General features: G+C 37.7%; 3 protein-coding genes and 1 pseudogene across 3 annotated transcripts in view; 3 read left to right on the top strand and 1 right to left on the bottom strand.

Moving 5' to 3' along the window:
* The window catches only part of SPAG17 (sperm associated antigen 17), a 260,151-nt gene extending 241,210 nt beyond the window's left edge, over nucleotides 1-18,941 (top strand). The window contains exons 43-47 of the mRNA XM_044675536.1: nucleotides 3,986-4,128; nucleotides 6,740-6,924; nucleotides 13,131-13,191; nucleotides 17,840-17,984; nucleotides 18,775-18,941. Coding sequence (XP_044531471.1) covers nucleotides 3,986-4,128; nucleotides 6,740-6,924; nucleotides 13,131-13,191; nucleotides 17,840-17,984; nucleotides 18,775-18,941 — 701 coding nt within the window. The remainder of the gene's footprint in view (nucleotides 1-3,985; nucleotides 4,129-6,739; nucleotides 6,925-13,130; nucleotides 13,192-17,839; nucleotides 17,985-18,774) is intronic.
* A 772-nt stretch (nucleotides 18,942-19,713) lies between these two features.
* On the top strand, nucleotides 19,714-19,890 carry LOC123248281 (annotated as a pseudogene).
* Nucleotides 19,891-21,432: 1,542 nt separating this feature from the next.
* Nucleotides 21,433-47,699, bottom strand: WDR3 (WD repeat domain 3). The gene is made up of 27 exons (XM_044676043.1): nucleotides 47,639-47,699; nucleotides 45,514-45,720; nucleotides 44,301-44,510; nucleotides 43,821-43,939; nucleotides 41,230-41,308; nucleotides 39,349-39,444; nucleotides 38,720-38,833; nucleotides 38,412-38,513; nucleotides 37,755-37,852; nucleotides 37,013-37,120; nucleotides 35,465-35,695; nucleotides 34,213-34,306; nucleotides 31,721-31,822; nucleotides 29,866-29,951; nucleotides 29,600-29,735; nucleotides 28,494-28,550; nucleotides 28,106-28,206; nucleotides 27,730-27,841; nucleotides 27,471-27,605; nucleotides 27,113-27,163; nucleotides 26,377-26,442; nucleotides 25,714-25,806; nucleotides 24,967-25,014; nucleotides 24,562-24,605; nucleotides 23,586-23,714; nucleotides 22,571-22,664; nucleotides 21,433-22,320 (listed from the first exon to the last, which is right to left on the bottom strand). Exons 2-27 carry the CDS (start codon nucleotides 45,682-45,684, stop codon nucleotides 22,165-22,167), a joined length of 2,832 nt encoding a protein of 943 aa, XP_044531978.1. The 5' UTR covers nucleotides 45,685-45,720; nucleotides 47,639-47,699; the 3' UTR covers nucleotides 21,433-22,164.
* Nucleotides 47,700-55,931: 8,232 nt separating this feature from the next.
* Nucleotides 55,932-72,089, top strand: part of GDAP2 (ganglioside induced differentiation associated protein 2) — a 70,662-nt gene continuing 54,504 nt past the window's right edge. Inside the window, exons 1-4 of the mRNA XM_044672492.1 lie at nucleotides 55,932-56,101; nucleotides 57,101-57,240; nucleotides 58,761-58,914; nucleotides 69,387-69,475. Coding sequence (XP_044528427.1) covers nucleotides 55,932-56,101; nucleotides 57,101-57,240; nucleotides 58,761-58,914; nucleotides 69,387-69,475 — 553 coding nt within the window. The remainder of the gene's footprint in view (nucleotides 56,102-57,100; nucleotides 57,241-58,760; nucleotides 58,915-69,386; nucleotides 69,476-72,089) is intronic.

Below are 72,089 nucleotides of genomic sequence, written 5' to 3'. Positions count from 1 at the left end.
TCATTGCATTGCTACTAGTAGAGAAGTTCATAACATTCATTTGTACCACAGTATATCTGTCTCGGTGTACAATGTTCTCCTGGTTCTGCTCCTTTCACTCTGCATCAATTCCTAGAGTTTATTTCAGTTCACATGAAATTTCTCCAGTTCATTATTCCTTTGAGCACAATAGTATTCCATCACCAACAGATACCACGGTTTGTTCAGCCATTCCCCAATCCAAGGGCATCCCCTCATTTTCCAATTTTTAAGGCAACTCTTTAAGCTTGTACATTGTAGAGAATGTGCTAACCCAAACTGGTAAAGAGTTTCCTGATCTAGAAGTTCCATATACTAATGAAACCACAAGTTTTAGCACTTAGCACTGAATATATGAGATGTATTCAGAGACTGTTATGGGTCTTGATTTTACTTTACAAAATATAAAGCTTTATTGAATTATGCAAAAGGTCTCATAATAAGTGATTTTTATGAAATTCCTGAATTTAACCAATCTTGTATACAGTCTTTGAATACCCTAAAAAAATTATCATATTCCTGATGATTTTCAATCAGGAAATACTCCTGTATGGAGGATAGTGTTAGACACAACCATGGCTCACTGGAATTGTAACCTGAGTCTGTGACTGTGTTCTAAAATACTTTCTTGACATCATAATTCCTTTGGAACCTTCAATTTTAGGTAGTAATTGAAGTAATCAAAATTGTTGTTCATTTGTTTTCATTTGTGTACAACTCTATGATCCCATTTGGGGTTTTCTTGGCAAAGATACTGGAATGTTTTGCCATTTCCTTCTCTAGCTCATTTTACACATGAGAAAACTGAGATAAGCAGGGATAAGTGACTTGTTCAGGATAAAATAGCTAATAAGTATCTGAGGCCAGATATAAAATCAAGATGAATCTTCCTGATTCCAGGCCTGGCTCTCTATCCACTTTGCTACCTAGCTGCCCAATCAAGATCTATATATCACTCATAATAGGACAGTAATGGTGATAGATACAATTATTAAGTCTAGATAGGAAGAATGTCCTAATATTATTAAAGATGAGAATGTATTCATGAACCCACAAAGCCATGATGATTTGTACCATTTGTTGATTTATAGCAAAGTAGAATTTTGTATTTAACTTCCTAAGATAACAGTATGCAATCATAATCTCTTTGCCTTAAATATCCTCACTTCTTAGAAAATAAGACAAAATTTATACAATTGCATCCAACTGATTCAAGTCAAAGGTCAGTTTTTACTCCATTATACCTGTGTGTTTGAAGGAAAAACATGTTTTGTTTGCATGAATTAGCTAATCTGGTTATCTATTTTTTTAATTTACTTTTTTGCCATTTTAAGTTATCAGAGTTAGTGGTAGCTGGCCATTATATATTTTCTTAATATTTAAAATAATCTTGAAATATTACTTTCATCCCTTGATTAAACACATATTCAGAGAGAAAAGAATGTAGGACTTCCTCGCTTAACGTGTTTCTTTAAATGTAAAATCTTTTGAAACTAGCTAAATAGTAGGTTTTCCTCCCTTGTTTTAATAAAAACTAGTAAAGGATAGAACCCGTTCTCTTCTGTAGCATCATTTATTTGCCAAATCCTGTTAATTCTGCTGACAGAATTCACTACCTGGACCTCTCAAGGAAATAAATACAGGGAGACAAATATCAAAGGAAATTGTCTCCAGATTCAATTTCAGTTCCTATTGTGATTCCAACATAGGCTGAACCTCGGTATGAAGTTCAGGTAAAGTAGGCAAGTACACACAACCCAAACTTAAATATACCTCTGTCTAAGGGACACCGAGGTCCCTCATCTACTCCCAGTCAGGAGGAACCTTGGGAAACTAAATCAGTTCCAAGGTCTTTTTCCAGAGGAGTGGTTTCAATTCCAAAGCATGAACTAGACTTCTGAATCAGTCCTTGAACAGCTCTAGAACCAAATCGGGCTCTTGGATCTAACAGACAGGCTACAACCCAGAACCAAAACTGAATAAATGTCTGAGATCGTTGTTGTCTACAACTACACTACTGAGAACTGAGTCACCACCAAAGTGTGGATAGAGCGGTTTAGATGACAGTCAGACCACAAGTTAAACATAAAGTCACTTTACAAGAAGAAGATCACACTCTTAAAACTGTTCTTTTTGACCAACACATTGTAATACTTCTAATGTCAGATGTGAGACCTGGAAAATGTTGTACCAATGACAGATATCTATGAGTCTACGAGGGATTTTGGACCAGAGTCCATTTTTAAAAGATGTGTTTTCTATAAGAAAGAACACTATCCACATCCAGAGAAAGAACTGTGGGAGTAAACATGCAGAAGAAAAACATATGATTGATCACATGGTTTGATGGGGATATGATTGGGGATGTTGTAATATGGAAATTGGTCTTGATCAATGACATGTAAAACTCAGTGGAACTGCTCATTGGCTCTGGGAGGGGGTAGGGAGGAGAGAAGGGAAAGAACATGAATCATGTAATCATGGAAAAATATTCTAAATTAATTAATTAAATATATTTTTTTAAAAGACAGTTTTGGGAAACTGTCTCAAGTTATATAAGAAAAGGAAATAAAACCAAAGATATGGACATGGTAACCAAAAAAAAGTTAATAAAACATAATTATAAAGAGAGCATACCCATATATCTGCTTTCTTTTATTTATAAAGATATTTATGAAATAATCTGCACATGCATTTATGGTATTCTTGAAGATAGTGTTAGATGGGAAGAATGCTTTTTCAAGAGATACATACTTCATTTTGAACCCTTTATTATGGTGCAATTGATTGAAAAAAAATGTAGAGAATGAAGCTATTGTTTTGTTGACCATAATGAAACATTTTTAAAGCAAAGCCCCAATTAAAGGTTCTTTCACTGTCTTCTATGCATTCATTTCCTAGTTAGGGAATAATCTCTAGAAATTTGAAGACATTGGGTTAATAATTCTAACTCTTGTTCCTGGTTTTGTAAATTGACTGGCAGTCACTAAATGGCTTACAAGTTTTGTGCCTTCAATATCTTGGTGTGGAAATTGGAAGTGATGATAATCCCATTTGAAGTATTTGGAATAAAAGATATTAAATCAAAAATAAATAAATAAAGAAGTGTTTTCATTGGTCAGGTTTTATAAGAGACGTTTCCCAGATGGGTCAGGTAAAATCTTTTATGAATTTGGTAGATAAATCTCATGGTTTAATACTTCTTTTACTCTGTAAGATTAACTAAATATGCTAAGAAAGGAAAATTAGCTAAATTTTAGCTATTTTAGATTATCTGTTTTATTGTTATTATTATATATTATTTATTAAATATAAAATTTCATCCCTTGATTAATATATATACAGAAAATATATGCAGAAAAAAGGTAGGTAAAGAAAAATAATAATATGTAAAAATATTGTATATTATTATATAGATGCTATATATCTATATAATAGCTGTATTAAATCAATAACTAAATTTAGAAAATTAGCCATAAACTCTCCATTATTGAAGATGTTATATTTCTAGGTTCCCTCATCCATATGGCATGTCCTCTTGAATTTCTCAGCCTTTGGGACTCAGAACTCCCTAAGAACATCCCTTTCTAGAAATTATAGAACACCTCTTCCCTATTCCCTTAAATACATCCTGTTGTCTGGGGAACCTCTCTGCCACTATAACACATGGTTTCCTTATTTATTCAATTTTTTTTAACTTTTCACATTTTTCAAACTCAACTGACTGCCTTACATTTCTTCACATGCTCTGCAGCACCCAGCAAAACAAAACCCCCAAAAAGCTTCACCCTAAGAAAGGAATTAAATAAATATTTGTTGATTCGTGGATAATGCTGATTAAACTCCCTTATATGTGTATCTGTATTTCTTTTGACTGGATTTTTCTTTGTTCTACCAAGAGGCAATAAATAAAGACTTTGGCTGGGAACATCAATCCTGTGTAATTAAAACGCCTCCTTTCCAATAGACTCTGAATCATCGTGGATGCCTGTGAAGATTCCAACCCAGTCATTGCTGCAAAATGCTGCCGGACAGCCCAGGAAGGAGAAAGTAAAACTACCTAACTACTTAAAAGGTTCTAAGCCAAAGAAGTCTCTACCCCTTAAAAAGGTAAAACAAACTTTTCTTGGATCTAGGAAACAGCAACAACAGTAGCTCCATAGATGACAAGTTAGATGGAGTTTTTTTAATCATTGCCATTACTAGGTTCTAGCAGCAGCTGTAGGCTATATGGAATAAAAAGTATTTTCCATCCATTGCCATAGCCCAAGTTGCTTACTCATGGTAAGTCTTTTGGGGTCTCCCAGGGATAAGGAGAATCGATAACTAACTATACTACAATTCTGTGAGCAGAAAGTTTCAATCCAGTCTAGCCCCAAAATGCCCTCGTTAAGAGATAACTACAAGGTGCCATGCTTGGAACTGGAGCTAGAAAGATGAACTGAAATATGCCTATTGGTTGGAATATTGGAGAATGGCAAGATCTCAGTGCCACTGGTCAAAAAGTAGAATAATGCTATAGACTTGTAAGGAATAAGCCTGGGTTCGTGCTCCTGATTTTTGAGTCTCCATATAGACTTCAATCTTTGTTTTAGGCACACAACCACTCTACTGAGGAGGTGAGGCTTAAAAGTTACTAGGAATTCCCAAGGACATATTGATTGTAATCGTTAAGAATGGCAAGATCTCAATTCCATTGTCTAATTAACAGAATAATTTATAATTACTGACAGCTGACAGCTTATGAAAAATTATAGCCTGGAATCATGCTTATAGCTTTTGACTCTAGGAGCTGTGATGTCAACAGACAGACTTCATTCTTGTTCCTACACACACTACTACCTCACTCAAGAGGTCCAATCCAATCCAATCCATTATTCAAATTGAGCACCTATTATGTGTCAGACACTGTGCTAAATGCTGGGGGTGCACCTCCAAATTTCCATTGTACTTGGCATCAGCTGCTGTGCTTGGTCTTAGTTCCAAGGAACAAAATACTCTTGCACCAAGTATACTCCCATTATTCCATCCTCCCCCACCTCCAACTTTCTTGCCTCCTTTTGTGTGTTGTTTCTCTCCATTAGATTATAAACTCCTTAAAGACAGGAATATTTTTTCTTTAAAAAAATACTGAAATGAATAATATGGAAATGGGTGGAAGTGCTCATTGAATCTGGGAGAGGGGAGGGAAAGAAAATGAAATATGTAAACATGGAAAAATATTTTTTAAAGTAAAAATTAAAAAATATATACTGCTCCACCCAGGAGATGAGACTTTGCCCAACTATCTCTCTAAAAATTAATCAACAAACATTTGTTAAATCATATGTTACAGGCAATGTGCTCCAGTGTTGGAGATGCAAAGATCCTTCTTTGCTCGTTCCTTCCTCTTGCCTTGGGTTTGGAAGATAAGCCATTCAGTCCAGTTCAACAGCATTTCGATATAGCATTAGCAAAGTTCAGGAGGAAAGAATGGCAAGGAAAATTCCACTTAAAATCATGACAAAGTGCATAAAGTATCTGGTGTCATTCTACCAAGACTCATTCAAGACTTAAATAAATATAATTATCAAAAAAAACAAAAAAACCAAAAACTGAGAAATAGTCAAATAAATGACTCAGGTTACAACTCATCCATTTACAACTTTTTGATATCTACCAATAAATTCACTCAGTGGGCTGGAGACTTTCCCTTATTTCTCTTGATAGTGACAGTGGAATACCTCGACCATCCACCTGCCATCTTTCATCCTTACCGTGTGGCCAGCATATGTTTTCTGGCATACACATTCAATCCCTGTAACTGGGAAGGCTGAAGTTGGTGAATTACTTGAATTCAGAAGTTCTGACCTAAGCCTGTTGGGTATCTGCATTAGGTCCATCCTCAATAGGGTGAGCTTCCAAGAATAGAGAGTGGAGGACTAAAGAGAAAGCTGGCCCAAAACACAGATAGAGCAGGGAAAAGCTCTCTTGCCATTAGATGTGGGATTTGGCTTATGAGTAGCTGCTGTACTTCCAGCTTGGGAAAGACAGGGAGATCTAGTCTCAAAAGGAGTTTGACTTCCATAGAAACCTTGGGTGAATAATTAAAAGATCTTTGCAGTTTCCTGTTGCAAATTAGCCTGCTAGTCCATCTGTACTGTCTGTTTCAAATATAAATACTTATGGATAAATCCACCCAAATTTCCCCCAAAAAATATATATCATTATGGACATTCTTCATTAATTTGGTCTTTCTTCTGTGGATAGTACAGACCATCTTTTTGAATGGTGACAACTCTCTTCCAAGGATCTTTGCAATATTCCAAAGCTTGATGCAACCAGCACAATGTCACCTATAGATATGAATATCTGAGAGTCTGTCTAGATTTGGAGTCAGGAAAACCTGAGTTCAAAACTTGCCTCAGATGCTTACCAACTGTATGACCCAGGACAAATCCTTAACATTTCCCAACCTCAATTTGTTCACCTTGAAAATGAGAGAGTTAGCTCTAGAGCTATAATCCAAAATTTCTCAAAGATTGGAACTTTGGGTCCAGGACCTGACTTGATTTATGATTAATGACTAATGCTCATTGAATTTATTAAGTTGAAACATATTATTACAACCATCAACTCTCGTTTTCCCCCCTCTTTGGAGATGGGAATTTCATTTCTTTCGTTTTTAATTTTTAAACCTATATTTACAAACCATTCTGCAATTTTCATCCCTTATATACAGGTAGAAGACTCTGTCGGGGGGCGAGTAAACACATCCTCAGTGGCGGCTGCTGCCTTGAACAGTGTGAAACCTCCCCCTTATGGCTTCCATCTTCTTCCACCAGAGGTGAACTTTGGAGTCCTGAAGGAGGGCCAAACCTATGCAACCACAGTGAAGCTAAGAAACATTGGTGTGGATTTCTGCAGGCAAGGCTACTATTCACTCAGTAGTAAAAATACTCATCAGTATCATAGATCATTTGTATTATTACAATGTTAATTGTTGTTATACTAATTATGGTCACACCAAGGTCTCCTGGTCATTCTACCATGTTTAGCAGTAACGAAGGACAAAGCATTTAAGCTTTGTATGTGAATCACCTAGATATTTACTCAATACATCTCTTCACGTTGGGTCACATAGACTTAGCTTTGCTTCTTTTTTTTGCCAAGTAGCCTAATTTGAAAGTTGTAAGTGTTAAAATTAATGGTTTGGCTAAATATATGAAAATTAGAGAAATACAAAAGGGTAGGGAAGACATTAACCTATCTAACTAAATATTGTTCTAGTGCTTGGCTTAGCCCAGGACTTGTTAAGCTTCCATCAGAATTAAACTCTCTCCAGAAGACAGGAAGGGAAAGCCATCTATCCACTCACCCAAGTTCCCTCCAAGAGGCAGATCAAGACAATTACTGGAGCTGAAGGTGACCCCTGAGGCCAACTTTCTTCTTTGAGCCAACCTTCTTGAAGCCGACTTCCTTCTTGGAGTAACTCTCTTCTGGGAGTTCACTCTCTCCTTGGAGTGACTCTCTTCTTGGAGTTCACTCTCCACTAGACTCAACTCTCTAGCCTACCTGCTCAGGGATTTCGTGGCTTTTATGGTGGGTTTCTGTTCCTGCCCCTCTTCACAGGGACCAATCACAGTTTCCAAATTGTCCAGCCCTGCCCAGGGGCAGTGTCTGTGGGATTGACTCGTCACCTTAAAGGGGTTAATTTTCCTCCTAGGATTCACAAGTTTCTGAGTTGTCATCCAGTTTGGATTCACCTGTTACTGAGTTAGCACATGGGTTGTAGTCTCCCTTCTGGAGGTATAAACTCCTGTAGTAAGGGTTTCTCTTATTTTAGAGTTAAGTATGGGTATATTAGCTTTTGTTGATTAATTCAAAAGTAGACAAAGGAGAGGTAATCCTGTCCTCACAATCTAGTGAGGGTACTAAGTAGGGGCATTTAAGTTATTGTTTCAGAATAGACAAAGAGAACCAAGAATTTCCTTTCACAAAGTGAATTCTAGGAGTACAATAATGAAAAAGATGTTCAGAGTTCAGTGTTGTTGTATAGTCATTTAGGGTTTTATTGGCAAAGATCCAAAATGACTTACCATTTCCTTCTCTAGCTCATTTTATACCTGAAGAAACTGAGGCAAACAGGACTGAGTAACTTGTCCAGGGTCACACAGCCAGTCAAAGTTCATAGACCAAGACAATTCACCTTTTTCCTGGGGCAGCCTGGTATGGGGTAGACAAAACACTAAGCTTAGAATCAGGAAAACTGAAGCATGAGTCCTGCTTCCTACAGTTACTCATTGTGTGATCCTGGGCAACTAACTCAATTTCTCACCACTTCATTGAGGAGGAACAAATATGCTGCAGGCAAGAGAAACGTCTTATGTAACTGTGTAGTGAAAGGAGATAGAATGTCAAGTTTAGCTTGGCTTTAAACACTGAACACGAAAGAGAGTTGTGTAAAAAGAGGCTGGAAAGGTATTCAGGTGACTTAGAGCATCAATAAAAGTCTGATACATTGAAGAACCCTCTGGCATTCTGGGAGACAAGAGTGCCTGCTGAGGCTCTTGCCAATTAAGATGCTTTGTTTTCCTAGTGCCAATCACAAGAAAAGAGAGCTGCTATTGGAAGGATTCTCAGAACATGCTCATCTTCCTGGGGCTATGTTCCCATTTCCTTTCTATATCCTTCTACTTTCCCACAAAGTGGATCTTGGAAGCTTTCAAGAGCCATACACATGGGGGGAATAAATCTGGAGGTGGAAAAAAACATCATGTGTCTCATTTCTGCTTTAAAATAAATCTTAAAATTTTGAGTCAACTGGAAAATCAGCTCACTGCATAAGTATGGATTTTGGGACCCCAGGAAGGGGTATGAAGAATCATATAGTTTGATGCCTTCATTTTATAGATAATAAAACAAGGGGCCCACAAGTTAAATGACTTGTCCAGGGTCACCCAGCTGACTGGTGGCAGAGTTGAGGATAGAACTCAGGTTTCCCAGTTCCTAATCTGGCACGTTTGTGTGTTTTTTTCCCACTATACTATGCTGCCTCTTTTTGATAGTAGCTAAATTTCTCTGGTGACCCCAAACTTTATGGCCTTCCTCCTTCCATCTCTCTCCCCTTTCCTTCCTCCCTCTCCGGTATTTTCTTTCCTTTCCTTCCTTCCAACTTTCCTTTATTCCATCTATCCCTCATTTCACCCAGGCTAGAAATACTCACAAACTCACAAACCCAATCTCAATTCTGATCAATATGGAAGCTTTAACCTCCTTTCTTTTTCTGACATGGGCCAGTTAACCCATATCAGTAGTAGGCTGGTGGTTCACTATATGGGTGAGCTTACATTAAGAACTATCTGAAGGAAAGTTGGGTAATCTGCCCCAAATACTTCTCCCAACTAGTTGTTACTCTGATGCCCTGAAACTACTGCAAATTCAGTTCAGAGACATCCAGTCAACTTACTCATGCAATCCACCAGGCTCATCCTCACCAGTAGTGAGGATTATAGGCTGGGACCACCATGACCAGTACTATCATGGCTTATTGAAGTAAAATCTTAGCATTCTTTGTCTGCTCCTAACCATACCGATTATAAATACCATCAATGCTATCTTTTGCATTCATTGGGCAAAGTGAGTAAAGGTAGGAAGGATAGTCTCAAATAAATAAAATCTGTACCTTCAGATTCTGTCTTTTTTAACCCAAAGCTTCAGTTTCATAGACTTCAATAGGCAATTCAATAAATGTGGCCATTTCAGAGCCAGTCCTGAATTTAATTGGTTAGAGAGGTCAGGGTGGAGGTACGCTTTCTTTGGCATTTCAACAGACTCAAGGTCTTTAACCATCATGCAGAACCCACAAACCACAGGAGGGGAAAGAGGCTGGCTCACAGTCTTTATTAGCATGGAGGTTTCCAAAGTTTCCCCAAATTCTGTATGCTTCCCATCTCTTCAAATGTGTAGACTCCCCAGCCAGCCAGTGCATTCTGGGATCCCACGCACCACTGATTTTCAAGAGAGCTTTCATTCTTTAACCTAATGATCTGGCAGTCAGCAGACCAACATCCATGCCCATGCACCATGCTGAAATGTGCACTCCAGTCCAAAAAGGAACTTTGCCCTGGCTCTGAAAAACAGCTAATAAGTGGGACTGAGACTTATGTTACAGTCATTTCTAATACTGGTTGACTTTATGAGCTTACATTAAGAACTGTCTGAAGGAAGGTTGGGCAGTCTGCCCCCAGATATTTTTCCTAACTATTTGTTATTCTGATGACCTGGAACACCTACTGCAAATTCAGTGCAGAGGATCATAAAATCAAAGATTTAGCACTGAAAGGGACCTCCGAGAAGTCTAACCCCTCTCCTTTTATAAGTGAGGAAACTGATGCCTAAGACAGTAAAGGGACTTCCCATGGTCACGTAGATGGTAGAGGTAGGATTTGTACCTGGATTCTCTGTCTCTAAAACCATGCTCTCTCAGCTAGTTCAGTTGAAGAGTTAATTTTGTACAGTACAATACGCTCATTGCAGGAGAGGCGCCGTGGCATAGTGAATAAAGGACAGACCTTGGAGTCAGGGAGACTTGGCCTCTGACATCTGTTGGCTGTGTGATCCTGAGCAAGTTACTTAACCTGTAGGTGCCCCCAGGCTTCTGATCTGTGTAAGTAGAGGAAATGTCCTCTTTGAAAGCTCTTTACGATGTCGAAATCCCTGGCCCCCAAAATGTAGAAAACACTGTGCTAGATATGGGGGAGAGTCAAAGATAGAATTTTCTCTCTTGGTCATTTCAGTAGTCCTGTGAACTCATCTATTATCCTTATGTAAATCACTTCATAATCCATATATCCAGACCTCATCCCTCTCCTGAGTTCCACCTCTCCAATGGCCTGCGATACCACAACATCTGAATATCCCATAACAGGCATCTCAAACTCATCACGTCCAAAATCAAACCCATTTTCTTTCCCTCTAAATAGAACCCTCCAAAAAAAGAAAAGAAAAGAAATGAAATGAAAATGAAAAGAAGAGAAAAGGAAAGGAAAGGAAAGGAAAGGAAAGGAAAGGAAAGGAAAGGAAAGGAAAGGAAAGGAAAGGAAAGGAAAGGAAAGGAAAGGAAAGGAAAGAGGAAAAGGAAAAGGAAAAGGAAAGGAAAGGAAAGGAAAGGAAAGGAAAGGAAAGGAAAGGAAAGGAAAGGAAAGGAGTAGAATCCTCCATCTAACTTCCCTGTTTTTGTGGAAGGCACCACCATCCTTGCATTTCCCCAAGTCCACAAACTCTTCATTCTCTTACTCTACTCCTGTAGTCTATCGCCCAGTTCTTGTTGATGTTTACCTCTATAACATCTCAGGTCCATGCCTTCTTTCCATATGCCATCACTCTACCATCACCTTAGGTAGACATGATAACTGAGCTGAGCCTTAAGCAGACTTGGAGATTCCAAGATTCCCTGTTGAGGAGGGAAAGCTTGGGAGGTGTGAAAAGCAACCAGTGCAAAGGCAATGAGATAAGAATTCAACCCTGAGGAGTAGTAAGTGCAAGTAAGCTGGTTTGCAGAGAAGATGGTCCGGGGAAATCAGGAGAAATAGGCATAGAAAGATAAGCTGCCCTCAAATTGTGAAGGAATTTTAACATATTAAGGGCCTGCTGTATAGAGTCTGCTGTGCTTGTTGCCGAGATATATATGAAGTTAGGCTAAGACATGGTCCTGCTCTTGTGGAATTTCAAGTCTAGGAGAAAAAGATGCACATCAACTATGATTTAAAATTATGTAGATGATGTAGGTTATGTAGTTTACGTAAGTTAATGTAATGTAGATAATGTAGGTTAAATGTAGATAAAGGTTAAATGACTTGCCCAGAATCACACAGCTAGTGAATATCTAAAGTCATATTTGAACTCAGATCTTCCTGATTTCAGGCTTAGCACTCTTATCTACTGTACCACCTGACTACAAATAATAATAATAGCTTTTAAAGGCTTACATTCTAATGAGAGAGATGATAATTAGATGATAAATCAAATGGAAGAAAGGTCATCTCAGAAGTAGCCAGTCACCAAGCATTTATTAAGTACCTTCTGGACATAGCACTGGGGATTCAAAGAAAAACAAGTAACAGTCCCTGCCCTCAAGGATCTCTCAGTCAGAAAAGGTAGGAGAATAGGAAAAGGTCTCTGAAGAAGGTGGAATGTGAGCCAAGTCTTGAAGAAAGCCAGAGAAACTAGTGGGTGAGGAGGGAGAGAGCATGCTAGCAGGGAGGAGGGAAAGTATTCCAGGGGGTGAGGAAGAAGAGCATTTTAGAGGGTGAGGAGGGAGAGAATATGCTAGTGAGGAGGAGGGAAAGCATTCTAGGGATTGAGGAGGGAGAGAATGCTAGGAGTGAGGAAGGAGAGAATTCTAGGGGTGAGGAGGGAAAGAATATACTAGTGAGGAAGAGGGAAAGCATTCTAGGGGATGAGGAGAGAGAGCATGGTAGGGGGAGGAGGGAAAACATTCTAGAGGGTGAGGAGGGAAATAATTCTAGGGAGTAAGGAGGGAGAAAAATATACTAGTGAGGAAGAGGGAATTCTAGGGGATGAGAAGGGAGAGAATTCTAAGCGGGGTAAGGAAGGAGAAAGCACACTAGGCATGAGAGATGGCATAAAGACACAGAAAAAGATAATGAATTAGCACTGGAGACGAGTAGCAACTTGGCCAATGTATTAACAGAACACTCCTGAAAATTTGGGGGCAGAGGGCTAATGTAAACAGACGCCTACCTGAGAAAGATTTATCCTTATGAATTACTATCCATCCTGTCCTATATATGTTCAATCTGTTATTGTGCTGTGGCTGCCACTGAGGATTCTACCTCTTATAGATGCTAGCAGGATGGAGTGTGTACTTGGAATCCAAAGACCTGACATTTGCTGACCTTGTTACTTTCTAGTGAGTCAGCCTTAGCCTGAGATACGTCTCTGAGCCTCAGTTTCTTCACCTGTGAGATGGAGATAATGATACTGATCTGCCTCTCAAGATGATTATTCAGTGGAACAAATAAGGCAGTTTAGGAGAGAGTGTTTGGGTAGATATTGATCTAGATGAATTGTTATTATTGTTCATTTATAACTGGATATTTCTGTATCAGATTTCAGGTGAAGCAGCCCCCACCCAGCACTGGACTGAAAGTGATTTACACCCCAGGACCAGTAAGTTGTTGCAGATGCTTCTGTGGGTAATAGCCCACAGCCACAAGTTTCGACCAGTCAATCAGATCAGCATTTATTAAACCCATGCTATTTGCCAATATATTTGCCAGTATTCTGGCCCTACAATGAAACAGCCATCACTAAGTGCTGTGGGCACAAGGAAAGCAAAAACATAACATCTGCCTTCAACGTTTAGCTTACAGTCCAATGGGGAGAGGGGGAGAAATGTGCAAATAATTATGTACCAGCAAGATCTAGGCAGGATAACTGGGGAATGGTATTGGAGAGAAGGCACTAAGGTTAAGGAGGAAAGTCTTCTTGCAGAAGGTAGGCTTTAGCTGAGGCTTGAAGGAAGCCAAAAGGCAGATAAAAAAAGGCACCAATTGTTATTTTTCCAAGAGAGGTCATCTCAAATAGTGGCTAGTGTTGGACCTTGAGTCAGGAAGACATAGGTCCAAATCCTACCCTTAGCACTCAATTTTGATGTGATCATGAGAATTTCCACTCAATTCCCCTTTACTTCAGAAACTTGTCTAAAATTCCAAGTTAGAGACAGGAGTCAGCGGACATTATCAAAGGATGCTGTTTCTTTTAAAGAGACCCTTTTAAAAGACAACTGTTTGACCACATGGGTCGATGGAGATATGACTGGGGACGTAGACTCTAAATGATCACTCTAGTGCAAATATCAATAATATGGAAATAGGTCTTGATCAATGACACGCATAAAACCCATTGGCTATGGGAAGGGGGTAGGGGGAAAGGAGAGAAAGAACACAAATCATGTAACCATGGAAAAATATTCTAAATCAATTAATTAAATAAAATTTTACAAAATTAAATTAAATTAAAAATTAAAAAAATATACTCTTTTAAAGAGCTTACTAATTGAAATTATCAAATCCCTTAACAATTTAAAGTCTACATTAACTCAAGGTGTATTCAGTGACTGCTCAATAAACAGGACACGGTAGTAATTATTCCCCGTGGAGTCTTTGAATTTCATTCCAGTCTTGTAACTAGCAGAATGAACTTTTAGTTTGACTATAGCAAGAACATGCCCTCTAGACTTCCAGACAGTGTAAATAGAGCTACTGTTCTGATTAAATGCAAGGACTCAATGCATTTGCTCAAAGCCTAAGTAAACTTGCAAGGTGGCCATGGCCCAGGTCCCATTCTGAAGAATTTCACCCATTTCTTCATTTTTGGGGACCTTCCTGTTTACTTAACTAAGAGGTAAGTATTGCTCTCCTAGAACCAGAGTAGCTGAATATATGTATTCACAGACATTGTTAAAAAGGTCTCATTGGTTTTCTTCTTTCTCTTTTCTTTTTTTGGTTCTGGAACTTATAAACCCTTATGAACATTTCTTAAAATGTTGTAAATGATAGTCTATTTATTTCCGTGGTCAATTATCATTACATTATTTTGTCCGTAAATGATAGTCTATTTATTTCCGTGGTCAATTATCATTACATTATTTTGTCCTCGGTATGTTTTTTCATTGTTTTTGCATCAGTGCCAGAATGTCAAGCATTGGAGGACTGAGACTATCTCTATTTTTATTTTTTCCTATAGGAATATAGGGATACCCTGCCCTGCCAACCAAAATAATGGGTTGTTTTTATACAAACCCATCAGATGAAACAGGGTTATGAAAGAAGTTGGTTCTAGAAGGAGCAGTACTATAGTTGACATTAAATAGGTTGGAGCTCAAATACTAGTTCATATTGGCATTGATGACCTGATGGGCATCTGAGAAATTGAGGCAAAGGATTTTGACATGGGATTTTGCTATATTAGGTTGAGATTTGAGTATTTTATATAAATGACATGACTGTGGCTGATTAGGGCGATATTACACAAAGTATACCTAATACAATGTCCAGTGTAATACTACCCTAAAACAATACTTAATATTTTTGAAGTTATTTTATTTGGGCTTTCTTTGTTTTATTTTAATCAGCCAAGATTTACCTTCTCACCCTCTTTCCGAACCCATCTGAACTTTCACAAAGAAAAATGACACCTAATGCAAATATATAGTTTATAGTCATTGGAAACAAATTTCCACATTGGCCGTGTCCAAAAAATTTGTCTCAGTCTACATTCTCAATCTTTCACCTCTCTATCAGAAGGTAAATAGAATATTTCATTGTCAGTCCTCTGGAATTCTGGTTGGTCATTTCACTGATCACATTTATATACAATAACTGGTTTATTCATTCACTGACATATGGGCACCCCTATAGATTCCATTCTTTACCATCTCAAAAACAGCTACAAACATTTGTGTATATCCTTAGTTTATTTTGCTTAGGACTAATCCCTCCCTTAATCTGCCCTCCCCACTTCTCCCCTTTCTCTCCTAGTATGCTTTAGAGTTAAATTTATTTATGTACCCACCTCTGTGTTTCTCTGTGTATTCTTCCAACTTTTGACCAGTTCAGATGAGAGGATCAAGTGGTCCTGCCTTGTTTGTAGAGATGTCTATTTGTACACTCTCATTATGAGATGTTTCTTTAATCTTCCTTTCTTTCCCTTCTTTAACCACTCCATATTGCATTTCTTGTCCCTCTTTCCATCCAAGCCATGACAGAACCATTTCCAGGCTTTGTCTAATTGGACTTCCTCTATGAACTCCATGATGATACAATTCAGAAGAAACATATATCATCTCCTCATGTTTGAATGTGAGCAGTTTATTCCTTTTTAGTCTTTCATCATTTTTCATTCATGTTTCCCTTTTTATTCTTCTTCTCACTCCTGAGTTTGAACTCTGAAGTTTCTTTGCAGGTCTAGTCTTTTCATCAGGAATGTTTGGAAGAACTCTGTTTCATTCAAGATCCATTTCCCCCCTGTAATATTATATTCGTTTTTGCTTAGTAAATTATTCTTTCCTGTAACCCAAGTTCTCCATTGCTTTACAGTTGGTGTCTTCCAACTTGTCTGTGATCCTGACTGTAGCTCTTTAATACTTGAATTCTTTCTTTCAGGTTGTTTGCAATATTTTCTCTTTGACCAAAAAGCTCTGAATTTTAACTATGATATTCCTGGGAGTTTTCACTTTGGGATTTCTTTCAGGAGGTGAACAGTAGATTATATTTCTACTTTGCCCTCTGGTTCTGAGACTATTCTAAGCCTTCTCACTGACCTGGATTTATGACTCAGGATTTTGGAGTGGCACATGTCCCTTTTTCAATGTCCTGGTCTAGATTTGGGGATGCCTCAGTAGGAGTCTGAGACCTGCTTTGTGTTATTGTGCAACCTCTCTGGACATTGTAGTGCTCTTGCTTAGACCCAGTTCCCAGTGTCTTCAGACCTCTCAATATCCCTTTGACAAACTTTGTCAACCTTTGACTCAGTGCCCTTTTCTTGGATTTTTCCATCAGGATTCCAACTGATATATTTTCTAGGTCTCTTAATTAGAATTATTTGTGGGAGCTCAGCTGTATTACTCCCTTCTACTTCGCCATCTTGACTATACCCTTAAAGAAATTCTTTTTGAAATTAATGTGGTATGACAAAAGGATGTCTAGTAATCCAGTCCACTCCAAGATTGCATTCTTGACCCATTTACTGATTATTTTCTCTAATTACTTTGATGGATCTGTATGCATGTCAGCCATGTGAGTACTCTAAAATTCATTCCAGGAGCCAGAGCAGCATAGGGGGAAGAAAACATGGAGTCAGAAACCCTGGATTTGAATCCTGGACTTATTTTATTTATTAGTGGGTTACTTTGAAGATATCTTTTGACCTTTCGGGGTCTCTGTTTCTCACCTTTAAAATGAGACTCTATTCTATTTCTAAGATATACTGATTCATTATATTCTAATCTGTGTGACTAACGTTCATGTCTTACAAATCTTTCCCAGAGGGTTGAGGGCCTTGCTAAGTACCTTGCCCCTTTCTTGATGTTATGTGAATACTAATTTGGTAGGGGCAGGGGAGGTATTTTTTTTCTTGGATCAGTGATTTCAAATGATATAGAGAATTGACAAGGACATTCCTTTCCCCATTGCAAATTTCCAACTATTCTGCAGCTTATAGTATTGGAGAGTTTCCTAGGGATTTAATGATTTAAATGAGATAAAATGAATTGTCCAGGATCACAAAACTAATTTGTGTCAAATTCAGGTCTTAAACGTAGGTCTTCTTGATTTTGAGGCTGGTTCTCTATTTATTGTGCAACATAAGATTCTCTAATGTATAGACATTCAAAAAAATCCAACGCCGATACTTGGCAGTCTTTGCTTTTTCTGTAAGGAGGAGTAAAAATGGCCACTCTTTTCTGTGGGGTTAAAGCATTTAGGAATTTTCACCTTCTGGTAGCCTGTGAGAATTTGTTAATTAAAATCATCTGTTTCCTGTTATTTTGGAATGCATCCTATTGTCATTGCTAAAATTATTCCTGTTAGTAGGAACACACAAGATATTTAACTTAAGTTTAAACGAAACCCCTTTATTTTTATTACCATGCATTGAGCAAACAGTATCCCACTGGTGGAGATGGCATCTCCGCTATTAGAAATGTCCTGAGCTTCCTCAGCCGTAGCACCCTGCATTACAATTGCATGTAGGGCAAACTTCATCATATCCTCTCCGTCCTTTTGACACTTGATGTTAACTCTTCGGTGTCTTGTAGGTGGCATCAGGGCTGCAGGTGGACCTGCAGGTGGAGATCTTCGCCATGGCTGTTGGAGAGAACGCCGGGAAGGGAATCGGAACCATTTCGTACAATATTGAGATTGTAACCGAACATGAAATTCTGCTTCTGCCCGTGGAAGCAAATATCCTTTAAAGTTTCGTCTCCGATGAGAAGCCGGGATTAGCTTACCTCTGGAGTCCCCTAAAATTCCATCAAGAAAAAAAGGGTTGAAAGCAGTAGAAATATCAGTCACATTTCCCATCGAGCCCGAGTTAATAAGCAGCTCCCACTCGCTTCATGCAGAGCCCAGGAAGGAAGGCTTAAGACCAAGGTCAGCTTTAGGGATAACCGGGACCATCTCGTACAAGCTCCTTGTTTTACCGATGAGGAAATGTTGGCCTCAAAGGGCGTTCTGTGCTCAAGGTCACAAAGGCGGTGTCGGAATTTGAGTCTATTTGAACTTCAATCCTGACTTCAAATTCTGTGCTCCGGTCATGATGCAGCATAAAGAAAAAAACATGACAAAGTCAACTGTTGAGATCTAATGGGTTCAGGGCCTTCTACCATGACAAAAATGGCTGAGCACAAAAGCAAATTTTGAGTTCTCTTGACAAAAGGACTCGGTTTTTTTGTCCTATATTCTGAGAGTTTGGCCAATAGCTGACCTCATCACTTGAAGTTTCATATTCTCTTTGTTTAATTCTATTCTTTGTATAGATTATAGACTGACTACATTAGCTGGACCAGGCTTTTAATAGAATTTGAGAACCTTCTCTAGAACCCTTTTCATCTCCAACCACAGACATTTCCCAAGTAGTTTTGTAGAATATAAAGATTTTTGTGTTTAGTCAGGTCTTGGGTTCAAATGATATTTGGATAGCTTATTTGGAGATGATGCTACAAACATAATAAATCCTTAACAAATATCTTACCAGTTTTAACACCTCATGCCTATGACTCCAGACCAGAAAGTTTTCCTCCGGGGAAAGAAAACCCATCAATTCGTCGTGTTTCCACAATCCTCAAGCCTCATAAAATATCACATGTAAGTAGGAATAATAGAAATGTGCCCATAGGCTCGGTAATTCAATATATATAACAACTGTTCCAAGTTCCAGTCTTGAACTTATCGGCCAATTAGTATTAAGTGCCTGCTTATGTGTGTGTAAATATTAGTGAACTTTGACAATGATAGACTCACTTGCTGCTGTTCTTGTAACCTCCATGATTTTGTTCCATACTTTTGAGGGGAAATGAGCTGCTTTTGCTCACTAATATGTAATTTATTGTTAGTCTTTGGTCACTCAGGTTTGGAATGACACTATTACCACCCTAAAATATTCAGAGACCTGAGATCCATGATGGCAAGTATGAATGCAATATATAAAATCCATGTATCTGACATAAACAGATGTAGTGTATAAAATTATTATAATGCTTAAATTAATATCAACACATCAAGATCCTAACTCACTTAATTAACTTAGATCTGTTCAGCACCATTTCCTGAGTTAATGAGCAGTTTTCTAGTACTAACCAATAACATCATAGACCACATTTCAGAGATGCATTTAGTGGAGTTGAAATGAATCATATTCTACTTGTCATAATGCTCTGTGGTACAAATTATGCTTAATAAAATATCTGACTATGGACATGGCAATTTTCTGTTCTGGGGTTAAATATTACCATTTATAAAGGGAAAAGAATATGCCTCTATTTATCTCATAGGGAAATGAGATTATGTCAAATGCTTTCTACAAATTTTGGTGACTCTTCATTAGTTGAAAAATAAATGTAAATTATCCCAGAGTTTAGGAAGAAAATTTCAAATTTCATTCGAAACAAACTGGAGTTACAGGCACTTGTTAATCGCTTCTCAGCCTTTTGGCTAAGATCAAGTGTAGTAAGTAAGGCACTCTAACAACAAAGTCTGCTAAACTGAAGTGATACTGGATGTTAAAGTGAGTAGCAGTTTCATTCATTTGATTACAAAAAAATTTTTCAAGTGTACATTTCTAGAAATCCCTAAATTGTATGCACTGTAGTTAGTTAGGGAATCAAAGAATAAAGGGGTAGAAACTGTGCTCAACACTTGCCCAGATTAGGTTTAAAGTACTTCAATTCACTTGCTAATTTGCTATCAGAAAGCTTGGCAGCAGTCTTTTTTTTTCAGGTTCCAGTTCTTGGAAACATTTTAATTAATATAGCCTTTAAAATCAAATATCATTGCCTTCATAATCAAGTAAAAATATTCTCTTGGTACTTTCTCTCCCATTCTCAGAGCCAAACATGGTAGAGAGACCGCCTAACAAAAACTCTGACAATTTTATACCCTGGACTTTAACCATTTATGTCAGATGCATGATTTTATAGAATTGTCAGCAGGATTGTCTATACCTGAAATTGTTTGGCAGATCTCTTTTGGGATTAAAAAAAAAATACCAGGGCTACTGACAGAAGCAGGACAAAGAGAAAATAATGTGTATTTCAATGAATTTGATTGTAGATGTGATCATCAGGCTCCCTTTTATGGAGCAAGAAGAAAACTAACCTCGATCCACTGGGTATCTCAGAAGTAGAAGTTCATTACTGCTGCAGTAGGCCCTCTTACCCTTCTCTTTTTTAAGCTTCATGGTCAAGTGTCTTATAAACCATATATGTAGTTTTTCCATATAGCATTTTAGGCTACCCAAATGTGGCCCTGGTGAAAGCTGTATTACTGTCTCCTAGAAAAAAAATGTAATAAAATACCTTTGTACTAAGTATTGTGTATTTCTTCTAGTTTAATGGAAGGTAGCAAGATTAAGATATTGAAGTATTTTGACTTAAAAGCCCCAACACATCTTGTTTTGGGGCCAAACCACTGCTGTCAAATGCTATCCACACATATAGCCTCGTCTTATTCTATGAATTTCCTGGTGGTTGCCAATTAGAAATAAAGTGGTTCAAAGGGCAAACCAAAGCAGCAAGAAGTAAAGTAATCTCACAGGTCAGGGGAACTTGTTTCTGGAGTTTTTCTTAGTATCCTACTTAAACCACTAGAAACGTTCAGGGAACATTTCATTCCATAACTGTCAGGTAAGATACTGAAGCAGGGCCAGATTTTTAAGGATGAGAGGATTTGACAACCTTATGAAAGTTGAAGTGTTTTTAAAGTACCAAAGGTTTTGACGTTTTGAACATCTAATTCATGTGCCAGAGTATCTCCCCTAATTATACTAAGAGCAGGATTTTTTACCTATCACACTGCTTGCCCCTCAAAGAGTAAAAACATCCTTTGGGTCTCACAAAGTAAACCAAGGAAAGTCCCAGTGCTGTTGGATAATTTCTACCTGTTTGTAGTTCATTAAGTATGGCCAAAACCTTTTCTTTGTTTATTGGTCCCACCATGCACATGTTGTCTCACTTAAGTAACTTTCTCCTTTTTGGAGGAGCTATTGACAGATTCATTGTCAGGGATTTGAAAGGCTGTTAGACTTAAAGCTTAGGGAGTGAGAACATTTTCAGTAAAAAAAAGTGAATTACTTGCTCTCTAGAAACAATAAATTCCTAAATCTCTATACGACAAGTCCAGAAGTCCAGATTAGTCATTTTACCATGACTTTACTTAAAAATATTTGTTTTTGAAAGAAATACAAACATAACAAACTCTTTTTACATACAAATACAACAAAAAAATAAATGTCTATAGGGTAAAAGGCACCAGGAATTCTCTTTGCAGAGGCTACATAATTTCCTAAATGCACTAGGAAAAAGAGATTATACACATTATTATACCTCCCAGTGGGAAAAAGACAAAACAAATAAATAGTAACTCAGAATATTTGCACACGTCCAACAATAGAAGAAATGGAATAAAACTTCTGAGTAGGTAACTCTAACTCTTGCCTTTAAGGGTTCAAGAATCTTCCTATATTTAGATTTTTGACAAAAGGGAAAGTCTAAGTGCCTTGCTACTGATGCACAAGGTTCCTTAGTTAACTTCCCTCTTGTGATCCTCTAATGTACTTTAGCAGTTTAATGATTTCCTTGTCCTCTGGTACTTTAAAGTTCATGACTCTCAGTGTTTTAAAGCTGGAAAGGAACATAAAGGGTCATCTAGTCCAACCCTCCTCATTTTACAAATGAAAAAAAAAAAAAAAAAAAGAAGCAGAGTAGCCCCAAGTCACACAGCTAGTCAATAGCATAGTTAGTGATAGAGATCTTAGTCCCATGTTTTTCCCATGATGATGGTATCCATACTCAAGTCCAGAAGCGATTCCTTCTATTCTGAGAGGCACAGTTAAAGGGACCATGAAAATAGGCCAAGTGTTTCAGCTCTAAGCCAATGTCATAATGAGCTTCTCCCTCTTTTTTCTCTTCCGTTTCTTCTCTTCAAAATTGCTTGTGGCATCAGAGAAAAATTCAACTTCATTCTTTGCCTCACATTCCCTCTTTAGAAACTCAAGGCCTGCCATATTGAATCCAATAACATCCTAGAAAAAAACATGAACATTTAAGAAGCTTCCCCTAATTCACCTCAGTGGTAATGAATTTGCTGCAGGGAAAAACTAATCTTCCAACCAGTCCCCCCCACCTTCTCTTCCCAAGTATTCTCTTTAGGTTTGTGTAAGTCTTCAAAATTCCACAGGGGCACCCTGTATCCAAAAGCGAGCAATGCTAGTCCCTAGTCACAGATGCCTTGAGACCTGTACCTACTCATTATAACAAGGTAAAGAAACTTACCCGAACTTCACTGACTTTTGAAATGGTAGTTTTCTTCAATTTCTCTATCACTGGTACAAGCATTTGGTTACTACTGATTTGCCCAAAGTGAATCCTACAAATAGCAAGCAAAAAGAGATGCTCCAGAAAAGCCACCGGGTTTGTCTCTTCCAAAACAGGAAGTCACCTTAAAAATCTACTGGATCATGTATGAGAAAACCTGCTTTTGAGAAAGAAGGTAGTACAGGTCCTTACTCAAACACATGGAGTTGTGCTGACACATAGAAGGGACTTAATATAGGTTTGCTCAATCTAATGCAATCTCTACAGGAAGCATGAATTCCCTTGATCATATTCCTGACGAGTGGCCATCAAGTCACTTCCTGAACTTCCAATATCAGTTCCACACCTTCCCAACCAAAATTCATTAAAAAACAAACAAACAAACAAACACACAAATACCTATATGCACAAATTTACAGTGCATTTTTGGAGTGTGGGAAGGGAATTCCCCTCCCTTTGTTTTACATCATCAATCAGCAACCTCAGAGAAAGGAAGTTGAAACCAAGGAGCTGGGGAAACCACACCACAGGCACTACTCCCCCTAGGCGGTGCTAGGCAAATTAAGGAACTATGATTGGTTCCTGAAATGACATGGGAGAGCTAGTGAGCGGAGAAAATGCTTAAAAGCTGAGACTGCTCTCTCACTCTCACATTCTTTTGACTGAAGATTGGACCTGAAGGAGCCCATCAGTGGTGAGCTTCATCAGATAGGCACATAGGGTGGTAGGCTAGGCAACTCTTTACCTCTTTCCTACATTTCCCTCTCTTTACTATCACTACTTTGATGAAATAAAGCTACTAGCAGCCTCATAATTTAATTTAAAATATTACAGGAGTGACTGGAAATATGAACAAAGGACTTATGAACCTTGGGTCCTCCTTTAGCTGTGTGACGCTACCTTTGAATAGCCTACAATGTGGAGACTTAGTGCCTTTTTTTTTGGGGGGGGAGGGGAGAAGGGGGGACATTACCTGAGGAGGAAGAAGAGGCACCGGCAGAGAAGTTCAATATCAGAACCCAGCTGGAAAAATTCATCAAAAAGCTTCAGAATGTCTGGAACATATGAGAAAGGCAGCACCAGGAGGGCCTCCTCCAACTCACTTTGACAAGAGGAAAAGAGAAGAACATAAGCAAGGCTATAGGGGTCAGAACAATAGTCCCAAAGGGTAATAATCTGTCTACAAGAACTATTCAGTAGAAAAATAGCTCTTTCTTTAAATCAACTGTGATGCTAGAAATAGAAACAAATACTAACTTATTCATAAGCTCTCAATTAGTCTTATTTAGGTAATTAATGCCATTACTACCTACTAGAAAACCACTCACGTCTTCCAGGAACCACTGAGCAGGATGGCATCACTTATGGGAAGGACCAGATTGCCTCTGGAACAGTTCTAAGAGTCTGTGATTATAAGCCTTTCAATAACATTCCTTTAAAAAGCACTTAATGTTTTCTTCAATTACTCAGACATATATCCTAACACACTTTCATATATAGCCATAAAAATCGATGTCCATAAACACTAGCCCTGGGCTCTAGTCTGAGATCTGTCACCATTTTGGGCAGTTACTGACAAATCATTTAACCTAACAATTGATTCCATCTATAAAATTTGCCCTCCTGCTGACCTCTCATAAGACTGCTGTGGGGCATCAAATGAGATACTCAGAAAGATGCTTTGAAAATGGTTGGCATTATATCACCATTAACTAACTAATGTTTAAATTGAAAGTTAATAAGTGCCTATGCTAGCAGGCTTCTTATGCAGTCATCAATTAAATGACCATTAATGTCCACAAAAAGTTCTGATGGAGACAGAATCCATTCAAGAAGTTTTCTTTCCCTAATGCTTATGTTTGGTGATCTGTATACAACAGGCACTCAATAAATACTACTGATTTACTAGATAATAAATCTTGTTATGAACAAAACTAACTAGGACTCACCTTGATTTGATACCTTTAAACACTTCCAGTACATATGCAGAAGGCTATAAGTGAATATAAAGAAATTTATTAGTAGTCTCTTTTGGCTACCTAGCTTTTACAAAAGTCTAATTTTCTCCTTATCTAAGTTTCCCATGTCATCTAGTGGAAAAGAAATTGGCATAACTCCAAACTATCAGAGTGCAACTAGATGAAATAATAAATAGGAGATTCTAGACAATGACTGAGCATCCAGAATTCTACTCATAATATCCAATTAATGTTTAGGTGGCAGACACAAATCTAGCTAATCTTTCTAAAGTCAATATGTCTTTCTCCCATAAACAAAACTTGTCCCTAAAAGGATATACTGTACACCTCAGGATATCCAAAGGGGAATGGTGGAAGTTCTTAAGCCATACTCACTGAGATGTTTCCATAAGCCATTAAGATGGGGTTAACCGGAAGAGGAACCTGTGGAGAAGCCAAAGTTAATATAATGATGCACATCCTTTGTTAGATTAAAGTCCATGCAGTTAGATTAATGTCCAATGCAACCAAAGATAATTCTTGCTGGGCTGTAGTTCAGTGTAAAATTTTTAAAAATGAGATCTAGAAGCTCCCAGAACAAAACCTAACATCTATTAACATGTGACCTACTGTAGCTGGGTTTATCTAAGAAGACTTTACTCATATTACTTAACCTCCGTATGCCTACAAGGCAGCTAAGGTGCCTCAGTGGATAGAATGCTGAGCCTAGAATCAGGAAGACCTGCATTCAAATCTGGCCTCACTTTCTAGCTGTAACCTTGGACAAGTCACTTATCTTCTGATTGTCCAACAAAAAGGATCCCCTGGATAAGGAAATGACAAACCACTGCAAATCACTGCCAAGAAAACCGATGGATAGACATGGTCCTTGGGATCATGAAGAATTGGACACAACTGAACATCTCATACAAAAATTCCCCATCCCTTATTTTCTCCATAAAACCACTTTCCTTCATTCATTCCTCCTTCCCGCAATCTCTTCGGGCCTTATTTCTAGTGTTTACATTATAAACATTCCCTCATCATTTATTTCCTTCTCTTGATCATATATCATCAGTCTCACAGCTTGAACCACTGTCTCTACTCTGGACTCATTTCCTAAAGGGAAATTAATAACTTCACCTCTTTCCCTGCGGCTTTACAAATGGCTTCATGTTCTTTCATCTTTGCGGTCTCTTCTCGGTAAAGCTCGATGGCCTCCATGATTCTCTCAGCCTACCCATGCCATAGAAGGAAGAAGTTAAAACAACAAATTCCACTGAAATCAGAAGGCCTTAGACACTTCCCAGCTGTGTGACCCTGGGCAAGTCACTTGACCTCCATTGCCCACCCTTACCACTCTTCCACCAAGGAACCAATACACAGAAGTTAAGGGTTTAAAAAAAGAAATCAGAAGGCCCGATCAAGATCTCCAACATTTCCATCTAGATTCAGTTTAATCAGCCTGCACCTTAAGTAATCAAATTTTCATATATATAAGAGTTTCTTAACATTTGGGAACCCTTTTATTTTGATCAATTTGCAGGGGATCAGGGACATCCCTAACTCAGGCTGCATTATCAAACATTTTAAATAGGGCAGTTGGCAGGAATGCTCATCCAGAAAAGCCAGACTTTTATCTTTTCTTCCCAAGCTATTCTTTGTTGTTAGCTATAATGAGAGCACCATCATCATCATATTTTCATTCTTACCACAAAAGGGCCTTTTCACTGATATGCTGTAATGTTTTTTTAAGAAATCTGGAACAGTACCAAGAAAGTACTCTCTACTTCTAAACTAACTTACCGCTTTGACAGTTTCGACAGTTTTCTTCCCAGGAAAGTAAGTATCACCTTGAGCCTCTCCAGGAACCTGTTGGAAGAAAAAGGGTACCTTAAATTCTTGTTACCAAAACTGCTAAAAATTTTATTACTTGAATTCAACATTCCCCTCCTCATTAATACCTAAAAGAACCAATTTCTTCCAGATTTTCCCTACATAAGTAAAAACAATTCCCAACAACCTCCTAAAATTTAAGAGGCAGTATGTCAATTATTTAAACTCAAGGTTTATTATGCTTTTTGTACTAATTATAATAATTCATAGTGTTTGTAATTTACAAAGCTTGATCTCCACAAGAACCCTGTGACAGGCAATACTAATATTATTAGTTCCATCTTATAGAGAAATAAGGGACAGGGAGATTAAGTTAAGTTCCCAGGAACACAGATAAAGTTAAGTGCTAGCAGTGGGATTTGAAATGATATTTCTTGAATTCCAAGGCAAGCATTCATATTGAACTGTCAATTACATGCAGGAATACCATTTTTACCACTGCTATTAGATTCTTTATGGAAGACAATGATGCAGAGATAAATAAATAAATAATGAGTCACATCACCTAGAAAAGAAACAGTAACCCCCCCCCCCCCTCTACCAACAGATTTATGATGGAAAAAATACCAAAGCAAGTCTGGAAACCTGTTGCTTTAAAAAAAGACAAGCTATAAACTAATTCTAGTACAAAGAGAGCTTTACTTACTACTGGCTGATCTTCTTTGGCCACACTCTCCTCATACTCTGCTTCCCTTTGCTGCCAAGACATAAAGTATGAACAGGTTAATTTATTTAAGTGGCACAGATTACCAAGTAGGCACTAAGATGCCTCCAGAAAAAACATACATTCTTTACAAAAGTGAAAAAAGTGAGATGATTTCCCAACTATAGGTGGGCTCCCTCACCAATGGATAGATAGCCTCTGAACTGGTTCACTCAGCATGAGCTCTGTTAACCTGTGTGAGTTCCCCTGTTGGAGGTGACCCATAATCCTTTAGCTGAATTATCTTCTAGATATGCCCCATTAACATTATGGTGTCTAAAACTGAAGCTAAAAATCTTACCATCTCTTGTTCTTCCTCTAGAATGAGGGGTTCCTTTGTTCTCTCCCACAGTCTTAAGGATTTGTCATGGGATGAAGATACAATGTAATCACCATTAGGACTAACAGCCAAGCACCATACCTCTTGGTGGTGTCCCTGGAGAAAATAAGGAGGCAAGCAAGGAAGTATAACATTTGTCTGTCACTAAAAATATAGTAAAGGATCAAGGTTCAGCCTTAGAATGACTCTTTTCAGTTGAACAGAGTGGTCAAAAGATTACCTCCAAAGTCTGGATGTGTTCAAACCTATCTGCATCCCATTGTTTTATCTTGTGGTCTTTCCCAGCAGTGAAGAAGAGATGAGATTTGGGTACAAACTGTAGATACATGACACTGAAAATGAGATAAATACCCTTATGAAACTCCTGAGGCAGTGAAAGGACCCTTGTAATTAAAAGCCTCCTAGGTGTGAATAGCTAAAGCTGTGAATGGCTGTCCCTGGGGAGCAGATAGTTTTTATTGGTCACACTGAACTGTTCTTTGCAAAGTAAATTGCTTGCATGAGATTAAATGGACTTCTAGAGGACCTGGATAACATGAGGAGGGACTCGAAAAGTGCTTTATAGCTACTTTTGTGTGAAAGAACCACTCACTTACCTGTCTTCATGGGCAAAAAGAGATTTATGGCAGTCCCCAAAGTCTAAGCCCCAGATTTTCACATTCCTATCTGCAGAACCAGTTGCTATTAGTGCTCCATCCTGTGATGAAAGTCCAAGAAAGGAATCATTACTATTAATTTCCACAGTACTTTAAAATTTACAAAGCCCATTCCCCACTATGCTGGGCTCATGTGAACCAAGTAGGAACAGATCTTTATTTTAAGAGAATGCCCTGTGATGTTCACAGACTGGGGTGAGATGGCATGAAATCATAACTTAAATTAAAAAATCAAGGCATCAACTCAACCAACCAGGAACACAGAACGGTCATCCTCTAATTAAAGACAATATGTAGCTTTTGGAACTTTAAAAAAATCTTTACTTACAGAAGAAATATCCATGCAAAGAACAGGTAGTTTGTGTCCATATAAAGAGAGGAAAAACTAAGCACACACAAAAAAGAAAAATACAATAATTTAGCTTATATTTTCAAAATACAGGTACTACTACTTGCCATCCTAAGGTCTAAATGTAACATTTAGTGCAATGCTTATCTTTTTTTCCAAAGTCCAAATGACCATATATCAACCTTTCAATGATTGTAATTTCAAATCCACTGTACACCTAGCAGAATGCTTCACATTATAGTAAGAGCTTTCTCAACATTTGATTGAATTTGAAACGCAGAGCAAAATTTGAAGTCACTTAAGATTTCCTCTAGGCAAGTGATCATCTATTGGACCTTATCGATAGGTGATCCTGAAAATTAACTGCCAGAGCTTCAAATCTTAGGCTCCTAAAATACAAAGACTGCAAAAAGGAGACTAATAAGTGCTTATCACATAATTATAAAATACATTTTCACTGACTGTCCTCCCCTATTTAGAATTCTCTTTTCCCTTCTCTCTACCTGCCAGCTTCCTTCCAATTTCAGCTAAAATCCTACATTCTACAAAAAACTTTTCCTAGTCCCATTAATATTAGTACCTTCTTTCTGTTAATTAACTCCAATTTATCCTGTCTGTCTTGTTTGTACATGATTATTAGCATGACATCTCCCCATCAGAATTTAAGTTCCTTGGGAAGAGGACTGTTTTTTTACCTTTCTTGGTATCCCCAGTGTTTGGCACAAGGTAATCATCTGTTTACTTGACTTAAAAGAGAAATTAACTCTCTAGCATAACTGGTTATGTTTTCCTAACTTCAGGACTCCTTTGAATCTTAAGAACATGAGATTTTTCTGCCCCAAGGATACAAGTACATTTTGCTTTTAGCAAGCCTGGTATAATAAACTATTCAATTTATGATTACTTAAGACAGAAATTTACATCTCTACCCCATCCCCACATAAAATTATTCATTTATAAATATCTGATTTACAAATCAGCTTTTTAGGAGCACATCTATCAGAGGAACATCTGTACAAGAAGGAGGAAATAGTTATTTCATCATCAGTTCATACTATTAGAGCAAAGCTTCCCCAATGCTATACCTTCAAAGTGTCAACATAGAAGATTTTCACTGTACAGTCCAGTAAAGAAACAGCCAGTAGCTTTTGATTGGGGGAATAACGCACAGAGAGAACTTCTTCATCAAGCTGCAAGATACGGGTCTGCTTCACAGAAAGCCTAGTACCATGTAACAAGAAAACAAGGTCTAAATGGCTTCTGTGATATACACCTCGAAAGTCTAGGATTATTTTTTTTTAAGTATCTACTCTTTGGAACACAGACCATCACTCAAAACCATCACACTCACCTCTTCTGGGCACAGTTTTCATCTTTCACTAACTCAAAATCCCAGAACTTGACAGATTGGTCAGCACCACCAGTTACAAAGCCACGCTGAAAGACAAAAACAAAGCAAATTCTGGGTCTGGAAGAAGACTCAAAGCCTGATTCTAATATGGGATTCTAAAGGCTATTTTCCCTTCTTATCGCCCTGGTCTGGAAGCTATGGAAATGGCAGCAATCATGAGAAAAAAACTCCATGATTATGCTATGAATACAACAAACTATAGCTATCACTTGAGAAATTCCTAATGCAACCTTAGTGATGAATAATTACTGGTGAAAGGTCCAAGCCCACTGTACTTTGAAGAAGAGATTCTTCAGAGAGACTTTATACTTATAAGTACAACTATTCCTCTCAGCTTAAACAGATGCTAGTGTTCCCCTCACCCTCCTCACCCTTTCCATGTTTCTCTTAAACCCACTAACAACCACAGGCCAAAGGAAGTTATAAATACTAAGCTTTATATACTGACACAAGTAACCTGACCATAATCAAGAGAAATTATTTTCAGTCTTAGTCTAAATGAAAAGATCTTATCTACAAAGATTAACTATAAAGCAATAAGAATGATCTTTAAACCAACACAATAGAATTTAAATTACTTTGCACTTAAGTCACTACTACCTACCAGAGAATTCATTGAGGCTGCACAACAATGTTGTCATTTCTCAAAACAATTTTAAAAATACTTAAACTTAAAAATACAAAGAAAAATCAGTCATTTTTCATTGCACCTCATTTTTGCTCCCCAAACTGGATTACCAACCCATCTTATTCACCAGATACAGTTCTGAACAATTTTTTGACTACCAGAAAGTCAAGGTGATCCTTGAAGGCCGAATATTGGCCACTAATGACTGACAATATTCAAAAGCATGTGCTTTCAAAGCACTGACAGTAATTCCAAGGGAGCCCCCAAAATTTTCTGAAGAATCAAAGAATTATTGGATGAAGTGTACATATAGTCTAGTTATCTTGAAAAGAATGACATGAATTGTTCTTTGTAGGTCAGTGATGGTGACCCTATGGCATAGGTGCCAAAGATGGCACGCAGAGCACTCTCTGTGGGCACATGGCTGCCCTCCTCCCCTTAGTTCATTACTAGAAAGGCAGAGGGATTTGGGTGGAGTGGCTCCCTTACCCCTCTCCACCAAGCCTGAGGACATTTTTTCACATCCCCACCCCTCTTGCCAGCAGCCCAATGGGAGTGCTTTCTCCCTCCCCTGTGTGGGTAAGTTGCACCCCAGCACTCAATGTGGGGGAAGGGCACGGCACTTGGTCTCTTCGGGAGGGCATAGCACTTGATCTGGGGGGTGCAGGCGGGGCCCAGCACTTTGTCTCCAAAAGGTTTGCCATCACTCTTCTAGGTTCTAGTACATTTGCTTAAAAAATTAGTCATATTACTATAAAGTCACACTTTATTGTGCAACAGATGTACAGGTGGAAAAGGAAATATTGGTTGTACTTCATCTCAACCTCTAAAGACCATATTCCCAAGGAGTTTTTGCTCTAAAGTCTCAGACACTTCTAGACTATCTCTAGGCAATAAGAGGTCCTGGGATAGGTGAATGATCTGTTATCCTTAAGACCTATGTAAAGGAGAAGATGAATGAGAATTTATTTCCTAAAAGACATTTTTATCTGGAAATGGTGTCACATAAGGAGTCTCAAGATCTGGGTAAGACCTTGTCTCCCAAAAGGGACCTCTTGGTAAAGAAATCCTTAGAGAAACATTCATGGCTACTGTAAAACACAACCCTGAGAATAAAGCCATGAAATTCTGAGGGAGAACCAAATGTTAAGAATCTCATTCAGTTACCTGATCTGGAGAGAGAGAAATTGACCATAAAGCTCCATCATGTGCTTCAACTGTCTCCAGCAGATTTCCTGAGGCCAAGTCATAAAGCTGTAGCTTCCCTGTCTTAAAAGATACACAATGAATATTCCAAGATATGGTAGCATTATTGACTATACAGCTCAAGGTATGTACAGAATGGGTCAAGATCCCAAGTTGTAGTCTTTAGACTCTTTACTTAAGGCATGCTGAATGATGATGCTACTCGTTTGCTATATCTAGTTTTCCAAACTTTAAACCGGAAACACCAAGAACAAAAGAGGTCTTAGATCAATGGTTCCCCAACTTTTTTGGCCTACCCCCCCTCCAGAAAAAATATTACTTAGCCCCCTGGAAATTAATTTTTTTTAAATTTTAATAGCAATTAATAGATAAGATAAATGCCCCTGTGGCCATCACTGCCTCCCTGGATCGCTGCAGCATCCACCAGGGGGCGGTGGCGCCCACTTTGGGAATCATTGTCCTAGATGATCAAAATGAACCTAAGGCTGATCAGGAAATGTACAAACTAATAAATGATGGACAAAGCAGCCCTGAAATCAGGCTGAGTTGTCTAATACACTTCTCTAAAGTGATGTAATTTTGCCTGTAATTTGCTGACATGAGATTGGGTAAAATACTTTTGTCACCATTTCCTTCCCTGGAATCCTAGCAAGCTATCACTACTATCTGTTATCTCTTTTCTTTCACAAGCAAATTCCCAGAAAATGCTGTTTATTCTCTTATTCTCTTCACTCATTTCTCAACCCTTTGTCTTCCAACCTTGCTACTAAACAAAATGCTCTCCAAAATGGCTTGTTTTCCATCCTTATCTTTGATTTTTCACATCCCTGCAGCATGTTATACCACTGACCACCATCCTCTGTCTGGATCCTCTTTAAGTTTTTGTGTATCTCTTTTCACTTGGTTTTCCTCTCAACAGTATTGCCATAGCTCCGCCTCAGAGGGACCCTTGCCTGTAACAATTGGCACCTAACAGGGCTCTATTCCAGACTCTTTCCTTCTCTTTATACCTATTCTTAGTGATTTCATCTGCTCATATCAGTTTAATTATTATTCCTTTGCAGACAATTTCCAAATCCATATTTCCAGTCCTTAATTCAGTCACATCACCAAATGTCTACTGTGTATTTTAGATTGAATATCTCATAGGTTTGTCCAAAACCATCTCATCTTTTGCCGAAAACTATCAATTTTCCTAACTTCCTTATTTCTAGCAAAATCTGGGAGTTACCATAAACTCCTCATATTCTGACACCCTATATCCAACTAGCTGCCATATTTTATAAATTTTACCTCCATGACATCTCTCCTATCTGTCTCTGACTATTCATAAAGCTGTCACTACCTTAGTTCAAGCTCTCATCACTTTTCACTTGGACTAACTAATCTAGTAGCTTCTTATGTGGTTTCTGCTCCATCATTCCCCTCTCTAATCTATTCTCCAAATGGCTGCCAAAGTAAGTTACTAAAGCACATCTCTGATCATGCCATTCTCTTGCTTAAAAATCTACAGAAGCAGCTGTTTCTGTCTTCTAGGTTCAAATACTTACTCTTTGTTAGGCATTTAGCACTTCTCCATTCTCTGGTCATCACTTACAAAGTTCTAATTCCCATCTCAAAGCCTTTGCCCAAACTGTTCTTGTGCAGGCAATGTTCTCCCTCCTCATAGCTCCTAGCATCCACAAAGCTCAAATCAAGCACTACCTATGAGTCCTTACAGATCATTCTACCTGTGTTTCCCTCTTTGCCCAAGAAACTTTATTGTGTTAGTTTATTTTCTGCATTCACTCATAGGTTACATGTTAGTCTTGTAACAGCACAGTTTCTTTTATTTTGTCTTTCTAATCCAACACCTAGTACATACATGACTGAATAATTGGCTGACTGACTAGATACAGAGGCAAAAGGAAAGAAAGAAACCTCAAAATGGCTTGGTGAAAAGAGCATTCAATTTTGAGTTATGAGATGAATTATAAATATGACTCTATCACTTACTAACACCTTGAGCAAGTCACTTAATAAACTGAAAGTCTCAGTTTCTTCAACTACAAAACAGGGATAAACACTATTCCTTGTCCACCTTGTGATGACTGAGAGGATCAAATAAGACAACATATGTATAATTAATACTACACATATTTACACTTTGCTTTTAAGATTTAAAACACTTTACATAATTTAATTTCTTGCTCCAGGTCTGCAAGATTCATAGAACTGAACATTTGTCACCACTCAATTCTTCCCACTAAGACACAAATTAGTTTTATTTTTATTACTTTTAAATTAGGATGAGCTCTTCAAGCTGCATGATCTAATAATCACAAGATGATGAACCTATACTCTTCCTGGTATTTGCTACTGGTTAAAGACCTAGATGCCCCATTACTTAAAGAATAACATTTCACAAAATAAAGTGAAAAGGCTCTGAAATCCCAAACAAAGCTTCAGTTTACCTTTGTTCCTATGATCACCTGCCTATCTCCAGGCACAAATAAGGAACAGAGAGCATATTCACAAGCCATTGTCCGAATACACTGCAATGTAGATCTATCAGAAAAAGGGAAGGATCATTGTATCAGAGATTAGAGTTGGAAGTGACTTTCGAGGTCATTTCTCTAACTCCCTAAGAATAAAGACAGAACTTTTTCGAGGGTAGAACCATCCATTCCTAATTATCTTGATCCTGAGGCTCTAAAGCTTCAAAGAATCTGAAATCAAAGCTCATGATTATATATCACTTCCACAAATGAGTTGGTCTTATAGGTCTCAGCCTTAAAGATAAGGAAAGTCTATTAGTAATCCAGGGCTCAAATATCTTTAATACTTTTGTAATAGGGCATACTAGTCCACATAAAATTTTATGCCCTTGAGACAGATCTTTCTTAAGCAACAAAAGGAAGTTTCCTTTTGTGAAATCCTACTCATTTTAAAGTATCATGGAATGTTCCTTATAATTAATGAGAAGAAAAAAAACAAAAGATCAAAGCTAGTGCATTAGTTATAATAGCTATGTTCAAGATGACAAAAAAATCCAAAAGATAGACATTTAAAATACTCCTAACTCCCAACAGATTGTTTGAATTCATTTGGCTACTTCTTCCCACAGCATGATATCAATGAAAGGCTAACAGACAAAGAGAACTGTAATGGCAGGCTAATGGAGCATATCAAATTCCTCTATGGGATTTATGATCCTGTAGTCACTTAATTTCTCTTAGTTTCCTCATCTAAAAACTGTCTGTAAAACTAGGATTACCTTCTCCTAAGCATTTCTGTAAGAATCAAATAATATAATATGATAATCGTGTTATCAATGATAATGTAATCAACAATTATCAACCACATTATTATTAAAACATCATTTTTGTATTAATTAAAATAATTATCCTAGTTAGAATTATCATTAATATTAATTAAATTTAGTAAAAATTGTGATTTATTCATATTCATTATTATCAAAAGTCCAAAGTTTATTTTATAGTATAAAAAATTTAGATTTAAAGATTATTTAATAAGAACTAAATAAAATCTTTATACATTCAAATTATGGCAAAGAAAAATGAAATGTCACATTAGATGAATTTTTAAGGAACTACATTCAAATGCTTGGAGAAGCAATTGGTTTTTAAGCTAAATCATAGAGTCAGAGGGAAGGAGAGTACCCTGATCCTATGGCGGTTAGCCTTTAAAAGCAGATTCACAAACCTGTTCCATATCTTGACAGAATCAGCAGCTGCTGAAAGAACAGCAATATTGTCAGAACTAAATGATAAGGTCCGGACATCACTGCGGTGACCTCCAATGGTGATCCTGGCTGTCCTGATGGGCTGTGGGGCAGGAGTAGATGGGTTCAGTGTATATACTTCCACTAGATTGTTTTGCAGCAAGAAGACAGCTTTCAACCCGCCATGGGGAGAATGAATCAAGTCAAAGGACCTACATGGGAGAAAAAGAAGATTCCAGCAATAAGCTTACTTTCTACACAAAGATGTCTTCTTCTGAGTGTTCAGGATACTCTAAAAAATCCGAAGGGAGAACAGTGGGGCATTTAATTGTAACCCATTTGTAAATTGTAAACTGTCATGCCTACACAACTTTGACAATTTTTGTTAGCTGTGTCCACTCTTCTAGTTGGACTCCACTAGGTATTTTCTTGGCAAAAACACTGGAATGGTTTGCCATTTTCCTCTCCAGCTCATTTTACAGATGAGGAAATTGAGGCAAATAGGGTTAAGTGACTTGCCTAGAGTAATACAGTATCTACTAAGCATCTGAGGCCAGATGATGTATCACTCAGGAAGATGTGCCTTTCTGACTCCAAACTCAGAACTCTATTCACCTAGCTGCCCCAAAATAAGAGTAATGCTAATAATACCATTATTTTCCAAAAAAATTAAAACATTTATAAAATGTTACCAATTTACTTCTTTCCAAAGGAGGAAAAACAGGATAAATTACTAATGCATGAGGTGAAGATGGAAAGTCACAAGGATAGCACAAAAATGGAGGATGGGGTAGTGTGATGAAAGCTAAGAAGTTGTTTTATTTGCCTAAATCAAGAATCACCTTCAATGCCTAGAGCAGTAAGAATGCTGTTTTTGTTTGGTTTGGGTTTTGTGTAAAGGAAAGAAAGGGTAAAGACTATGTTCACTTCTGTATGATGTCCAATTCAATAACATTTACTAAACATCTAGAATGAAGAGAGAATTGTGCTAGGTGCTGGGGTAAATAAATATTTAGATAAGATAAAGTCCTTGCCCTCATCAAACTTACACTCTAGAGCAGTGATGGGCAAACTTTTTAAAGAGGGGGCCAAAGGAAAGGAAATGCTCATCTGTGGGTCTGTTTCTAAGGCAACTCTTTCCAAGTTTCATTGTATTGTATGCTACTCATTGTATTCATCAGATTATGAATAATGTCCCCTGGCCAGATAGAACATTTCAGGGGGCCGCATCTGGCCCACAGGCTGTAGTTTGCCCATCACTGCTCTAGTGGTAGAAAAAGGCACACATGGATGAACACAAAACACTGTCCAATAAATGCATTAGATACAAAGCCAAAGTTCTTTGTGAGGTATGCAGGGGGAATATAATAGATTACAAATCTATTATAGATGAGATGAGAGAAAACTTCATGAAAAACAGTGCATGAGGCAAGCTGGGCTATGACTATCAATGACACTCCCATTCTTTTGGATCGCATGAAAACATAACTGCAGAGATCTGTATGAGAGCTACCATCACTTCCACTCACTTGATCTTGGCTGAAGCTTTGATATTGGCTACCCGCTGGATCTCATCTTGCAGAGACATTACAACACTGACCTCAGGATCCTCTTGCTCCCCTTCACCAGAACTTAACCTAGAGAAAAAAATAAAAATATCTTAAAAGCACACTTCTTAAAAAATAAATTGACTTCTATATTTCTTAAGAGTATCCTTCTATTAGAAGAATCCCAAGAACGTTCAAGATAGTTACATTAGTGTTTTTATTGAAATTCTTAAGAATTTCTTTTGAGGGAGCAGCTAGGTGGCTCAGTGGATTGAGAGTCAGGCCCAGAAACAGGAGGTCCTGTGTTCAAATCTGGTCTCAGATACTTCCTAGCTGTGTAATCCTGGTTAAAATCACTTCGCCTCCATTGCTTAGGCCTTACCACTCTTCTGCCTTAGAACCAATACCCAGTACTGATTCTAAGATGAAAGGTAAGAGTTAAAAAAAAAAAAAAAAAGAATTCTTTTGATAGTGAGACTTGGAGGAGGGACAGGGAGGAGAATGGGAGAAGTTAAAAAAGGCATTATAGCCAACAGTTCTCCAGATAACAGTAACATCTTTTATTTGTAACTTATTATTTAAAAGGAGATACCTGGTGAAAGCCTAGTTGTTAACTGCCTTTTTAAAAGAGAAAAAAATTCTCTAAATGAAATTTCAATTCGCCCATCAGTAAAATATGGATTATGCCATACATTCATAATTGAAATAAGCTGACAGAACTTACTTGGCTTTCTTTCTGGCTTTCTTAATTTTCTTATCCATTTTCTTCTGAATTTCCTCTTTGGAAAGAATACAAAACACTTCCAAAATAGAATCTGTTCCCTGCAAAAAACAAACAGACCAATAATAATCAAGAACAAAGAAAGAATGCAGGAGTCTATTTTCTATATAGCCATGCCTCATCATCTACTATTTCTTCCCTGCTAGGAGATGGAGAACAATGACAGAGTACTGAATTTGGAATCAGATGACTTGGCTTCAAACCCTAGTTCTGTTACTTACTCTAGTAGTTATCTTGAGCAAAACATTTGGTCTCCCTGAGGCCTTGGTTTCCTTACTTTTTAAATGAGGAAAGTGGATTACATGATATTTCAGTTGAAAAGGGGATATTTACAATGGTGTTATTAAATCACATATGTATATATGGGAGTGTAAGTTGAATCAGGGATCAATAGAAACAAAAGGTGTATTTTCTTTGTACCTCTGTTAATTAATCTGCAAAATGGGGATACATTTTAAATAATAATGACCATGATTTAGATGAATAAGGTAAGGACCTTAAGTCTTAAATGTCTGGACAATACTCTAAAATGAATCAATATGTTTTTTCACTTTATGGAAAAAAATACATTTTCTATTTCCTGCTATGTTTATTACTTACATGACAAGCAAGAATCCTGCCTGTGCGGTCTACAGCAAGATTTACAACTCGGTCTCTTCCTTCCCGCATTATGGAACCAGCTTTGTTACACGAAAGAATACGCTGCAAAAGAAGAGAGAAAAGAGGCAATGGTGAAAGCAGGCTCTGCTTCATCTTTGGGAGGAAGAGGGAACAAGTGAACAGTGGGATTCAGAAGGATAACTGGAGTTTTCTAAAAGAAGGGCATGTGCCCATCCACAAACCCTTCGGGCCTTCCTTCTCTAACCCATCAGCCTCAGAAAAGAGGTAACATAAGAATGGGCCATTACATCTTCAGGATCTTCATCTGCATCAGGGTCCCCTGTCTCTGTTTCATGATTCTCCTGGGTCCCAAGAGTAGATCCTCTGCTCTTCTTAGAGTTGGGTTCTCCAAGGTCTTTCAGCTATTCATTGTGTAAACAGGGAAAGAAAAAAAAAAAGACACTATAGATGAAGCAACCATCTTTGCCTCAGTACATGGCATGTTCCTATTGTAAGAGCTGGTCAGAGAACACTGGCAGCTTGTACTCTTCATGGACTGGACCTTTCTGATGGCAAAACAACCATATCCCCAAACCACCAACTATTCTGCTATCAGTGAGTACCAACACCATTATCAACTATGATACTGCACAAGTTCATGATTCTGAATGATCCCAGTCCTTCCCTGCATCCTGTACCACCCCTGATGCCCCAGGATGGTAACCATCTTACACTGAACTCCATATTAACTCTAGCACCTTAATTGAATGAGTACACATTACACTGAAGGACAAAATTTCCTAAAGAAGAATGCAAGTGAAAAACATGCAAGAAATTTGACAAGTCTTTATTAAGTGCCCACTGCATGCAAGGCACTGTACTAGGGATTCCATGAAGCTCATCAAACCCATAAGGAAGATAATATTCAAATAATTACCTCCTCTATATAGGTGATGTCCCAAGCCCTCAGTTCACTGTCTGCAGAACCAGTGATGAGACGTTTTTCTTCAGACACCAGAACCAGTCCCCAAACCTGAATAGAGGAGACACAAATAGTATGACTTTGAGAAGTTCCATTTGCTAGGATATCTTACTATACTGGTATGAGTATTTTACAGTGAATTTTCTTTCTTTCTTCTTTTTTTTTTTTTTGGTCTTGAATAAGAGTCCTTTCAAAGCACCAGATAAAGTTAATTTCCTCTTCTATTTAGGAGAAAAAACTAATCTACAAAGTATGGTGGTATACTAGAAAGAGAATAATGGGGAAAGGCCCCTGTCTCTGTCACTAAGGAGGTATGTGACTTGGGCTAAATCATAGCTGTGAGGGCTTCAAGGACCTTCTTCACAAAATGTGACAACTGGATCTCATGATTTCTAAAATAATCCAACTTCAAGACCCTGTCATCTTCATAAAAACAACTTTTTAAATCAACAAAATGTTAGCTGTTATTCTGTCCTAGACACTGATATTAAATGATCAGACGGCAAGTAGAAGGATCACTTCATCATTAGGGACTAGCAGAAATAAAGAGAATGAAGGAAGATGTCAAAGGATTTTGAAAAGAGAATGGGATAAAGAAAAGCTCACATAGAATAGTCTGAGGCAAAGTCTTCAGCTGAGAAGGAGAAGGAGGTGTAGGGGCTTGAGGAGAGCAAGTAAAGTTTAGAAAAAATTTCTGTGGAGAGTGAGATATGGAATCAATGAAGGAGGAAAAAAGGAATGACTTATTTCAGTGAAAGTCCACACATGCTGTAAAGTTATGAGATTTCTCCACCTTCATTCAATGGCTTGTAAGTAGGAGTGGAGGAGTTGTGTGGGAAGAGTAATCCTGAGCTGAATTTTAGTTAAGAGTGACAGAACAAGAGAACAAGGGATTCAAAGACAAGAGAACAGGATGATGTAGAGTATAAATTGTAATTACTGGGTGGAGTTGGAAAAGGAAGAAAGTGAATTCAAATAGGGAAAAGAGTCTGACAAAATTATTGAGGGGTAGAGGGAAGAGAAGGTATAATTAAGGATGAAGAAAAGATGTAGAAGGAGTGAACAAAACACAGGGAGCGGAGGAACAATAGAAATAGGTTAGGGCTAGATAGACAAATGTCAGTTTCTAATTAGGGAAGAAAAATACTACATGGTAACAGCAAGACCTAGTATGTGATCAACCCATATGTGGCTACAGTAGAGTTAATATATAGGTCATGGAATGTAAGGACAGTGTGGAAATGGGAAATTAGTGAGTTTTGGGGATTATCATTTGAATGAATACGAAAGGTCCCCAGTGTAAAAGCAAGAGATGGGGAAGAGAACAGGCAGTGAGTCAGGTGCTGAACTCTTAGAAAAATGAAAGGAACTAAAAGGACCTGAATAAAAGTACAACTACATAATTGTTACTGGGTGGAAAAAAATTTTCTCTAGTTTCTCATTCCTAAATTTAGTCCTTGTAGATTAGCACTGATCTTAACAAATGTTCTTCCTCTGTACCCCCACAGCATACTACACATAGGACAACTACTAAGTAAATATTTCTACTCAGTCTCCAGATTTCCAACAGGAACAATGATAACAGCCATGGGATGATGGCCCCAAAGTCCCAAATTCTTTTTTCTCCATTCATTTGGCCAACCTTTATCAAATCCATCTTGGAGGAAAGGCCTTGGAGAGGGGACACAAATACCAAAGACTCAAAACTGGCTCTCACAATGTTTTACAGCAACAAAGCCAGAGAGCATGTGATAAGTGACCCAAGGATTACAGATCCATCTAGCTCAGGTCACCATTCTCAAATGGTCAAATTACTTGTCTTCACACTGTATTTACCTCAGTTCGGTGGCCAACCATTGTTTTGAAGCAATGCTGTGTATCAAGGTCCCACCATTTCACCACAGTGTCTTTGCCACTGAAAATAGAAAAAGAAAGATAATTTAGGTAACAATGTCAAACTAACTAGAAAATCAGTAACTCTGCTACTGTTTTACAAAGAACTCAACTTACACTAGTCCTGGAATAGTCCTATAATAGTATAAGGAATCTAAAATTTGAAATGATCTATGGAAGAAGATAAGGGAGAAGTCTTTTATTTATTTATTTGTTTTTTAAAAGGGCTTAAAAAAATCTATACAAGGATAAGAAGAAGAATAAGACCTGGAAGTTTCTACTATAAATAAGAAATCTTGAAACAATAATCCAAAAGGCAAAAGAAAAAGACTCACAATCTAACTCACTCAGAAAAGCCGAGTATGGTGCTAATAGGAGGGTTTTAATGGAATAAAAAACTTACAAGCATTTTTAATGAAAAGACCAGAGCTCAGTAGGAACACTGACTTGAACAATTAGAAGGAATTTTTTTTTTTGCATAATGTAGTACAAGCATTCTAATAAGAGAAGAAACAATTGTTTCTTCAGAATCTTAATGTCCTCAAAAAGGAGACAGCTAAATGAGAAAAGCAGAGGTCCTATTCTGAAACTTTGAAGGTGGGAAAAGGAAAGAAGCTCCACTTTAATGTAAATAAGGAGATAGAATTTGCTATTTCTTATAATGAAATTTCATGAGACTATACAAACAAGAGGGGGAATAGGATATCAGATGCTCCTCTTATTTGAAAAGGACTAAGGAAGGTTGAATGTACATATACATACAAGCATACAACTACATATAATTAGGAATAGAAATATATCCAACTCAATAACTAAACAAGTTTAGATATGGAGGTAGGGGTTAAGAGGGAGAGTATCAAAGAAGAAATGGTTGAAAGCTAAACAAATTTCCTGATCCTGAAGGGGGAATGAGGAGAAGGAAAAAAAGAAAAACAAAGAATTAAAATCTAAAAGTGTAGCTTATTGTCTTTTAGACAACTAAGAAATGACTGAACAAACTGTGGTAATAAGAAGGTAAAAGTACCTATATATAGAAAACCATTCATAGCATCTCTTTTAGTGGTGCCAAAGAATTGGAATTCCGAGGGGATGCCCATCCAATTGGAGAATAGCTACATAAGCTGTGGCAAATAATTGTGATATAGTACTATTGTGTTATAAGAAATGATGAAGGTGTGGTTTCAGAAAAACATGACAAGATCTATATGAACTAATGCAGAATGAAGTAAAAAGAACCAGGAGATCATTATGCATTGTAAAAGCAATTTGCAATGATGGCCAACTGTAAAAGGTTTGGCTACTCTGATCAATACAATTATCCAAGACAATTTCATACAACTCATGATGAAAATCTGCTATCTACCTCCAGAAGTGATGAACTTGTGACTGTAAACTTAAGTATAATTTTCTTGCTTTCCCCCATTTTGTCTGTGAGAGTGTTGTTCCACAAGTATAATTAATCGGTATCATTTTGATTGCCTCCTTAGGGTAGAGCAGAAGAGGGAGGGAGTGAGAGGATTTGGAACTCAAAATTTAAAAAAAAAAAGCATGTCAAAAATTAAAAAAGAAAAAAATTTAAGCCACTTTGAAAATACAATGGTTATCACACATACTACCAAAAGTTTACTTGGAGAAATTAAGAGAACAATTTTTTAAATGGTAGTAAAATATTAATGAGCAGCAAGAAATGAAAAAGGATCCCAGAAAAACCTAGATTGTATAAAGGGATGCTGAAAGAAGCAAGCAAAACCAGGATTATAAGGAAAACAACTCTGAAAGATGTGAAAACTCTTATCATGCAATGAACATGTTTCCAAAGGAAATCCAATGAAATGCTAGTGCAGAAAGGGACAATACATTTCCAAACTTGGCCAATATGTAAATTCATTTTAGTGAACTATGCTTACCCATTTACAAATTTTTTTCCTTTCTTTCTTTTTCTCAATTTTTAATGGAGAGATGAGGTAGGAAAAGAGGACAGGTAAGCAATAATGATTGCAGCCCCCTACGCCTTCCCAGGGTGCCATCATAATACTTTTAAATGTACATAATAGAAGGAAATATAGAAAGATGGACAAGTATGCAGGACAGTTTTGAAAGTAACATGTAGAATTTGTATTATATAATTTTAAAAAGCAAACAGTATCAAGTGAAGGTTCGTGGATTTACAAGCACCCTTTGTTCTATCTGCTGCATGCACATATATACAATTCAAAACTTTCTAAAAAATATATTTTTTTGTTCATACTAAATTTGGTCAATACACCCTATCTAATTTGGTCATTACATCCTAAATACCTTTCCACATGCAATAAAACTGAACCCTCCTACATATGTATTCATCCTGTTAGAATGTGAGTTCCTTTGGAATAAAAACTATCTTGTATCATTTTTGCATCCTTGGTACTTAGTAAATTTCTTTTCAGAAAGTAAGTCATTAATAATTGTTTTCTTTCATTAATTCTTTCACTCTTAAGCAGTCCTTCTGAAAGAAGTGAAATGAGGAAACTACAGCTTTACAATTTGGTCTTTACCTGGTAATCAGCAGGTTTTTTTCTCTCAGGAACAGCGTCTGTGTGATGGCATCCTTATGTCCCTTCAGTCGGTAAAGACCACTCTCATTGATCACATCCCACACAATAACATCAGTATCCTTTGAAGAGGATATAGCAAAAGTAAAATCATGTCATCCAGCAGAGGCTAGCCATACCCTCACTGCTATTCTTATCAAACTCAGGTTTGACTTATGCTACCCTGCTTTTCTAATTCTATACAAAGAAGCTTCCTCAAAAGATTTAAGTCTTTTTTCCATTACCAGAACCAGAATGGCTTTGGCAAAGTCATCTTTAAATCTTACCCATTCTAATCTCACGCCCAGGCAACTACAGTTTCATACCACTGAGAGTCCAAAGCCTCCCACAAAAATTCCCAAGAATCTAAACATATCACTCTATCTTTATTTTATCAAAGGCTCAGTCTGTTACATGCCCAGTAATTTCCCTCACTATGCCTACCTTTGAGCCAGACACTAGCCTGCCCCCAAGCTGATCATAATTCAGGGCAGTGACAGCTGCCTTGTGTCCATTGAAAGTCACATTCCCTTCACCACTTAGAAGACTAAAGATGCGGATAGATCCATCCTCATAGCCAACAGATAAGTGCAATCCATCTGGTGAGGGACATAAACAGGTAACTTCATATTTAAGTCCTTGAAGAATAAGAATCTGAAATCACAAAAAACAAACAAACCCCAAAACACTGAAACATAAATTGTGCAGGAATTAAGCTTTCCTTTTTGGAAAGGTTGGGGAGATATTTTTACCCTTTATTTCAATAACATTAGTTCTTCAAATCATGTTTAAAAATAGCGATGACATGCTGGGTCTTTTGAAGCAGGAAGTGTAAGTCCCACTGGCCAAGTGAAATAAAGGTATTAAATAAGTAAGGTGACTAATTAAAACAGCATAAAATAAGTTTGTCAGGAAAAGATAAAGAACCATCAACTTTCTATTCCATGTAAATACTAGCAAAAAAATCTTTGTTTTTAGGATGTAAGGGTTGGTTAAAGGTATAATATATAATATTTTCAGAAGAATTAATCTTCTAGGAATCTATATAAATTATTTCCAGATTTTGTCTGTAACAGAATCAGTTTCTTAGGACATATCAGAGAAGAAAGGAATATTAAATAGGGAAAGATGGAAGAAGGTACAGGCGGTCAATCTGCTTATTCCTTATTTTATTACACCTTCCCCTCTCTGGGACTTAATTTCCTCATTCTTAAAATAGGAATCAAATGAAAAGATCTCTTCCAGTCTTTTTCTACTTCTAAATCCTATAATTCTCTCTCTTCCTCAGCTTAAGAAAATATTTAATTTTTACCTTGCATTTTGTTGATAAGCTATAAGAACTGGAAAGCTAAAGCCAACATCAGGCAGGGGATACAAAAACAGAGTTGTGATAAATAGAAAACGGATGGGAAATTAATTCTTTCTAGGTATCCTAAAGAAATCAGGGAGGAGTCCCTGGGATTGTGGAAATGTTAGCACCCTCTGTTTGGACCTGATGCTTAGCTGTCTATTCCCAAAAAAAGAGGATCCCTGTTATAGGAAGGTGGCGCAGTCACAGATGGTTTGTCCTCTAGTTGTTCCTCCCTCCTCCCCCCTCCCCCGCCCCCTTTCCTGCCATTTACTCCCAAAGTAAGTCTTGAGTGGATGGTTACTTTACCTTCTCTCCTTTACGTATATCCCAGATGAAGACATGCTCACAGGCTGGCACAGCTACATAGCGCCCCTTCTCACCACGTAGAGTTACAAAGACAATGTTGCCCTTTTGGCTGCCTATCAAGCCAAAAACAGCACTGGCAACATAACGCAGGTACTGCTTGGTGAGCCCCATGGTACACCATCTAATTCCACAGGAAGCAAATTTTACCTGTAAGCAAATGAACAATTTAATTCTATTGGATCCTGTGTGCCAGCAGACAGCAGATGACTATCTACATGGTTAACAACAGAAAACATGTGCATAATTAAGTTGGTGATACTGAAAATTGGTCCAGTCATTCTGGAAAGTAATTTGGAACTATGACTGACAATTTACCAAAGTGTACATATCTTTTGGTGCAGCTAAACCATGACAATGCTCATGCCCCAAAGAAATCAAAGAGGAAAGGAATCTACAAGTACGAAAACATTTATAGCAGCACTTTTAGTAGTACTCCCAAGTTGGAAAATATGACTCTAATGCAATATTAATGATGATAATGTTAGAAAGAAAACCAATTTAGCGGCAGCTAGGTAGCTCAGTGGATTGAGAGCCAGACCTAGAGCTAGGAGCCTTGGGTTCAAATCTGGCCTCAAACTAGCTGTGTGACCATGGACAAGTCTCTAACCCCCCCCCCACTGCCCAGCTGTTACCACTCTTCTGTTTTGGTACCAATACAAAGTATTGATTCTGGGATAGGAAGGGGGGGAAGGGAGAAAGAAAGGAGACTTGAGAACTCTATCAGTGCGAAGATAAATCCTGAGTCCAAATAGATGAAGATGAAAGTTTAAAATTTTTGCTCAATGAGAGGGCTATTTGGTGTGATTTGACAAAAAATTACTAACCTGAAAAATAAAAACAATAAAATTAATCAAGTACTGGGATGCCCTCCAAGAATCAATGAGAGTGAAAGGAGCAGAACCAGAGAATGTTGTACACAGAGACTGATATAATATGGCACAACTTAATGTAATAGATTTTTCTACTAGCAGTAATGCAATGACCCAGAACAATCCAGAGGAATTTAGGAGAAAGAATGCTATCCACATCCAGAGAAAGAACTGTGGAAACGGAAATGCATTAGAAAAATATGTGACTGACCACATAGTGTGACAGGGACATGACTGGGGTTTTGATGTTAAAAGGATCGCTCTACTGCAGATATGAATAACATGGAAATAGGTTTTGAACATATTTCTGAATACATGTTTTGAATACACGTATAACCCAGCGGAACTGCTCCTTGGATTTGGGAGGTGGGAGGAAAAAGTGGGGGAAAGGAATCACATCACAATGGAAAAATTTTCCAAATAAAAAAAGGAGAAAAAATAAAATTAATCAAGTAAAAAACGATTTAGATTTTTAAATGACTTGGTAATAAAATTATAATAACAAATGAGGAAAGTGACTTCTAAAGTTTCTTCAAGCTCCAAATCGAAGATCCTACGGTTTTTGAGCCATGTGGCTATGGCTTAATCACTCAACCTTTATGAGCCTCAGTTTATTCGTATAAAGTGGGGGAAATAACCCTAATATAATATTGACTGCCTTTAGTGGTGACTGTCAGGATCCTGTGAAACAATCTAAAACATACTTAAAACACATTTCAAAGTATTAATAACTACCAAATCAAAGTAACCTAGTACTTAAAAATTTGGTATCCCCTTTCAGAGACAAAAAAACACCCAGTGCCCATTTGGTGAATTATCATGACCGAATAATTCGTCACATAGTGTGCAATCTGCTGGGGGATGCATCGCTCAGAAGCGAGCTGGCCTTCTGTGGGGAAAGCAGTCCCCATCGGCGGCTTGAAGCTGGCAAGACTCGCCAGGGCAATGCTTTCAGCTGGCATTGCCTTTCGGAGCCCAGGAGACGTCTAATTATTTCAGTTGGGCCCCGGATCGCACCTCAAGCTCCAGGTAATCACAAGTACCGGGGCGGGGGGAGGCGCAGAACTGCAAAAGGCTCGTAACCACCCGGGGTAACCAGCCCACATGCGGCCTCCCCCAGGGCTACAAGGGCAGCCCCTGAAAGGGACAGTTGGTTAGAAAATAACCCAAACTATCCCAAATAGGAACCCGCTCACCTACTCGCGCCTCCTTCCGGAGCAGCACCAGAAGACCGCCTCACCTTAGGGTCCGAAAAGCAAAATACGACTAAAACAGATTAAGAGCCCACTCCACGCGAGGTCCCAAGCAGCTCTCCTCAGCTCGGCCCGCCCCTTCCGGCTCCGCTTCCGCCAGACCGACCCCCTCAGGGAGCCCAAAAGGAAGTGACACCAAGGGTCGCGCGCTGATTGGTGCGTGGAGCAAAGCGGAAGTTGGCGTGTTGGGACTGTCTTACCTTTGGTTCCCCTCTGCTTTAGGGTTTCTGTCTCTTACAGCTGTTCTTGTCTAGCTGAGTCTAGGGATGAGGCGAAGCCCCCAGCGCCCCAGAGCCTGACCCCGTCTCAGTCCTCAGACCCTCACCCACTGTCCGAATGGAGAAGCGGAAGCGCGGTGAGAGCCGGGGCCGGGAGGGAGGACGGTCGGGTCGAGGGCCCTGTAGCTGACGCGGCGCTTCCCTTCCAGCAGCTCGTGATGGGTGGACCCTCGATCCTAGAGGGTGGCGGAGGCCAGGGCAGAGACGCCGGGGCCTCGAGAGCACGCGTCCCGGCTGCCTGTGTGGAAGATGGGGTGGGCTGGTGCTCGGAATGCTGAGCCGACAAGTTTCCTAAACTCCTCCCTGGAAGGACCTGGGGGCGGGAGGACAGCTGCCTCCAGGGACCATTGTAAAGGCTATGGAGTTAATGATTTAAAAGACCAGTCCCGCTTTCTCTCTTCCTCCTTAATAGATTCAGTGTTGGAGGGTATCTTTAGAAGTGGTCTAGTCCACGAGAAACGTGTCTTTCTTGACAGAAGAAAGTAGTAGGAATAAAATCTGAACCCGAATCCCTCGACTCCAAACCCTGGCTCTGGTTAGATAATATGCCACTTTGCATATCTTATTCTTTGGAGAGAAAATAAGCTATTAGGGGCTTTTTATAATGGTCTCTCTGGCTTCTTTACATTTCCACTACCACTATTCTATTTCAGGCCCTTTCTTAGTTCATTATAATTACTTGCTATTTTGGAGGCATTGCTGAGTGTCCATAATAATATAAAGGCAAAAACAGATCTCTGATCTCTAGCAGCTTATGTTGTTTCAGACAGATATAACTGTTATCCCCCCTTCTTTGTCTTCCTTCTTAATACATTTTGTACAAGTTGTCGGAAGTCCTCTACTGCTCCTGATATAACATTGTTTCCATGCTGCTTCTGAAGTTCTTACTGGCTCTAAATCTATGGGCCTCTGAAGGATAAAATACAGATAATACCACGTGAATAATATGTAGATACAATATATAATATGTATTATGATACTATCTAATACGATATTATAATATGTAAATATAGATATAATAAAATACTGTCCTTTTTACACAAACTACATTTCAGCAAAACTGGACTATTCTTTCTCATCTTTGCACATCCTTTCCCATGTACATTCCCAAACTCACTAGTCTTTAGTTGTTGAAATTCTTCTCTTTCAAGGTCCAGTTCAATCAATGCTATTTTCTTCGACAGGCTTTTAGTGATTCTTCCCATTCCCTGCCCTAGGATTGTAAAATTAAAGCTGGAAGAGATAGTCTATAAACTCTTTAATTCTACAGATGAGTCAACTGATGTCCAAGGATGCTATGTAATTTGATTAAAGCCACATAGTAAGTGTCAGAATTGGAATTTGAATGCAATCATTTGGCCCCCAGATCTAGTCATTCAGTCCATAAGTTAAGTTCTGTGGGGGTACCAAGCTATCCCTGCCCACAAGGAACTTAAAGAAAACATGTAAAGAGAAAAGCGTATAAATAGTGATGGCAAACCTTTTAGAACTTTTTAGAGGTTGCCTGCTGTTCCCTGACTTCTCCACTGCATGTTATCCTCCACCCAGATTATGTTCCCCTCTCCCCCAAACCCCCACTTACTTTAGTCAGGGGAAGGAAAAAGGGAGGAGAATGGTCTGGGTACTTACTCCTTTCAGGGAAGGAAGGAAGCACTTTGATTGGGCTCCTGGGCAGAGGGGCTGGGAGGCATGGTGGAGAGGGAAAAGGGAGCAGCTCTTGGAAATCTCACTGTCTTCTTAGTAACTAACACTGGCAGGTGGCGTGTGCCCACAGAGAAGTCTCTGCATGCCATCTTTGGCACATGTGCCATAGGTTCACCATCATGATTATAGATCATATATATTTGCCAAATGATGCCTTTTCTAATAGGGATAGGGTGTGTGTGTGTGTGTGTGTGCATGTGCATGGATTGGATATTTAAGTGTAACAATCACATTACAAATAAATAAAATTAAAGAGTATACATATATGCATATATATATAGAGAGAGAGAGAGAGCGAGAGAGTAGATAGAAAGCTTTGGCAACTGGACAAAATGTGAAAGCCTTTCAGCAGAAGGTGGCATTTGAGCTGAGTTTTTTTAATTAAATTTTATTTTATTTTTCCCTATTACATGTAAAAACAATTTCCATTTTTTAAAGAATATTGAATCTCAAATTTTCTCCCTCCATCACTCCCCATGACCCTTCCACTTATTGAGATAGTAGCAAATCTCATATAGATTTTACATGTATGATCTCATGTCAACCATTTTTTCATATTAATCATTTTGTAGGGGGGAACTCAAATAGAAAAAAAATTAAAGAAACTTCGCTTTTCTCTGGATTCAGACTCAGTTCTTTTTCTGTGGAAGCAGATGGCTTTTTTTTTTTTTTTGTAAGTCCTTTGGGAGAGTTTTGTATCATTACATTACTGAGAATAGTTGTTACTCACAATTGTTCATTATATAGTATTCCTGTCACTACAATATTCTCCTGGTTCTGCTTATTTCACTCTACTTCAGTTCATAGTCTTTCCAGATTGAGCTCCTCATGCTTGTCATTTCTTATAGCACAATAATATTCCATTATACTCATATACTATAACTTATTCAGCCGTTCCCCAATTGATGGGTATCCCCTCACTTTCCAAATCTTTGCCCCCCCCCCAAAGAACTTCTTTAAACATTTTAATTTTAAATATAGATCCCCCTCTTTTTAAAAAAATCTCTTTGGGATACAAACCTAGTAATGGTATTTCTGGATCAGAGAATATGTATTGTTTTATATCCCATTGGGCATAGTGTCTAAATTGTTCTCCTGAATGATTGAATCAGTTTTGTGTCCCAGTTTTCCTATATCTCCTCTAGGTTTTGTCAGTTTTCTTTTCTGACATTATAGCCAATCTGATAGCTATAGCAGGGTGGTACTTCAGAGCTGTTTTAATTTGCATTTCTCTAATTAATAGTGATTTAGAGCATTTTTTGCATGATTATAGAGCACTTTAATTACTTTGTCTGAGAACTGCCTATTCATATCCTTTGACCATTTATCAATTGAGGAAGGACTTGTATTCTTATATCAACTCATTTCTCTATGTATGTGTGAAATGAGGCCTTTATTAGCCTTGTAAAAAAAAAATCGTACTCTTTTGATTATTGTGCATTAACTCTCCATCCTATTTTACTTAGTTTCGTTCCTGACCTATACCTCCCCTAATTTTCCCTCTTTTCTGTTACTCCCATCCCCCTTCTCTTATCCCCTTCCCCTCCTACTTCCCAATAGGTAAAATAGCTTTCTGTACCCAATTGATTGTGTATATTTTCCTCATTGAGCCAGTTCAGATGAGAGTAAGGTTCACATACTCTCTTCCCCATCTCTCCCATTTTCCTGTCCACCATGAACACTATATTTCCTGCCTCTTTTATGTGCAATAATTTGCCCCATTCTGTTTTTCTTTCCCCTTCTCCCAGTGTGTTTATCTTTCTTATGCTTTAATTTTATTTTTTATATCATCTCATCATATTCAACTCACACCCTTGCCCTCTATGTATATTCCTTCTAACTGCCCTCATAATGACAAAGTTCTATACATAATTTAGTCTTATTGAATGTGCCTTTTTATGATTCTCTGGAGTCTTGTATTTGAGAAGCAAATTTTCCATTCATCTCTGGTCTTTTCATCAGGAATGTTTTCATTTTCATTCATATTCAAGTCCATCCCCCACCCCCCCCCCCACCCCTCCAGAAGGATTATGCTCAGTTTTGGGTAAGTGATTCTCAGTTGAAATTCTAACTCCTTTGCCCTCTGGTTTATCATATTCCAGGCACTCTGATCTTTTCATGTAGAAGCTGCTAAATCTTGTATTATCCTGACTATGGCTCTATGATATTTGAATTGTTTCTTTTTGACTGCTTGCAGTGTTTTCTCCTTGACCTAGGAGTTTGGGAATTTGGCTATAATATTCCTTGGAATTATCCTTTTGCATCTCTTTCAGGAGGTGATCAGTGAATTCTTTCCTTTTTTATTTTGTCCTCTAGTTCTTATAAGGAATTAAATTTAGAGATTTGACTAAATATGTGAGAATTCTAAAATAATATGGTGGTCGCCTATTTAAAATATTATAGCTCAAGTCAAAATGACTTTTAATAGCTTTTATTTATTATATATTAAGAATGAAAGTAGAAAAATTAAAAAAGAGGCTAGATAAGATGTCTAGCCTATCACACTAAATATTGCTCCAGTACTCGGCTCAGCCTGGCAGGGCTTGTTAATCTTTGACCAGAGGACCCAGTGTTCCACGTGGCCTCCTCCGAAAGGGGAAGGCTTCTCTGGAACTAATCTCCAGAAGCCAGGAAAGGAAGGCCAGCTACTCACTCACACAAGTGAAGCTCCAAAGGAGAAGATCCAGGAGCAGTCTTACCAGAAGCAGTCCAAGATTCAGAGTCCCAGGTTGAAGTCTCAAATCATAGCTCCAAGCCATAGTACCAGTCTAAGATCTTCCAAGCCCAGATTCAGGCTGAAGACTCCTAGCTGAAGACTTTCAGGATTTTTTATAGTCACCTCCTGTCCCTTCCCCCCTTCACAGGGGCCAAATTGCCTAGCACTGGGGAAGGGGCAGTGTCTGTAGGATCCACCTCTCATCCTCTGAAGGTGTCAACTCTTATCATAGGATTCACAAGTTTCTGATTGATTGGGTTAACAGGGTGGAGCTCTCCAAGTAAGTGACTGTGAACTCCCTTACTTAGTATTAAGTAGGGGCTAAGTAGATTGATTAAAAATAGACAAAGAGGCTAAAGAATTCCCTTTTACATTCTAGAATATCATGGCAGTTTTCTTTGGTTTCTGCTAGTGCTTCTCTTCAACCTGAGCTCTTGTCCCTGGGCTGAGACCTGGTTCTGTGTTTGGGCATGTGACAAAGAGTCTCCTGCCCAGAACCATCAGAGGGCTGCCTGTAATCACCTGCTGTCTGTGGCTGAGAACTCCTAAAGCCTTTGCTACTGCTTCAGGTAGTAGCACCCAAAGCCTTTTGCCCTCTTGGGGCCTGCTGTGGTTCATTGCATTCCATCTCCATCTCAGGGCACTAGATCTCTTGTGAAGACTTTCTAAGTTGTTTTGGATTAAAAAATTACTTCACCATGTCTTTTTGTGGGTTAGGCTGCTCCAGAATTTTTTGTTGTTTTTTTTAAATCCTTATTTTCTGTCTTAGAATCAATACTGTGTATTGGTTCTAAGGCAGAAGAGTGGTAAGGGCTAGACAATGGGGGTCAAGTGACTTGTCCAGGGTCACACAGCTAGGAAGTGTCTGAGGTCAGATTTGAACCCAGGACCTCTCATCTCTGGGATTGGCTCTCAATCCACTGAGCCACCCAACTGCCCCCCCCAGAATTTGTTTTAATGTGTTTTAGCATATCTTTTTGGAGGGTAATTTGGTAGAGATCAGATGGAGCCCTGTACTTTCTCTTCCATCTTGGCTTCACCCCTTGATCTGAGTCTTATAGGAAGCAAAGGACTCAGAAAAAAGTTGAGGTAAGGAGAAAGGGGAGCATTCCAGCCAGTACAAATCCACAGAGATTAGATATGGTGCAATATGTGAGGAGCAGCCAGTAGGCCAAGGTAGCTGGGTCATAGAATGTGTGGAGCAGAGTAGTGTAATGGATACTAATAATAGCATGACACTTTAAGGTTTGCAGAGTACTTTATAGATATTTTCTTATTTTGTATGAATACAAAGTTAGAAAGACCAGGTTTGAAGAGTTTTAATTTTAAGCAGGTTTATTGAATAGGAGAAGTGGAGAGGGAGTGATATGGTCAGATACATGCTTTAGGAATTATTTTGGCAACTCTGTGGAGAAAGGGTTAGAGTAAAATGGGGAGTTGAGTCAGGGAGACCAGTTAGAAGGCTCTTGCAATAGTCTAGGCCAGTGATGGACAAACTTTTTAAAGAGGGGGCCAAAGGAAAGGAAATGCTCATCTGTCAGTCTGTTTCTAAGGCTATAAGGCAACTCTTGAAGTTTCATTGTATTGTATCCTACTCATTGTAGTCGTTAGATTAGGAATAATGTCCCATTGCTAGATAGGACATTTCAGCTCCCCCCCCTCCCCCAATCTGGCCCGCAGGCCGTAGTTTGCCCATCACTGGTCTAGCAATAGCTCCCTCCCACAGCTTTTTTAAAGCTCTTAGTAAATCTCCTTTTAGCGTTTATCCCAGTCTTCCTTGTATCATACTTATATGTGTACATTGATTTCCTTTATTAAATTACAAGCTCCTTTAGGATGCTTGTTTTTCTTTTTCAATTTGTATCTCACTGCAACTAGCACTGTATTTTGCACATAAGTGCTTAAAAAATGTTGAAGAAAAATTGAATTATATCAGTGTCAAGATTCCAGTGGTGTGGAACTCCCTCCACTGAGGCAGCTTACAAACAGCAAAACTAGTAGTTTCAGATCATTCCCTAAGAATTAAGTTTTGATATTTACTACCTGTGTGATTTTAGACAAGCAAGTGAATATATTTTTTGGGGCCTCATCTGCTCATTGGTAAGTCATATTCTGGACCCTTAAGGAAACAATTCAAAAAGTCAAAGCCACTTTGGCTTTTTATAGAAAATGTGATTTACAGATGAAGGATGAAATCTGTATTATCCTCTAATGACAATTTCTCTTTAGTTTCTACTTCTATTGTTCTTTACTCAAATGCTTTTCAATTTTTTTTGTTATTCTAAACTTAACAAACACCAAGAAATATGAACATTTCCATATAGAAAGAGAGGAGGGGGAGAGAGAGAGAAAGAAGGAAGGAAGGAAGGAAGGAAGGAAGGAAGGAAGGAAGGAAGGAAGGAAGGAAGGAAAGAAAGAGAGAGAAAGAGAGAGAGAGAGAGAGAGAGAGAGAGAGAGAGAGAGAGAGAGAGAATGAATATTATAGATAAATCCCAAATCTAATTATGGAAGGCTTGAAAGGGGACAGGGTGTTCAAAAAAGCATATATTCAATTCAGCATTTTCTCTTCAAAGCTTTCTTACTTTTTTGTACATTGCCTTCTGAACTTTTCTCTGACTTCTGTGCCTTTCAGTGCTTCACTGAATCTCTTTTCTTCCCTTCTTGGGAGCAGCACTATCACTATATCCTTCTTCCCAGCCATTATCACATGCTCCCTCCTCCCCCATATAAGTCTTTTCAGGTTTTTATAAATCCACCTTTTTCATATTTTTATGGTAGAATAATACTCAGATTTATAGAAAATTATTTGTTCATCTATTTCTCAATTTATGGATATCACCTTGGTTTGCTAACTATAATAAAAGTACTATTATGAATATTTTTGTACTTAATGTGTCAAAAGGTTTGCACAGTTTATTTTGCAATTTGGGTTACAGTTCCAAATTGCTTTCCAGAATAGTTGGACCAGTTCACCTGGTCACCAATAGAGAATTGGTGTTCTGTCTTCCTCAGGCCCCTCCCAACAGTTGCCAATCTGTAGGTCATCTTTGCTCTTGATATTAGATAAATACTTTTGATCATATCAAGGAAAACTGGGCCTTGTTAGTTACTTGTTCTGAATTCCTTTCTCTTTCCTTAATGTAAATACCCTATCTATTTTATTTGTTTACTTGTTATTTCAAAGTTCCCAAGTATCTCCCTCCCTTCTGTATAGTAGAAAAGGCATCATTTGACAAAAAGATACAAGTATATGTAAAGCTATATTGTTTATAACAATAATCCTTTTATTTAGGATTAAATTGATTAACAATAATAATGAAAAACTATGCTAAAATGAAAGCACATTTTATTGTTCCTCTTGTTATTGATTGGTGACAAAACTTATTGGTTGTTTCTAATTTATGTGGTATTTAAATAATTAAAACAAACTTGCTTTTGAGATATTTTACTTTCTGAAAGTTTTTGTATGTGTTTTACAAGCTTACAGGAGTTCCATTAAAAAACTAAATTACTAAAAGTTAGAGTCAAGTTTCATTCCATGGATCCTTTGGGTGCTCCTTCTCAATTTGTGGATGTTGATACTCTGCCCAGCTGGCTTGAATGGTATGAAGCAGATAATTCAGAAACTCTAACTGAAAAATTCCAGGATGAAGTCATTAGATCACCTTTTCCCTTCAATAAAAGCCTCAGTGGAAAAGTGATTCTTTGGTAAGTTTAATATAAAGGACCAGAAATAGCAATTCTCAGAATTCCTTGATATTTAACCCAGTTTAAATGAACAAGATTCAACTCTGGATTCAGAGATAAAATAGAAAAGTAAATAATATAGTTATATCTGATCTCTCTGTATATGCATGCATGCATCTATATATAAAACAGAAATGCCAGAAACAGAAAAATAAAGGGTTTCTGTGTTTCACTCTTTATGTTATATATGTTATTTTTAGATATAACTTCTAAAAAGCTATTTCTTCTCTATTCTGTCTTTTAGAATAAGCTGGTAGAACCAAGGTATTATGGCAAGAAGTTATATTCCCCCTTACCTAATTAATATATTTTTCTTTATCTTCCATCATGAAGAGAAAGTATTCAGAAACATAAATGAGAACCAATTCCAAGTCAGACCAAAGATTTGTTTCCTCAAACAAGGGAAAAGATTTTTGCTTCCCAAGATTACCTTGAGTTTTGTTAACAGATTCTCAGCGCAGGCCTGGGAAGACACTAAATGGTTTTTCTTGAAAAAAGAGAAAAAATAAGTATGTTTTGACTGGTTTTGATTTGAAAATATTCTGATAACATTCATTGTTTAAAAAACAAAAATTCTAACTTCATAAAAAACTTTTGTTATTCAATGCCTGCATTGTAGATACGATATACACTTTGCACAATTTATAGTAATTATAGATACTTTAATGTTCTAGTTTCTAATTTTGCAAGTTGGATTTGCTTCATTTATGTATAATATGATAGTGTTTGACAGCCATATGATGGTAAACTTCTTACATTGCAATATTTGTAAAATTAGGCTTTCAAATGAGAAGATTCATTCTGTTCTCTGTATCTTAAAATAAAATAACTTATTAAAAAATCAGAGGGAAAATTTAGTGGAATAAGAAACTCACTATTTTTAAGGAAAGACAAAAGAGCAGTGCTTACTCAGCTTAAAGCTAATTTCTAAACTGCTTTCAATGTCTTCTGTTTTCATAGGAAAGGAGATGTAGCTTTACTAAACTGTACAGCTATTGTCAATACCAGCAATGAAAATCTTACTGATAAGAATCCAGTGTCAGAAAGCATCTTTATGCTTGCAGGGCCTGACTTGAAAGAAGAACTTCAGAAACTCAAAGGTAAATGAACATTTTTTCAGCCTTTTTGAATGTTAGAGAACATTCTGCTATAAAAAGAGGGTGTTGAACTAAATGACCTCTAAATAGGTTCCCCTAAGACATGTTTATTGAACTTTCAGTTGGCATCAATCTGAGAGGAATAGTTAACACAATAGATGACAAAATTAAGATACAAAATAAATTTTGACAAACTAGTACATTTTTTCAGATATAATAAAATGCAGTTTAATAGGAATAAATGTTACATGTGGATTCAGTGAGTCAATTTCACAATTATATTATAAGGGATATAGGGCTAGATAGCAGCATCTTAAAAAAAGATCTGAAATTTTTAATGAACTGCAAGCTCAATATAAGTTAATAATATAATACAACAGTCACTCCAACAAGACTTTCTTCAGTGCCTACTATATGTGAGCATTATGCTTGACAAGCATATGAAAATGAAATGTTCTCTGTCCTCCAGGTCCTTACATTCTACAGGGGGGAAAAGACACAGAAAAATATAAATTTTAGAGGAAGGGACTAATAAGAGGAAGTCTTAACAATTAACTGGAGGAAGGGGGCTGGAGAAAGAGTCTTTTGTGGGAAGTGGCATTGGAGCCTTTAAGGGAGTTGGGGATTCCAGGAGGAGAAGGAGCCTTCTAGACTTGGAAGAAAGCCCAGATAAAGACATCAAGGTAAGAGTAATAATATCATGAAGGCAGAATAACACTTAGAGCAGTTAGGCATAGGAATGAGTCCTCAATTCCCAATAATTATTGGAAACAAAAATTCTGAGCTTTCACTTCTCACGGCAAACTAATGAAAATGACAAAAGGCAAAAAAATGGTCATTGTTGGAGAAGCCATGGTTCTCCTAATGCTCTGTGGGTAGAGCTGAGAATTATTCTAGCCTTCTGAAAAATAAATACTTTATGATCTAATGTTAATTACAATTAGGCATATACCCAATGGCAAGTAAAAGATGAAATGACTGAAGTTCACTCAATTCCCATAATTAACCACCTGCTTTCCTAATCAGAACTAGAAGCAAAATAAGTACTTATTAATTGTGGAATGGTTCAACAAATTGAAAAAAGGAAATAGTTTAGCTCCAAAACAAATGATGGATGTGAAAAATTCAGAGAAACTTGGAAATTCTCCTATGAACTAATGCAGAATGAAGTAAGCAAAACTAGGAAAAATAACTTTTACAAGAAGACATACAAACAATGAATGCTCTCAAGAGATTGGAGAAAAATAGGGTTAGAATAGTAGTCAGAATGCAAAGAGGCAGAATTACAGTATGCTTATTGGAGTTGCTATAACTTCTCCACACTTTGGTGATTGTAGAAGGGAAAGACTGGTGGTCTTGACACTGGCAAAACATTTAAACCTGGCCTTATCATGTCTTAGCCATATCTAGGCACCTTTTGTATTTTAGATTTCAGTAATGAAGAGATTTGTTACCCATGTACTTTGTTTCCTTTCTGCATGGTAATACTTCTTTGTCTTGCTTATACTTCCTTGGTCATTTAGGTTGCCGAACAGGAGAAGCAAAGCTGACAAAAGGATTCAATCTGGCTGCCCGTTTCATCATTCACACTGTGGGACCCAAATATAAGAGTCGCTATCGCACAGCAGCTGAAAGCTCCCTATATAGCTGCTATAGAAATGTACTCCAATTGGCAACGTGAGTCTGGGGGTCTAGATATAGAGCTCTTCTTCTTAGAAAGTTCTGTTTTTACATGTATGTAGCTCATGTTATATGAGAGGCAAATGCCAAATCAATTAGGTAATTCAAAAAGATGCTTATCTTCTCAAAATTTTGAGAGGTAGAGATTTTGGAAAATGCAATATAAATAGTATGAGAATTTAGATTTAGGTTTTATGCTAAATATGAGAATTCTAAAGTAATATTGTGGGGACTTCCTGGTTAAGATGGCTGCAGTGTAGAAGCAATGTTCTTTCTCTCCTCACCACCAACCGATATAAAGTGCCTCAAAAGGACAAAAAACCAAAATCAGATGAGCAAAGGGGTTCCACTATAGGACACAGCCTTGAAGGTAGGTGGGATTTGTGCATTTCCACTCTATAAGAGGACAAAATAACTCCCACCAAAACACAAGCTGATCAACCCTCCCCAACTCCACCTAAAATGCCAGAGTCAGATCCAAGGTGCCAAAATCAAGAGCAAGTGTGGAGCAATCTCTAGGTTCTCGGGAGCTGGCTGAGAACTTACCACTGAGAGCAGCAAGACTTGGGACCCCAGGAGACTGAGGAATGTGACCTTGGGCGCATAGATAGAGCAGAGAAAAGTGGCACACAGCAGAAGCCATGGAGACTCAAAAAATAGCCTCAGAGCAAAAACCTCTCCATAATTCCAAAAACAGAGAGCCTACCCTCTGTAAGAGGTGAAACTAGATATTTAAGGTATGATCACCAGGAATCGGATTAGCTTGATTCCATAGTTAAAATAGACTCAAGTCAGCATGGCTTTTATGGTAGTTTATTTACAATTAGGAAGGTTGAAGGTAGGGAAATAGGGAGAGATAGAAATTGGCCCGGACCAGAGGTCTGTACCCAATGAGAGGATTTAGAGGTTAATTAAACAAGGCTACTAGCCACAAGGCCTTTTGCAATTAGAGAGGCAAGAGAGCCTCCTTGAAGGTAGAGCCTCCAGAAATGCCAAGGGAGGAGGAAGGAAGTTAGCCTAACTTACCCACATGACAATTCAGAGAGAAGCTGCCTGAGGTCTCAGCAGAGATCCTTCAACACCAAGTTCAAAGCGCCAACTGCCTCCACAGGAAGTTACCATCATATTTGAAAGATAGCATCTTTCGTCACTTCCTGCATCCATCTCCAATTTCAAGTGGACAAATGGCAGCCTCAACACTGTTTTGGACTGCCCTTTGGGCAGTCCCTTGTTCTTGATTTGTTACTTATTGTGACCTATGGGTAACTAATCTTCCCCTCCCCACTAAGTAGGGTGGGATGACATTATTTCTGATGGCTAGTCTAACAATGAATGAGGATGAGCTAATTCCATTTACACAATCCCCCCTGATGATCATTGGGTGCCTAGTCACCCCAAGTGATCATTTTACATAATCATCTTCTACCCACAAAGGTCTTTTAATGTAAAATGTAAGGGGTGAAAAGGGGTTTTATGGTTCAATATATTAAAAGGTGGTTGCCAGGGGAAATTTCCCCAATTAAGGAATAATCTCAAGTCAAAATTGACTTATTTACATTTAGGAAGGTTGAAGGTAGGGAATCGAGAGAGAAAAACTCTGGCCCGGACTAGAGGCCCGGACCAGGTAAGGATTTGGAGCCCCAGCAGTTGGGGCACAAAGGTTAATTAAACAATGCTCCTAGCTACAAGGCCTTTATAATTAGAGAGGCCTCCCTGAGGGTAGAGCCTCCAGAAATGCCAAGGAAAGAGAGAGTCAGCCTAACTTACCCACATGGAACAGTCTAGGTCACGAACCAGCAAAGCTCCTTCAGGTCCCCTTCACTGTACCAGTCACAGCCTCACTCACTCCTGCAGCCTCACTAGATGCTGTCTTCCACCCAAGACTGCCGCTAACTGAGGATCTTCTCCTTTTAAAGGGGTTACTCATGTGTCACTTCCTGCTCCTCCCTCCTAATTCACATGTCCAATCACAATAGAAGCTTTCTCATAGAAAGCATTGGGGTGGTGCCTCAGTTCTGATTGGTTACTCAAAATAGCACACGTGGGTTAGGACCTCCCAGAATTGGAAGGTGCTCTCACCTTTATGTAGACTTAATTATCACACCTCCTCACTCAGACTTCTGGCTGGGAAGGGAAGGAAAAATGAACAAAGCAATGGCCAGCAGCACCCAAGAAATACAATCTTCAATGACCAAAAAGAACGAGAAAGACATTGACCCTGCATAATTTTTATGGAGAAAAAAAATCCAGACTACAGAGGAGACAGCAGAGGATGACAAATGTTATAATTAAGGGAGGTCACTTGTATCTATTTGAGGAGATAGAAATGATGTACAGAGAGGAATAAGATGACACTTCTCCTTTATAACAGTTGCCCAAGCAGGATCCTGCCTGGGCAACTGTTATAAAGAGGTTTATCCCTTCAGGACCCACCTGGGGGTAATTGATATATTGATATGGGCTCTTCAGCTAGGATAACGACGATATTCTGACTGCGTTGTTTCCCTTCCCAAAACAAGCTTTGAATCTAATTTAGGAAGGTACTTTAAATTTTATATATTAATAAGAAGGATAAGGGTAAAGGACTGAGGTTTAGGAGACCCTACTTTAATTTGCTACTAATGAAACTCCCAACTGCTGGCAAATGAAGAAATAATGTTAGCTTCCCTCTGGCTCAGCCTGGCCAGGGCTAAACCAGAGTAGGTAAACTGCTGGGAAATCTTCAGCTTCTTCTTCTGTAGATCTTAGCCTTAACAGTTGAGATATATCCACCCTTTCTACCCTCTTCTTCATCTCCTGCCCACTTCCTGGATCCTTCCCGGGCCCTGGGAAGCCTAGATAACTAGATGATGAAACTCCTAATATCCAGGGACAGTAGACACCGAGGTGGTGGTCAAGTACAGGTTGATAACGGTATATCAAGGACAGGAAGAGCTTGCAGAGAGATGTTTGCACCCTCTCACTCCAAGACCAGGATCCCCCAATCTCTAGCCTCAGCACACGTCAAAGACCCAGAATTTCTGCTCAGGGTTCTCAACTGCCCCCTCCTGCCTTTTGCATGCCTCCCTGGGAACATTCTATCCAACTGACTTATCTGTCAATCATTGAATGAACTTCAAGCTCCCAGAGATTCAATATAACACAAACAAGAAAATACATCCAAACCTTATTTTTTAAAAAAAAATGGAAACTGGTCACAAGCTCTTGAAGAGTTTAAATTTGAGATGATGAACCAAATGAGAAAGAAGAAACTTGGCAATAAAAGTGGGAAATAGTTCAAAAAGAAAATAACAGTTTAAAAGACAGAAACTCCCACTTGGAGAAAGAAGCCCAGAAATCAAATGAAATGATAAGCAAATTGGATACCAGAATTAAACAGCTAAAAGCCATGAAAAGCAGCATAAACCAAACCAAAAAGGAAAAACACATGATCATATCTGAAAACCAATCTTTAAAGACCAGAATTGGGCAAGTAGAAGCTAATAATCTCACAAGACAGCAAGAATTAATAAAGCAAAGTCGAAAAAATGACAAAATAGAAGGAAACATGAAATATCTCACTGAGAAGATGGTCAACTTGGAAAACAGGTCCAACAGAGACAATTTGAGACTCATAGGCCTACCTGGAAATAAACAGAAATCTTGATATCATACTATAAGAAATTAGCCAAGAAAACTGCCCTGATGTTCTTCAACAAGAGGGCAAAATAGACATTGAAAGAAGCCATAGATCACTCTCTACATTAAATCCTCAAAAGACAACCCCAGGAATATAATTGCCAAATTCAAGAGCTTCCAAGATAAGGATAAAATATTACGAGAAGCCAGAAAGAGACAATTCAGATATCAAGGAGCACCAATCGGGATTACACAGGATCTGGTAGCCTCCACATTAAAGGATGGCAAGGCTTGGAATATAATATTCAGAAAGGCAAGAGAATTGGGTCTACAACCAGGGATAACGTACCCATTAAAAGTGATTATATACTTCCAGGGGAAAATATGGGCATTCAACAAAATAGAAGATTTCCAAGTATTTGTAAAGAAAAGACCAGAACTAAACAGAAAGTTTGATATCCAAACAAAAATCAAGAGAAACATGAAAGGCAAACAAGAAAAAAAGGGGAAAATGTTTTTTTTTTAATTTTTTTCTTTAAGGGCTTCAATAAGGTCAAATTTTTTTATATTCCTATATGAAAAAATGTTATTTATAACTCTCAAAAATTGTATTCACTATGATAGTTAGAAAAATTATTCATAGGTAGAGGTAGTGCTAAGTGGTCTAAGATGATATGCAAAAAAAAGAAATGGGGGGAAAATAGAAGATGGCACCAAGAGACACTTGAAGGAATGAGAAAAATATGATAATCTATACTACATGAAGAGGTGCATGGGAAGGGAAGGGGTAGAATATTATTATAGGAAGGAGAGGAAGAGAGTTCTAATAGGTTATAACTTAAACTTTACTTTTAGTAGAATCAATTCTGAGAGGGAAGAGAATCTAGATCCATTGGGGTATCAAATTATATTTTACCCTACAGGGAAGTTGAGAGGGGGAAAAACCAAGGGGAGAGTGGAACAGGGAGTACAAAAAGGTAGGGAAAGAGACGGGGAAGGGAATTTAATAGACCCTAAAAAAAATAATAAGAGGGGAGTAAAAAGGGAGGGGGCAGAAAGGGAAGTAAAATAAGGGTGGAGATTAAGGGGACTGATTAAAAGCAAACCACTGGTGTAGATGGAAAAACCGAAAGAAGAAAGGGCAGAACTAGTAGAGGAAATCACAATGTTGGGGAATACACAGCTGATAATAATTACTCTGAATGTGAATGGGATGAACTCACCCATAAAATGGAAGCAAATAGAGTGGATTAGAAACCAAAATCCTACCATATGTTGTCTAAAAGAAACACACATGAGGCAGGTAGACACACATGGGGTGAAGGTAAAAGGCTGGAACAAAATCTATTGGGCATCAACTGAGAAAAAGAAGGCAGGAGTCTCACTAGTGATATCTGACAAAGCCAAAGTAAAAATAGATCAGATTAAGAGAGATAGAGAAGGGGACAGCTGTGTAGCTCATGGATTGAGAACCAGGCCTAGTGATGGGAGGTCCTAGGTTCAAATCTGGCCTCGGACACTTCCCAGCTGTGTGACTCTGGGCAAGTCACTTAACCCCCATTTCCTAGCCCTTACCACTCTTCTGCCTTGGAATCAATACACATTATTGACTCCTAGATGGAAGATAAGGGTTTAAAAAAGAGAGAGAGAGACAGATAGGGAAGGTAATTATATCCTGATAAAAGGCAGTATAGACAATGAGGAAATAGCAGTACTCAACATGTTTGCACCAAATGGTATAGCGACCAAATTTTTTTTTTTTAAACCCTTGTACTTCGGTGTATTGTCTTATAGATGGAAGATTGGTAAGGGTGGGCAATGGGGGTCAAGTGACTTGCCCAGGGTCACACAGCTGGGAAGTGGCTGAGGCCAGGTTTGAACCTAGGACCTCCTGTCTCTAGGCCTGACTCTCACTCCACTGAGCTACCCAGCTGCCCCCCTAGCGACCAAATTTTTAAAGGAGAAGCTAGTGGAGCTCAAGGAGGAAATAGATAGTAAAACTATACTAGTGGGAGACCTGAACCTTCTTCCATCAGATCTAGATAAATCAAACCAAAAAATAAATGAGAAAGAGGTAAGAGATGTGAATGAAATCTTAGAAAAGTTAGAGTTAACAGATATGTGAAGAAAAATAAATAGGGGCAAAAAGAAATATAGTTTCTTTTCAGTAGCACATGGTACATTCACAAAGATTGACCATGTATTAGGAAATATAAACATGACAAACAAGTGCAAAAGAGCAGAAATAATACAATAAAAATAATGATTAGTAAGGGTACATAGAGAGACAAATCAAAAAATAATTGGAAATTAAATAACAGTCTCCAAAATTAGTTAAAGAACAGATCATAGAAACAATTAATAATTTTATTGAAGAGAATGACAATGATGAGACATCCTATCAAAATCTATGGTATACAGCCAGAGCAGTACTCAGGTGGAAATTTATATCTTTGAGTGCATATATTAACAAATTAGGGAAGGCGGAGGTCAATGAATTGGGCATGCAAATTAAAAAACTAGAAAGAGAACAAATTAAAAATCCCCAGATAAAAACTAAACCAGATATCCTAAAAATTAAAGGAGAAATTAATAAAATTGAAAGTGAAAGAACTATTGACTTAATAAATAAGACTGGAAGCTTGTACTTTGAAAAAACAAATATAATAGATAAAGTACTGGTTAATCTAATAAGAAAAGCAAAGATGAAGAGGGAGACCTTACCTCTAATGAAGAAGAAATTAAGGCTATCATTAAAAACTATTTTGCCCAATTATATGGTAATAAATATGGCAATCTAGTTGATATGGATGAATATTTAGAAAAATATAAATTGCTTAGATTAACCAAAGAAGAAATAGAATACTTAAGAAATCCTACATCAGAAAAAGAAATTGCACAAGCCATTAAAGAACTCCCTAAAAAAAAATCGCCAGGACCAGATGGATTCACAAGTGAATTCTATCAAACATTCAAAGAACAGCTAATCCCAATACTATACAAACTATTTGACATAATAAGCAGAGAAGGTGTTCTGCCAAATTCCTTTTATGACACAAATATGGTACTGATGCCAAAGCCAGGCAGATCAAAAACAGAAAAAACTACAGACCAATCTCCTAAATGAACATAGACTCAAAAATCTTAAATAGAATATGGCAAAAAAAAAAAAAAAAAAAAAAAAAACCCTCCAGCAAGTGATCACAAGGGTTATTCACTATGACTGGGTGGGATTTATACTAGTAATACAAGAATGGTTCAATATTAGGAAAACCATCCACATTATTTACCATATCAACAAGCAAACAAAAATCACATGGTTATCTCAATAGATGCAGAAAAAGCCTTTGACAAAATACAACATTCATTCCTATCGAAAACACTAGAAAGTATAGGAATAGAAGGACCTTTCCTAAAAATAATAAACAGTATATATCTAAAACCATCATCAAGCATCATCTGCAATGGGGATAAATTAGAAGCCTTCCCAATAAGATCAGGAGTGAACCAAGGATGCCCATTATCACCTCTATTATTTAGCATTGTACTAGAAACAGTAGCAGTAGCAATTAGAGAAGAAAAAGAAATTGAAAGTATTAAAATAGGCAGTGAGGAGACCAAGCCATCACTCTTTGCAGATATGTTGATCTACTTAAAGAATCCTAGAGCATCAACCAAAAAGCTAGTGGAAATAGACAACAACTTTAGCAAAGATGCAGGATACAAAATGAGCTCACATAAATCATCACATTTTTATATGTTTCCAACACATCCCGGCAATAAGAGGTAGAAAGAGAAATTTCATTTAAAATCACTCTAGACCCGTGATGGGCAAACTACGGCCCGTGGGCCAGATGTGGCCCCCTGAAATGTTCTATCTGACAGCACAACGTTATTCCTAATCTGACGAATACAATACAATGAAACTTCAAAAGAGTTTTCTTAGAAACAGACTGACAAATGAGCATTTCCTTTCCTTTGGCCCCCTCTTTAAAAAGTTTGCCTATCACTGCTCTAGATAATATAAAATACTTAGGAATCTATCTGCCAAGACAAACACAGGAACTATATGAACACAATTACAAAATACTTTCCATACAATTAAAACTAGATCTAAATAATTGGAAAAAACATTAATTACTCATGGATTGGACAAGCTAACATAATAAAAATGAAAATCCTACCCAAACTAATTCATTTATTAAGTGCCATACCTATCAAATTACCCAGAAACTGTTTTACTGAATTAGAAAAAAACTATAACAAAGTTCATTTGGAAGAACAAAAGATCAAGAATATCAAGGGAAATAATGGAAAAAAGTGAAGGAACGTGGCCTAGCAGTACCAGATCTTAAACTGTACTATAAAGCAATGGTCATCAAAACAATATGGTTCTGGTTAAGAGACAGAAGGGAGGATCAGTGGAATAGACTTGGGGTAAATGACCTCAAGAAGACAGAGTATGATAAGCCCAAAGAGCCCAGCTTTTGAGACAAAAATCCACTATTTGACAAAAACTACGGGGAAAATTGGAAAACAGTATGAGAGATTAGGTTTAGATCAACATCTCATACCCTACACCAAAATAAATTCAGAATTGCTGAATGACTTGAATATAAAGAAGGAAATGAATATAAAGAAATATATATAATATAAGAATAAATTAGATAAAAATAGAATTGTATACCTGTCATATCTATGAGAAAGGAAAGATTGCAAGAGTTAGAACATTACAAAATATAAAATAATTTTGATTACATTAAATTAAAAAGTTTTTGTACAAGCAAAAACTAATGCTATCAAAATTAGAAGGGAAATAATATATTGGGAAAAAATTTTTATAACAAAAACCTCCGACAAAGGTTTAATTACTCATATTTATAAGGAGCTAAATCAATTGTACAAAAACCAAGCCATTCCCCAATTGATAAGTGGGCAAGGGACATGAATAGGCAATTTTCAGATAAAGAAATCAAAATTATTAATGAGCACATGAAAAAGTGTCCTAAATCTCTTATAATTCGAGAAATGCAAATCAAAACAACTCTGAGGTACCACCTCACACCTAGCAGATTGGCTAACATGACAGCAAAGGAAAGTAATAAATGTTGGAGGGGATGTGGCAAAATTGGGACATTAATGCATTGCTGGTGGAGTTGTGAATTGATCCAACCATTCTGGATGACAATTTTGAACTATGCCCAAAGCACCTTAAAAGACTGTCAGCCCTTTGATCCAGTCCTACCACTGCTAGGTTTATACCCCAAAGAGATAATAAGAAAAAAGACATTCAAAAATATTTATAGCTGCACTCTTTGTGGTGGCAAAAAATTGGAAAATGAGGGGGTGCCCTTTGATTGAGGAATGGCTGAACAAATTGTGGTATCTGTTGATGTTGGAATATTATTGTGCTAAAAGAAATAATGAATTGGAGAATTCCATGTGAACTAGAATGATTTCCAGGAACTGATGCAGAGTGAAAGGAGCAGGATCAGGAGAACATTATACACAGAGACTGATACACTGTGGCACAATCGAATGTAATGGACTTCTCTATAGCAGCAATGCAATGATCTAGGACAATTCTGAGGGACTTATGAGAAAGAACACTAACCACATCCAGAGAAAGAACTGTGGGAGTATAAACACAGAAAAAAACCAACTGCTTGATCACATGGGTTGATGAGATATGATTAGGGATATAGACTCTTAAGTGATCACCCTAATGCAAGTATTAATAATATGGAAATAAGTCTTGATCAATGACACATGTAAAACCCAGTGGAATTGCATGTTGGCTACAGGAGTGGGGGTGGGAGGAGAGAAAGAACATGAATCATGTAACCATGCAAAAATATTATTAATGAATTAAAAGTTTAAAAAAATAATGCCATATTGTGATCACTGATTTAAAAATATTAAAGCTTAAGTCAAAATGACTTTTAGGAGCTTAATTTACAAAGAGATGGAAAGAGTGAAAGTGGAAAAATGTAGATAAAGAGACAGAAAGTATTGCCTAGCTACAAATAAACTAAGTTTAATCCTAATGTCTCCAGACCACAAATTTGAATCCAAAAGCAAATCTCACCAGAATCCAAAGCCCTAATTAGGAAGCCAAAATCCAAAGAACTAGGAGATGCTGAAGAATCCACAGAGAACCTTCAGAGCACATGTGGCTACGACCTCCAAGAATCTCACCAGAATTCACACTGAAGGGAGTATCCCACAGAAGTACCAACAACCAAAGAGTGTCTCCTCACTGAAGAACCAAAGAAGGAATCATTCCGTTCACCACCACAAGCTGATGCAGGATCTAGGGAAAGAATCTCCTCCTCCAGTCCCGCTCACCAATGCAGAGAACCCCACTGAATCCTAGAACTGGCCTTTTAAAGAAGTTTTATTGATGTCACTTCCTGTCACTCCCCCACTTTATGGGAACCAATCACAGTCTTTCAGTTTGCCTAGCACTCCCAAAGGTGGGCTGGGTGGGCAGTGACTTTTGGAAGTGTGAGCTTACTCTAGTAAGTGACTTGCTGAACTCTTTTACTTAGTGTCAATTAGGGGTACTTTAAGTCCTTGATTTGTTTAGCTAAAAATAGACAAAGGGAGATTTAATCCTTTCTTCACAATAGGAAAATGTTGGAGTCACATAAAACTTGTTTTATTAATAAAATTTTACTCACCGTGTATTAAATACACAAAACAGATGGTACAAATTGATTTTATCAGTGCATTTCTCCACATTGAGTTAAGAAAGGAGTTACTGGGTTAAATTTTAAAACTGGCATAGAATTTTGAAGTATAATATTTGTGGCTTAATTCTTATTGGATTTTTTTTTTCTTGTCTACAGGGAACAGGCAATGGCCTCTGTAGGATTTTGTGTCATCAATTCTGCAAAAAGAGGATATCCTTTAGAAGATGCTACCCACATAGCCCTCCGTAAGTAAATGCTACTTATATTATATCTAGTTATTGATGTGAATAAGCTTAACTAAAAATATTTTATAATATGCAGAGTTTATGCTCTTGTGGAAATCAGTTGAGTTTTATCTGACAGCATAACTAATGTTTCATATACATTTTCATTTGTCTTTTATATCTTATAAATATTTTTAAAGTATTGATGGTATCATGGCATTGTTGCCAGGTTTATAGATGAGAATATTAAAATGCACAAAGTAACAAGATGTATAGCTAATTTGTCATTCAACCAGCAAGCCTGTATTATTAAGCACCTACCATGTGCCAGGCACTGTGCTAAGCACTAGGGATATACTATGAAAGGCAAAAATGTGGGGCTTCAGATGAGATTTAAAGGCAGTGATAAAAGGGAGAAAATTCCAGGCTTGGGGGAAGCTAGTAAAAATGCCCAGAGGTGAAAGATGTAAAGTTATGTGTGACAAACTCTTAAGAAAGTTAATGTCCCTGTATCAGAGTATGTGAAGAGGAATTGACCAGACTTAAGAGTCACCAATGGAATTACTACCTTCTGTTGTGTTTTTTCCCTCTGCAGTCTAGTATAAAAAAAGTGGGTCATGAAGCCCATAATACTTATATGGATAAATAAGATTTCAAAGTCTTACATATGATGCCTTTACTCCTGATTTGAAGAAGGAAAAAGGCAAACATCTAGCTATTTTGGATAATAAATAAAAAGTATATGTATCTTTATAATTTTTAAATTGGACATTTTCTTCCACAATATATTGTGCCATGTTGATATTTTCCAGATACCTCTTAGCCCTCCCCTACTGATATTTATTTTAAGGAGATGCTTCTTTTGTAACATTTTTAGAAATTTACGTAGGCATGTAAAATCTTTACATAGAAAAGAAGTGGATCAAGAATCAGGTACATATTATAGTCAGAACTTCACCATTATCTGTTTTCTTTGGGCAAGTCACCCAAGCCATATGAGCTTCAGTTCCCTTCTGTGATACCATCTTTGTTCCTTCTCACATGGTTGATCTGAAAGGTAGATAAGATAAAGTGTTAAAGCACTTAGAAAACTTTGGAAAGTTACTTGAAAACTATATGAGGTTTTGGTGATGATGATGGTACCAGATTAAATAAATTAAGATTTCCTAAGCAGGTGTCATAAGTAGACATTTGGCAAGTATCCATTGGGCATATAGCACTTTTGCTACTGCCAACATTAGTACATCCTCATACTTACTGCTTCTTATTTCTTTGTTTCTTAATCTCATTCCTTATCTTTTTAACCCTCAAAGTCCATTATAATAATCCCCTAATTAGTCTTCTTACTTTAACACTCTTCCTATTATCATCTTTCCTTTATACTTTTTTTCCCCTAGACTTTTTCCTTCTCATCCTTATATGTAATTATATCACTCTTCTGCTCAAAAGCCATTTCATATGTAGTTTAGTATGCATCCTTCAGTTTCATATTGAAGTCCCTCCGTAAACTGGTACCATATTACCTTTCTAATATCAACTCTTACAACTCACCTCCATGAAGTCTCCTCTAGGCTTCAGCCAAACTGTTCTCCTCACATGCCCTTCATTTCCTGCTTCTGCATATTATTTTTCTATTCCCAGAATGTTTTCAGAATTCATTTGAATTCCACAAAGATTTATTTAGCATCTCCTTTGTGCCAAATACTTTGTTAGGCATTGGGAATACCAAGTTAAAAATGAAAATAGCCCTTTTCATGAAGGAGCTTACATTTCAGTGGGAGAAAATAACATATATGTCCATAAATAAAATATATACAAATTAAATTGTAAATTTAAAGTAAATTGTGGTCAGGATGGTACCATGAAATATCTTACTAATGTCTCTATCTAGCTGAACTTAGAAAGAAACTAAGGCACTATATGAGAGCTCTTAAAAAAAGGAGACAAAAGTCACCCCAAGCTGTCTTATATAGTGCCTTAAGTCAACAGATGCTCTTAGGGGGAACAAATTGGGGAATCCTGAAACCAGCCTGAGCCCCATTTAGTAGAGCTGAAGCATGTAGGGATATCAGAGCAGAGGGAAGGAATCTAGTCCCAATTGTTATAAAAGAATCTGAAACTAGTCAGATCATTGGAAAGGGAGGAAGGGACAGAACCAACTTCTAATTGGTAACTACATAAAGAGACAGGAACAGCCTTAAAGTACTCAGAGCCACAGGGTAGAGGGCTATACAGGGACATGAGACCTGCATGATTTCTGGCATTTGCTTGGACATTTTTAAGGAAGAGGGAGAGATGAGTAAAGGACAGCACCGAAGCTGATCCAAAAAGAAATGATTAAAGCTAAGGATTTCTGCTGAATGTACCCCATCTAGAACTAAAGAAGCAGCAACACCTAGACCCCAACCAAACAGATCCTGCCTGCCTACACCATCCAAGAGTTCATAAGAGGCAGAGCATAGCCCAGGAATAAAGTCTCAAATCAGAAACTCAGGCTAGAGATACAAATAAACAGGACAGAAAGAAATGCTATGAATTAAAATTAGAACAGTAGGGAACATCAGAAGAATAGAGTAACTCCACAATAGGTACCAATAGAGCCACAGTCTCAATATTAGTTAGGAGAAATAAAGCA

The sequence above is a fragment of the Gracilinanus agilis genome, chromosome 4, assembly GCF_016433145.1.
Source record: "Gracilinanus agilis isolate LMUSP501 chromosome 4, AgileGrace, whole genome shotgun sequence".
Taxonomy (NCBI): Eukaryota; Metazoa; Chordata; class Mammalia; order Didelphimorphia; family Didelphidae; genus Gracilinanus; species Gracilinanus agilis.
This window is presented reverse-complemented; position numbering and strand designations above follow the sequence as displayed.

Bases quoted from the DNA above. Each gene is read 5' to 3' on its own strand.
- WDR3 (XM_044676043.1), bottom strand. From the start codon at position 45,684: ATGGGGCTCACCAAGCAGTACCTGCGTTATGTTGCCAGTGCTGTTTTT. The intron at 37,121-37,754 runs GTAAGTTCTGTC...TTTTTTCTCTAG, and splicing joins AAAGCCAGAAAGAAAGCCAA to GTTAAGTTCTGGTGAAGGGG. The intron at 34,307-35,464 runs GTTTGTGAATCT...TTTTTCTGATAG, and splicing joins TCTGTCAAGATATGGAACAG to ATCTACATTGCAGTGTATTC.